General features: G+C 35.7%; 1 protein-coding gene across 1 annotated transcript; it reads left to right on the top strand.

Moving 5' to 3' along the window:
• The first annotated feature begins 11,351 nt into the window (after positions 1-11,351).
• Positions 11,352-53,803, top strand: LOC124646147 (lachesin-like). Its single transcript, XM_047186229.1, has 8 exons — positions 11,352-11,430; positions 21,871-22,004; positions 24,905-25,090; positions 25,481-25,673; positions 32,313-32,441; positions 42,059-42,178; positions 51,716-51,886; positions 52,364-53,803. The coding sequence occupies exons 1-8, from the start codon at positions 11,352-11,354 to the stop codon at positions 52,588-52,590; spliced, it is 1,239 nt and encodes a 412-aa protein (XP_047042185.1). The 3' UTR covers positions 52,591-53,803.
• The last annotated feature ends 18,286 nt before the right edge of the window (positions 53,804-72,089 follow it).

The raw sequence follows: 72,089 nt of genomic DNA on the forward strand, positions 1-72,089 counted from the left end.
TCCTATATTATATTTAGGGAAGCGCCAGGGAACATTTTCCGGAAGCAATACCTAAATAACTTGAAAGGAGATAACATAAACCGTCACCAAACATCTACTTAAAACGAAAATATACTCAAAGAAAACCTATTGAATATTTCCCAACATTCCCATATGGGGCAATAATTTCCTAGTTCTATTGTCTATAGTGTATAATATGTTCCCTGGGCACAGTTTCAAGTCTAGAACTCATTTAGTCGGACGATTATCGGCGCGGCAACAGATGAGACCGACCGTTGTCACCACATTATATTATTATGTTTTCCCATTGAAGCTGCACTGGATTTTATACTAAGTTATTAAGTAAACAAATATTTTCTCTCTTAATAGCAACAGTTTTAGCTCCTTGGTTAGAGAATTTTGCTTACAGAGATATTTTGTGTTAGCTTATAATTTTATCTCATAGTTATTTTCTTAAAATATTATTATTCTTTGGTTACGCATATCCACGGAAGGATTTAAGCTAGCTACATAACTGTGTTGAAACTAGGTTGTCGAAATCATTCCGAATTGTTTACACGATGACCTTCCAAACTTCTCCAACAAGATTGTACACAAACAAACAAAGTTCCATAAAACCAAAATAATATTAGGAACTCGTTCAATAAATAGTTATAGTTTCTATTTCCCAGTTCGTGATTTCCGTTCGAAACGAAGGATATAAGTAAACGACAAATACTGTGTCCACAAAATGTCCTACACACAATAAAAAATAAATATTAAAAAATATCTGTCGTGCGGTGTCGGGTATAAATAGGACAAACTCGAGGGTGTTGACATAGGTGACCAAGGGATAAAAGGTAAGAGGGATGAAGGGGGTACGAAAATAGTTGCCAAACTAACACAATTACATGGAACATTCTGAGGCATTAAAACACATTTAAATTGGATCACTATTCAATTGTGCAGTCAATTGCAATATTCCAATAGAAGAAAACTACCAGCGTAACTTCACAAAACAACAATAAAAATAAAATACTTCATGCAAATTAGTGAGTTCTATGAATTATTACGATTTATAAGCGATGTTTTGATCTGAAAATATTAGCATCCAGCACTATCTGTTTTTTGAATAAACAAAAAAATGCAAGGTTTTTAGTTTCAAATTAAAACTTTTATCTACTTCTGCATAGAAGAAGATTATCTAGGATTGGATGGATTGGATGGAAATATAAAAGGGGTATTTTCCTTACCCAATACGGCTTACTAGCATGCATTAGCATGGCATGCCTACAGTCCCATATTTCCCAAAACTGTAACAGTGACCAAAGAATAATGCACACGTGCCAAATCAAGGCCTGTTTATTGTCAACTCACGGCCCCAGGTCCAAATAATTAGTCAGGCCAAAGCTCTCAATGAACAAACCGAGACCAAGTACACAGACCAAACTCCCCCTGACACGTTACGGATGAGACCAGGGTAATTAAAAACGTGACCGTCATCACTTGTCGCCCAACGCCCATAAGGGTTTTATCTACTGCGAACCACCCCCAAGCTTTGTTTATTTATTGTAACAAAACTTTCTTGTTTGATCGCTTTTATTATGGGGAAAATTTTGAGGTAATTTCGGGAAGATGCGGTGGAAATATTCATTTAGGATCATGTCTGATGACATTTTCATTATTGCTGTGTTTGTGGTTTTGGTGAGGGCGTTGAGTGTGTCAGGTGTAAAAGTTCTGCAACGGCTTGTCAAATGCTAAGGTAATGTTGTACCTACTCACATATACATATTATGTAGCTACATACGTAGTAAATCAGGATAGAAAAATCGACTTATTAATTCAAACAATTCTTTAATTCTAAAACAGTGCAATAAATTATATTTTGTGAAGATGTTATGCAGCTGACATTATTTTTACTCTTGTGAAAATAGTTTGTAGCTCAGGTTAATTTAAAGGCAAAGCTTATTCAAGGTTTTAAATTCGCATAAGTTTATCTAACATCATCAAATTAACTCAAACGATTACTCGGTAAGACGTTGCCAACAGCTACAATTAAATAAATCATTTTTCTACGACGTTGGAACAGTCTTGATGCATGCGAGGACAAATTGAGCTATAAAACCAAATCGTAACCCAACGACGAATAAAATCTCCCATTTTACGTAAAGTAGTGCACATAAATAAAAAGACATGTAAAAATATTAAGAATGTTTTAAAACTCTTGCGTTGAAGTCTAGGTACCATCAATAAAATGATATTTTTTTATAATTTTCTTTTTTTGATTTCGACAAAGATAAACTGATGCAATACCACTCATCGTACAAAAAATCCACGAAACTGCGCAACACAACATGGTTTCATTGCATCAACATTGTAAATTCGCAATGAAAAACTGTATTGACACTTATACAGCGAGCAAAGCTGAGGGTTAATCCTAGTAATATTTTACTACATGTTATTTTTATAATGTAACTAAACTGGGAAATATGAGTAAGGAATTTATGTGTTGTAAAAATGTTATGTGTGAGGCGATTGGGTCACGCACAGGGGAGCCATTTGGTCCGCTACGATTTTTATTAACTGTTTGGATATGTTGCGTCGCCGTAAAACTAAAACGGACCCTTAGATTGGCCTTATTGATAGGAGCATCTTTCCTGCTCCATCAGAATATTTGTTACTGCGAATTTTAATCGCCCTTCAATATTCTTTAAAAAATCTGTAATATAATCTCTATCTATGTCTATAAGTAAAATCAACAGAATTTCCTTAGTTTTAAAATAACATTAATTTTAGTAAAAAGCAGTGTTCGTGCGTCCCATACTGTGCTAAATTAAAGAAAAACATAGGGCACGTCAGCCGCATATCATACCCGTGGGAATTGTGTCAACCACGGAATTCAGTTACCATGATATTTGAAGCTTACAGGATTATTTTCCAATCACTAGCGAATTTTTGTATGGACACTTGGTTTTTTGTTACTAAATTAACCGTGAATAAAAATATACATAAATTATGTACCTGCATAAAAATACATGGTAGCCAGATTGACCTGCGAATTGTGTATGTATTTACACCGATAAGTGCTTTTAAGCCGATCCGAGCTACTTATATTCGAGATCTCGGACCGATGCAATGTTTAAATGAAAATCTTTGCTCTTCATTCTATTGAATTTTAAAATCAAAATGAGCACTTTAGACATTGATATCATGGTCTGCAAAATCTCGCCGCTCCCAATAGAACATGGGACGAAACAAAGCTCATACAAGCGATGAATGACTTTTGGATATTTCTGCAGGATACCATATATTTTTCCGTTGCATTGTGGTGTTCGTGCAAACTGCCAATAGATCTCAATTATTGCCCAGTTTTGAATCTAAACCAAAATGTGAAAGACAGCACAATGCAACTCATCAAAAGGACGTTTTACAAATGAAATCTATTTATTATTCGTAGATGAACCGAGTTTCGAGCTACCGTTAATGTTTAATATCATTGCAGAATTTTAATGCTATAATTGCATGCTCTATTCAATTAAAAGCCAATGAAACGATCCCTATACCAAATTCATTTTGCGGAGTAAGAACACACAATATTACACTATCTGCCTTTTCTCATAGAAAATGAAAAACAACCTAAAACGTTAGTATATATTTTTTGAACAAGTCAAAATCATGATGTTTCAAAGCATTGTCTAAGTTACCGCAGCTATTTTACGCATCAAACTTTCTGTTGACAAAATTTATTCATGACATGATCCCTCGTAAATACATTTGGGACTTTATTGTCGTAATGAATTTGATATGGCTTATGAAAACAGACTTATCTTTTACTCTATTATGTTAGTTTATATTTTTAAATGCTCGTTTTATTACATTTTGTTACGATCTGATTTATTTTTCTGTTGTTGTCGTACCGTTTTGTTCCTTTTCCCTGATTGAATTTTATACTTTTGGGGTATTTTTTTCCGCATTTATAAAGTCAGTTGTTTTTAAATATTGGCTTTTAGCCATAGAGATACCTCCCTGTACGAGAAATCTTATTGAAAAATCTTAAAGAATCAGTTTCGTTTTAAAATCTTTTCTATTGTCTCTTGCAGGGAGGTGAAATGCGCGAGCTAGCACATATTTCTTCGTGCTTATTTCACCTACTGGCTTTATACAAAATTGATACAATAAATCGGGAACTAACCCAGTAGGTGGCAGGCAGCGTGCGTTCTCTGCGGGTACATGCAGATTTCTACGTTTTGTTCTTTACTTGCGGTCGCATTCCTTGATCAAATTGAAAATTCCTACCAGATACCTATGGTACTTTGTGTGATTCTTGTGTATTTACTACGTCCATAATCACAACAGTATCGATATTCAGTATCGATATGTAACAGAACCTGCCGTCTCACCTACATTGTGCATCACAAAAACATAAAGCACTTTTAATATTACCTAGAGAGATGGTCAGTGTGCAACAAAAAGCATTTCTATTACAATGCATATTAATATTTACAATGGAATTTTAATCAAACTCAGTTCTCTTATTGTGTGTGTTTGCTACTGAAGAAATTTTGAAATATTTTCAATTTTCATATGCAGCAGTTACAATATTAATAGTGTCTTTTTAGAAAATGTCTCTATTAAAATGTTATATTACTCTTTCAAAGAAAATCAATTTGTCCTCCAACTATTACATCGGCGACCACAAATTGATAATAAATAAAACCGCTTAAAAACTTTTAATATGAGGAAAGAAATTTATTCACGGAGAACATGTCCTATCAAAATATCTCGGGCCACACGTTATGTCGGCACATTCTTCTCCTAAATTGAAATTCTCGAACGCTCTCCCTTCGCAAGTGGGACGGGTTCAGAGCCAAAAGACAAATACTTTGAATGTTCGATTAATGTGATCAAATATCATCTTTTCTTTAACGGTTTATTTTATTAAGCTTTTTCTGTATATATTTTTGCGGTTGCCCTTTATGAGATTGTGAGTTATCTCATATTTTTATTTTGTTGGGATCATGGTAAATCGGCTTAAATAAATTGTTTGTAATAACCGAACTAATATCATGAGAATCTTTTCTTGGGATTACATATTATTTTGTTGGAATATGTATAACCCAAAATTAACTAGCGTTTAGAGGATAAATTCTTGGAAAAGCTCTCGTTCGTATACTTAGGTTCTTGACTAAGTCAGTGCCGGAATACAAAATGGAAAACCGACTAGAAATGAAAACGAGCTTAAAACATTAAAATCATTCCATTTGAAATTAGTGTTGTAAGTATTCTGCGCATCAAGATAGATAACATTATATTATTTTTCTTCTTGTTTATTAATGAAACAATTGTCATTATTTTTTACCTGTACCTATTAAATAAAATGAAATTTCTCTTAAACATAACGGACAAAAAATCTGTTTACGTAGAAATTTAATTTTGCTTCCCTTCAATTCCGAGCGCATCATTTTTTTTTATTTGTCACGTCAATCAATGTTTGTTTTACACCGTTTTTGTTTAACAGATTTTTTTAACATCGAGTTTACCCGAGATGTTTCCTTTTACAAGGGATATTTAAAAATGATGATCATATTTTCTGCTATTTGTCATGTCGCCATGGGTTTGTTAACGGCAGAAACAAAGGAGAAATATAAAGACGAAGGCCAGAAAAAAGAATCTTTGAGTTCATTGAAAGTATTGCTATGGTAGTACAACACTAAATCTTATTTTAAGACAGACATCTACAAATATTATGTCATAATTTAATACAGATTAATAAAAAAAAAACTTATCATGCAACAGATGACGTCAGCATTTTCACAACGAGAAAAAAACAGTTTTTTCGAGCCTTTACGAAAAACTGTCGATAAACGCCCTCACAGAGGGATAAGAAAGGATGTGTTTTGTGCCAAGTGCTCATGATTCTAGGAAAGAGGAGCTCTATACCCTTGTACATTGATCTGAGTGGGAACGTACGGCTTGTTTCGAGGAACATCCTTTGAGGCGGTCGGGCGGACGAGCCTTTGAACAGTAGCATGGGTGCATTTTGATAGCGATATCGATTTTAAAAGTGAATAGATTTTTACTTTATTTCTCCTTGTTTGCTTAGTGTAAGTGTGGGGCTTTTGTTCGTGGCCATATTTGTAGATGAACGTACAGCGGATGTTTTAATGGTAGGATTTTATCGATAGGTAGGTGTTTGTACCATGTTGTTGTATTAGTTGTCTTCTTGATGAAATTTGGTTAAGCTTCAAATTACTTGAGTAGGTATTTTATTTTATCTACGATTAACAATATGTGAGTGAAAAAGTAATAGGTACCTATTCATTGATTTTCTTAACAACATGCAGACATAAAAAAATCATCGTTGTTATATAATATTAATTTACATAATTTGCCTTGACTAGAGGACGACTTCCTCCTACTTACTAAGCACTACTTCAGTTTGGCAATAATCGTAAAGCAAAAAGCAAGCGTAAAATATCATAACAAAAACCCTTGTAATCCGTCTAAAAGCTTACATGTAATCAAATCGCATAAAGTCACCCTCAATCATAACTTCCTACGCAGCGGGGTGACTATGAACCCCTTGCATATTTCACTTTATCTCTCTCTATTTTGAATAAAAAATTCTGAAAGCAAACTAACGGAAAGCAATAAATAATAGCATAGCTTCCGCATACATTCTAGACTCGAACTTAAAAATGAGATTCGCGGATGTACGGCGAATAAATTTACTTACATTCCTTTTTTGTACGAACTGAACTTAAAAGACGAGTTTTGCATGACGAAGTAAATCCTCGAATAGAAAGATGAAGTAATTATTCAGCTTAGTCATGCATTGTATTTCCGCTCATTAGGTGTATATTTATTTAATTTACAACGGCTGGGGGCCGACGATAAGCTCCGGAGCGTGCGCCGCTGTGACTTCGTCGACTGAATAACAATGCAAACGGACGTCTAAAATGCTGCTACTCTGTTATGCAAAAGAATAGGGAAAATTGTATTATCTGGCGGTGCTGTTACATTTTAGAGGCGCTGATCTAGTTGTCGATGTTGAATTGAAATAGAATTCTCGTAATATAGTTTGTGGTTAGAAATACCTAATTGTGACCTGATGAAGAATAGCGCTCATCATTTAACCTAAATAAAATAAGTCTGTCTCAAATTGTTCTAATATAATAAAATATCGTACCGCTTTAATATCTGCTCAACTCTAAAAAGGCTTTGACAGAAGAAAACGCATTCCTGCAGCAGCCAGACAGAAAAAAACATCTCTAATTGTATCTGGCTTAAAAACAAACCCTCGCTAATCATGCGCCGTCGCAAATACAATTAACTCAAATTAAAAGCGCTTTGTTAATAAACAGAAGTGTAACAACGTTAATCTGAAAAACAAGGAGATTATGAGAATATTTTTTGAACAATCCTGCTTTATAACTTTTTAGGTGGCGTGCCTTCGGAGCATAGTAAAACAGTCGCCGATTGTACCTGCGATGAAAACGCGGGATTTTCATTTGTTTTATAAATAGCCGCGCCATTATAAAAAGTGTCACGGTGACTTACTCCGCATAATGACGTGTATTAAATGAGAGTTAGTTTATTCGTGACCTACAAGTTTATGGACTGAAACATTATGAATGGTATTTTTTATGTATTTTAGAGTAGGGAAGAGAAAATAAAAAGTGGACAAAAATACTAATAAAATTTATAAGCAAACCACTTTCCACAAAACAAATCTTAAAAAATCATAAAGGCACAAAACTTTTCCAAATATCATACCAATACTTACATCCCCTTCCCAAACTAAAACTCAAGAAAGAACAAAAAAACACGGAACAAACTACCACTAAATTCATTTCGAATTGTGTAAACCCGTGTATAGCATGTCGAGTGGACCCACGTCAGAGAAGAGCAAAGTGGTCCGATAACCACGCGAAACCGCGGCCTATCGCTTTTTGATAGCATCACTTTACCCAACTTGCCATCTGACGCCCATTAGCTCGAGGATATTGAAAAAGTGAGCCTCGTCGATGGCTACAGTTCGTTCGTATTTGTGACGTCATATGCCAGCACTTATGTCGTGGAAGACGTTAGTTGTAACCCGAGATCTGTTTTAGATTGGCTGTTTTTAAGTTTCTTTGGTAGTTTTTTCTTGATTTCTATAAAATAATGTAGTGTAGCCAGTGATTTATACATTTGCGAAAATGTTCTAGTAACAAATACTCATTTAAAAGTCATTGCTAGATCATTAGGTTCTTTCAACTTATTTAGGAACTAATGGTGAAAATTAGGTTTGCATTCAAAGCTATATATGGTTTAGAATTTCAGGCTCTACTAACGCTGAATATAATTTTAATCCGATTACAGTATTTCAAGAACAGCTAAATAAAGCAACGAGTGTTCGTCTACTATTCACATTACTTCTCGCACTCAGTAAGCTTTTACGTAAATTATAGTACGTTCTATTTTAACTCATTCAGTCTGAAACTGGCTTGCAGTTGAAAGTACATCGACTGCTACCTTCAAAGCCGATAACTTCCAAATTTATTCACCTCAATTACCGTCCGAACTTGATAGCTGCAATTTTGCACGTATTAATTTGCCTCCAATGTAACCTACCTGTACGATTTAATAATTTAATTCTAGGTTGCATTATTAAAATCAATCAATACCTATACTTTATGCGTGGATATTGAAATAAATAGTAAAATTAAGTTATTTATTTACGGTGTTAATCTGGATAAAGTAGACTGATTACATAATATATCACTAAACATGAACACACATTATGATTTCGTCACTTACGCGAATCTTAGACACTTAAATAAATCTACTTTTACCGAATTTATCGCGGTTATAATTATTTAATCCCGACGTTTCGGATCTTTTACAATATCCATGGCCACGGGCAAACTAAGGTGTTGGCCGTCGTCGTTTTTCATGCATATCTATACATATAATAAATCTGTAAAAAAACTGTGTCTGTACATTGAATATATTTAAAAAATAATAATTGGGTGGGGTTTAGAAACAGTAATGGAGCACAAATCCAAAAAAAAAATTCTGTCTGTTTGTCTGTATGTCTGTATGTCTGTATGTCTGTATGTCTGTTTGTTTGTACACGCTAATCTTCGGAACTACTGAACGGATTTCAATGATTTTTTCTTTGTTGTATCAGTATTAAGCCTGGTCAACATATAGGCTATAATATATCTTCGAAACTTGAAGACCTGATGCAGAACTCCAACAGACCAACAAAACTATAAGAGATATAAAAATGGTGCCATGGCAAAAATTGTTTCATGTGATGAGCATTTTTAGTTGAGATAATAAATTTGAAGATCTGGAACACCTGATGTGGAACCCCAAGAGCCCAGCTTCTCTGTACCATATACAGGTATGGCGTTTTAGCAAAAGTTGTTCAATTTGATAAGCACTTTCTATTGACTTACACAAATTGAAGATCTAAAACACCTGATGTGGAACTCCAGGTGCCCAGCTAGACTATAGCATATAGAGGTATGACGTTTTAGCAAAAGTTGTTCAATCTGATAAGCACTCTCTGTTGACTTATACAAATTGAAGGTGTAAAACACCTGATGTGGAACTCCAGGAGTCCAGCTAGACTATAGCATATGAAGATATGACGTTTTAGCAAAAGTGGTTCAATCTGATAAGCACTCTCTATTGATGTATAAACATCGAAGATCTGGAACACCTGATATGAAACTTCAAGAGCAATACTACACTTGAAATGTATAGAAATGAATGTTATGAAATAGGTATGGTGAATCCTATCCTAAAATAATGGACACGTATTTTTCTTTTCTCTCTCTCTCACAAACAAATAATAACGAAGATACAACAACGCTTCGTTAAGTCACTGCTTAGTACAAATTTTACATACTTAGACGTGGCGTCACGAGCCCTCACTCTCCGACTTTGTTGCGTTATATCTCATTATTATTTTGTATGTCTCTTCCAGACCTCGGGACTACAGAGTTCCGAATTTTTGGGAGGCAAACGTGGGGCCGAAGCCAACACGCTGAAGCCCTTTTGAGACAACTTTAATGAAATGGTGACACAATACCGTCGATTATCCCTTTATACACTATAGAAATGAACCCAAGGACATTCACCGGTGGACGTCGTTAAAAAAAAGACAATCCCCGGTTCTGTGCTAAACTATTGCTAACTATTGAGGGAAACTACTTGGGCTATTTGTGATGGGATGTTAGTGGATGTCAATGGTACATGTAAAAATGGCAGGTGGAGACTCGCCACCTCACTTACTGGGCCCCCGGGAACCTGAAGCGTGAGGATACCTCGGCGGACTTTAAACACAGATTACGCGCTCCCTGTGCTTACCATGAGGCACCTACCCTCCGAGCAGGGCTACTAATCCTGCTCTAGCGACTCCACTCTGGACGGCCAAGCCAAGCCAGAGGCGTGAGACCTACCCCCGTCATGGTTCACTCCGACCGGCCGGAGATGGGGGATACTCTCCCTGGAGAACTCAGCATATAGTATAGCCCCGCGGGGTTGCTACTCCCCGTCATCAGCCTCAGATGTCCTGCGGTGCCTATATCTCATTATTATTGTCGTTATTATCTCAAGAGCCTTTGTCCCAATTATGTTATGGTCGACTTCCAGTCACGATGCAACTGAGTACCAGTGTTTTACAAGGAGCGACTGCCTATCTGACCTCCACAACCTGGTTACCCGCTCAACCCAACATACCTTGGTAAGACTTACTGGCTTCTGACTACCCATAACGACTGCCAAGAATGTTCAATGACAGCCGGAACCTACAGTTTAACATCCCCTCCAAATAACGGTTATTGGTATCCAAAATATACGTAGAAAGTACATACGAACTTAGAAAAGTTGCATTGGCAGGCACTTGCCAGACCTGGAATCAAAGACGCACGCTCATACTTGAGAGATTGGTTCTCTACCCACTAAACCACCACGACTTCCACTAAGTCACCACGACTTTGTCATCTATTTAATGTTTTTTTACGTAATAATACGTGTAACATTTTTGCCACATAACTTAAATGCAGACTTATTAGAATCACTACTTTTATCCCTATGATCACGCCTATTGCGGTTCAGTTCTCAGCGTTTTGTTTAGTCCAATTTAATTAAATATATGGAACGTTTCTAATGTTTATCCGTATTCCGTTGTTTTCAAGTCAACGGGCCCTTAAAATTCAATATCAGACGGTTCAGATCTTTGATTTTGCTGACCCCGTAGTCGCTGGCATAAGGGACAGGATCCGCGTACGAAGTCGCGGGCAGAAGCTAGTTTCATAATAATATTACTTTAACAAAACTTGGAACTTATAATATACCTAGTTACCTACGTAAAAATGAGATACAAATCGCTTCTACACAAAAGATCTCCGAATTTAGGCAACCCTGCCGTAGCTGTTAACACAATAATAGCGGGTAAATTGGTTTGTTATCGATAAATATGTGGCTAACACGAATCACGTACCTATATTCCGGACAACACATCATTTTCTTTGTAGGTCAATTTAGTAATAATCAGAAGGGAGGGATTTATTGGCTGTAGCTATTATATTTATGTAAGTTGTAGGTCTTTTGTACTGAGAGTTTTTCGAACTCATCATCCTCTGAGCCTTTTTCCCAACTATGTTGGGGTCAGCTTCCAGTCTAACCGGATTCAGCTGAGTACCAGTGCTTTACAAGGAGCGACTGCCTATCTGACCTCCTCAACCCGGTTACCCGGGCAACCTAATACCCCTTGGTTAGACTGGTGTCAGACTTACTGGGTTCTGACTACCCGTTACGACTGTCAAGAATATTCAATGACAGCCGGGACCTACAGTTTTAACGTGCCATCCGAAATACAGTCATTGGTGTCTAAGATATAGGTACTTAGAAAGTACATACAAACATAGAAAAGTTGCATTGGTACTTGCCTGACCTGGAATCGAACCCGTGCCATCATACTTGAGAGGTTGGTTTTTTGCCCACTAGGACACCTCAACTGAGAGTTTTTCTATCTACTTGAAAAATATTGCAAAAATATTGTTGAATGCTAATAAGCTTTAAGAAAATTAATAATTTAGTAAAAATTACACCCCCTTTTGCAATTCCAAATATCAAAAATGCTACTTGAGTTCTATTTCGTGTCACAACGACCCCAGAAGGTACAGTCAGCGTAATTGATAACAAAGTCTTGTAATTGGATCAAAGTCGCATTAAAATTCGCTTTGTGGCTTTTGAATTATTATCGCCTTACCCATTTTACAGAAGTTGCTAAATAAGATTTTTTTTTAGAACAGCCACGGGTTGACAAGTTTTTTTTTTAATTGAAATATCTACTTTTATAAATAGTATTATAGAAGAGAATTTTCCTGTGTTCCGGATGGCACGTGAAACTGTAGAGCCCGGCTGTCTTTGAACATCCTTGGCAGTCGTTACGGGTAGTCAGAAGCCAGTAAGCCTGACACCAGTCTAATCAAGGGGTATTGGGTTTCCCGGGTAACTGGGTTGTGGAAGTCAGATAGGCAGTCGCTTCTTGTAAAGCACTGGTACCTAGCTGAATCCGGTTAGACTGCAAGCCGACCCCAACATAGTTGGGAAAAGGCTCGGAGGATGATGATGATGAGAAGAGGATTTTAGGAACTGATCTTTATACCCATATACGTGCATGTACTAGTGAAGTTTACTGAAATTACTAAGGTACTTATTCCAACACAAATATGGTACTTTACATCAAAATCTTCAGTAATTATATGAAAGCAATATCCTACCTAAAATAACACTACTAATATCCAGCAACATAAATACACCTTCGACAACATGTAAGGAAATATATTACTATTCCCTCTGTTAACGTGGGCCCTAAGTAAAGATTTTTCGAAATTCGACCCGCAAGGATAGGGAGGTCTGTAATGCCCGGACAGTACGGCTTGTTTATATTTATATAAGTCGTCCGGGTTCACTTCCCCGCCCCATAATATCACATTTGTTCTAGTTCACCCTCAATTTCTTTTGCCACATACTTTGCTGACTCATTGAATCCTTTTTGGTCGTGCGTAACTTTTTTGATATTTTCTTTACAAATGGGCTTTATTATATTAGATTCTTCAGTTATTTTTGGCGTGTGTACTTTGCCGAATTTATCTCATGAAGTTTTTGTGGAAATATAATAGCGTTTACATGGAATTGTGCAATGTATGTAGGCGTCAATTCGTGCGAGTTTAAAACAAACGTAGTTTAAACAGTTTTCCGAAAATGACAAACAAAGAAAATTGCCAAAATAATCCCTCGCCGCTTATGTACAAAAAAGTAAAAGGAAACAGCAAAGTGGTTGACTCTGTAAATAATAAATGCCAACTAATGTAAACAAAGAAGATCCGAACATTTACATTAGAGTTTTTATTTGTTTTTAGTTTAATTGTTATACGGTTTATTCTGGGCGGGCAGTTTATTTATTTGTATGGCGCAGGTAATTCGATTACCCGTGAGAATAGTTTCAACACGTGCCTGCGTCTAGACGAATTGACTGTAATGGACTTTGTGCCCGCAGCAGTGCGCTGTATCCGTGTGTTTCCACAAACAGAGAAATATTTATTGAGAGATGTTAACATGGGGTTACGATAGTACCTTCACTGTATTAATAATTGCGTTGAAAGATGATCTTTTGTTGTCACTTATCAAAATATATAAATTGCATACGTCATATTATTCAAATAATTAAAATTAGCCAAACTAAAAATGACACTTTAGTATACTATAGCTTAAACAAACTGCCAAACATCATAAATAACAATAATAATTCAGGCTCATAGAAGGCAATGGCGCACGAGCACCAGACAAATTGTTTCGCGGCCACTTCGGAAACCATGAATTAACCCATTTTCTGCCGTCACTTTACAAACTGTCGAAAATAAAGTACTAAAACTACGGTAGCTTAGTGAGGTTTAGTGCGCTAACTTAGTATTCTTTGATCATATCTCTTCATTCACACGAATCTTATATGAACATTTTTAAATGTCAAAGGTAGATAAAAATAATATATCTAATAATATATGAATTTGGTATTCTCCAAGTTAGAATGATGTATCACATTTTACATAGTAGATTTTCGATAACTTTGTACGCGAAAAATTTCAGCTCCAATGAGACGGTGACAAACGTTTCGAGAGAGTTCATCGATTCTAATCCCTAGACAGACATCGGTCGCTGTTATAGATATTTTTATTGCTGAAACGAACAAAAGAACATCGATAGTTCAATTATCGAATTTATAACTTCAATCATTCATGTACAGTTTTATTTTAAACAACGTATAGAAAGTTCGTCGCAAAATGGTTACGTCCTGTCGCCGTTACGGTCAAAGTTACCGACTCACTTATCGATTTATAAGTAGCAACTATCAACCATACAATTAAGACCTTCTTAATCTAAAAACACATTAGCAAAGTTGACACACAAAATGCCATAAAAGTTCAGCATAAAACAGAATACATTTTCAAATGGGCAAAGAATAGTAGAAATCTGTTCACATCAAAACTTGGTAGACGGGCGACCTCAGCAATTAAGTCACTCGAAATATTTAATGAACAGTGCTAGTTCCGCGCCGGAAATGACACTTAATCGGCTTAACTTCGCCTCAAAACTTACCCCGGGCAAACACCCTGCCCCCACTCCGGCGCCTCCCGCACCATACCTACACTGCATCAAAGAAGTTGGAGAATGTGCAATTATGAGATTGTTTTAATTTAGAAACAATGTTGTTAAAGAATTTCCTTACTTCGAATGAGCTCTCTGAAACCCCAAACCAGAATTCTTGGTTTCCTTCTACATTGTTTCTCCGTTATTGCTTACTGTCGATCTTTAATTTATTTTTCTCTAGTTAACAATTTTCTTAGGAGATGTTTGCGTTCACTTTGTTTGTTCCGTTTAGATCCGATGCTTTGTTCACATGGATTATTTATTAAAGAGAAAGATAAATTGATTTATCTTTACAATACGGCTATGGTTGTAATGTTTATGATAATGTATTTTTAATTACTCGGGTAATCCGATTATACTCCACATTTCAGAAACACTAGAATACAGAGAACAACAATCAAAATGTTAATTCCGAGTAATTGTAAAACATTTGCAAGGTAAACGATCCCCAAATGGGAACTATAGCAGTAATATGAATAATAAATACGGTAGACGAATGTTTGTTTCGTACGGTACGTCTGAACCTCTCTAAATATACTTGAACAACAATAACAAGGGTACAACATCTCGGAGACTTCGACGTCCGAAATAAAGTTTGGGCCAACATTTAACTAGTTGGAGCAAACAAATCCGGAGTGCGACTCTAGTGGCGCGAATTGCACTCGGCCCGTGGACCGGCCGTCTAACTTGTTCGTAACGACTTCAAAAACGTCTAGGAAAATATTTGTTTTGCAAACCAACAGTACACAAGATCTGATGCCACGTCTGTTTAGATGTATTGTTTGTACGCCGCTGGCCCGCCGGAACTTTTATTGGATATGATATTGTTACATTTGAATAATACTGGCTGAACAAGCGGGATTATTGGCGTTGAATCTAAACAAACATTTGCGGAGTCTGTATCGATAGAAAGCAATTAATCTTGTATTATTAATCAACCATTATAAATCCTATAAAAAGGACACACACACAACTCATAAAAAGAACACAAGCGAAGTACAAATCAAATCTGCCATCAGTACTTATCAAGTTGTTAGATAACCTCTGATTGAGATCCGTCGACAGCCGTAAGTGGCGGGAATCGGATCCCCTCACGACAATAGGCGATTTAGTCAGTGATCCACTCAGTGATATCATAAGTCGATTCGACTCGATCCAGAACAAATGTATAGTGAGTGATTGTTCCAGTAATTTATTGAGGATGTTAATGTGATCCCTCTTGACATATTGCTTATGTATTGTTTCTTGAGTAGGTGCTTGAACGGTTTTATTTTTCGAATGGAGTAAGGTTTTTGTTTGAGTAATGTTCTGACAGCAGCGGCATTTTAATTATAAAAAAAGCTTTTAGGAGAGTGAGTAGTAAAATGGTCTACATATCTAAAATGAGACAAAACACTAAATTATGAAAATTTTATTTTCAATTATATTCTAAGATAACCTAATTGTCTAAATAATTACTGGAATGGATATTGTGAATACTTTAAGCTAAAACCCAAACAAAAAATACAATAGGAACCTACATCCACTAACACAAATTATTACGTCCACAAAATAATATGAATAGCAATGTTTTAAAAGCAATTTGTATAAAAGGACGACGAATATCTCGAACAAGGCTCCGTAATGCATCCTTTGCCACTGGAACAACAATAGGCATAATTCACGGACAGCGTTCGCTCAGCTTAAACGAAATCACTGAACCAAATTGCAAATGAAGCGCCTGCCTAACTCTAGTAATGCCGTATATCAGATCTTATAGCTGTACTACGTGTTTGGCCGCGTAAGTGATTAATATTCGACTTTATTGCACGTTCTAGGAATGCTAAGGATTTGTTGTGCTTTGTTTTGGGTTTTATTACAACTTATTCTTGTGTCGCGCAAGGGTTGTTGATGTTCTATGGTGGTCTATTCTTTGTGTGTAGATATTAGGATATGTAAGTTAAGTACCTACCTAATATTGCATTATAAAAACGGCCAACGTCTGTTTACACTACGTGACGCATATTCACCTACCTATATACCTACAGGCAAATATTATAACATGTTACGTAGAAATCTATAACTTTCGAACTTGATCCATCTTATAAATATTATACTTGGAAAGTTGACTACCTGTTTGCCTAAACTTTCGAGACGCTGTAAATCAAATCTACATGTAGAAAATCGTCCAATTAAGCCGTAGGACTTTTGGCCAAGAGTTGCTAGGTGTACCAACTCCGAATCTCGACGAAAGTACGAAACCATGTTAGCAAATTGTTCGCAGTCGCGCACGTGCTCGAATACCGTACCAAAATACGTAACGGGATTAATTTAACAAATTAGAACTATACATGCGATTATTATACAATTGCTGACGATACCAATGCGTAGATAATACGCCAAGGATCCCTTATACCTGCTCCCGATGAACACAACAACCAAATAACCGCCTATTGTTTTTAGAATTTATTTCAACCGCTTTGAATGGAAAGTAGGATTAGGCTCAGAGTCGGATTACCATAGAATTTACAAATATCAGTTGGTCGGGCCGGTACTTACGATTTCAGCTGGTTTCGACGCCAGCATTTGCTGGTTATTGGCAGTGCGATCTCCCGACCTATACAAATCCAACTGTATTTACTTTCCGAACGTCTGTACGATTCGGACATTTGATATTCACTACGAGATCGTGAAATCATTTCCGCTGAGATATTCCAAGAACTTTGTCCGCATTATAACAATATATACGAATGCGGCACCACCTCACAAAAGAAATTGTGCTTGCTGAATTTAATTGTAGTTTTCAATCAGACTTACAGATAATTTAATTATCTTCCAACTGACCGTATTTAATCATATTTTATAGCACGATTACCGCCTACAGTCGTAGAATCGTCGGAACGCTTTTCGTAGTTAATTATATTTTAATTGGCAATGAATATTTGAAAATTTAAATGCGGGATGTTAACACGGCTCCGAAGCCAGCCGACATTTTGTGTGTTCCCAATATAGAACGGGAAAGGCTTGTGTATATCGACGACATTTAGTCTGGCGACATTTGCTCTGGTGCTTCAATTGACCCATTCCGTTTGCCACACATGGACGTGAACAAATAAGGGCCGAAATGAATTTAACTCCGTTATGTATTGAAATTTATTGGACCCCGCTTCGTGTTTCCCCGATCTGTTAATGAAAGGAAAACATCAAAAGCTTAACTTTCAGTGGGAATTGTAGTCGAATGCGAAGTCACTTACTATGAAATCGGAGTTTGTAGTTTACCTGTGGATACATAAAGTAATTATGGTTGTATTAATTTCTTCCTTGTAAAGTAGATCTAACTTACTTTGAACTTGTTTAAATATAGAATCAATGTGATGTTGTCAACTAATTCTTACACGCTTTGTGCTTGCAGATAGTATATATGTTATTCTGAGATAGGCTACGATAAAAATAAGCAGGACTTATTCTCTATTTACCTTCCAAAATCCATTCAAAAGAAAATGCCAACGGGTCGTCTCTAACCCGAAAATATAAACGAATCGAATGCACCATGTAATCCGCATCCTGTCGCGTATGTACACGCGAATAATTCAACAGTGCGATCGCCATTCTATGAGCAAACAGATAGTCCTCACTTCCGACACATGTTTCCGTGGCCGACACAAGTAACTGGTCACGTAGAATATTGACGCCTCCAGCTATCCATTCGCCGGGACAATACCTACGGCGCTAAGGGAGACATTTTTATGCGGAACTTACGTATATCATTCTAAACATTTCGTGAAGAATAACGAGCGTTTTCTGCGCTTTAAATTCCGTGAACGATTCGTTTGTGATTCCGATCTGTTGTGTCTAAAGTTGTTATGGACTGACTTTAAAAGGACTTCTAAGCGCTGCGGGACCAGAGTTCTGTGGGCTTCTGTGCACCAGGGATTAAAAAACTTGCTAGCTATGTATAAAACTCTAACAAAGTTAGATTAATGTAGCAAAATAACAATGATTGTTATATTCACGTAACAAATAATTAAAAGGTACAGGCCGTCCCTTTTGTCATTATTAATTATAATAAATTATTATCTATATTTCCCCCGAGTAATTTTATCTTATTTTATTATCGTTAATCAATATTCACAATTTCATAAGCACTTGACAAGTCACTCCGGTTTTAATGTCTTTCAGAACAAATTTTGAGGAAATAAACAACTATCTGGTGTCGGATCTTTATCCATTCACTTTTGGGTTTTTGTAAAAGAATTTGAGTTTTGTAATTTTTTTAAGTAAGCATTTGATATGAAATTTAAGCGTTTTGATTAACGCTCATTTCTCCTCTATATGAGAAGTGGCACTGTGCCTTTCAGTGGTACAATAGAATTGTTGACGATGATGATGAAGTTGTTAAAAGTACAATTATGAGAAGATACCGGAGGAATACTTCGACGCCTGATCGATGCTCTTTTATATTATGTTTTATGTTTATATATATTTTGTATATAGTATTTTATTTTTAGTTTTGTATAAAGATAAGTAGTTTAAGTTTGTATATATGTATAGTGTGTACATTGTATAAAATAAATAAATAGGCTACTACAAGATACTTATTTTATCAGAACATTTGAATTGCGAATAATATATATTCATCACGCTTATCAGCAGTTCACGGAGCCGATAAACCAATTAGTTCTCACACAATTGACCTACAATAGATCATAGGTACCTAAAAACTGACTTCAACATCTGAATAACAATTGGGAAGACGTTCGCATTATTAAACAGATCATGTTCGAACATTTAGTCTCAGGTACAACATTAGGTTAAAATGTGAGACGTTATGCTAATATTACTGAACAATCTTATTCACTGAACACGAGGGGAAGACGCTGATTTATTCTCAAGTTATATCATTTAATTCTAAGGGTTGTAATGTTTTAAACTTTTTCATTTTTGTAGATATTATCGGTTACGCATGGACTTTAATAATAAACTTTGATGACTTTGATCTATAATTACCTAATCAAATACATATTTATACTTCAATAACTTCAATGGTTTTAAAAAATTATTAAACGAGCATTTCGAAAATTTTTAAATCAATCGAATTCAAGGTTAATCCCCTGAAACAAATCCAACAATTTCAAAAGACATTTTAATTTTATTTGCCAAGACGAAACAGTTACAAAGGATACACTAGAGTGACTAAAGCAACCCGTTAGAAAACCAGCGTTGTAAATCCGACCTTAGCCTAATCTCAGGAGAAACGGCTCCAATGCGAGAGCTTATAAATAACTTTCTTTTACTATAAAAACGGCATTTCCTATTTGCTTTGAGACTTTCAAGAATTCAACCATGGCTTCAATCGACTTTAAAATATAATATATATAATATAAATATTGTAAGTTACGTTAATCCCCTTTTCGATTTAGCATTAAGGTTAACCTATACCTAACTTAAATTCATCGAAACTTTCCATCGTTTAGGTTTTTTATTTCTAAAAAAATATTATTGACCTAAAAACTAATAGTGGTGGGAATTTTTGTTTTATTTATCCACAAACGGCTAGCAGGCAAACAACTCTTTTCATATATGATATACGGAATATTTGGGAATAGTTCAAAATGTTTTATAAACGTTTTGCTGTTGCAATAACGAGACTAGATTCGCTATATAAAAAGTTTAATCAACAGACAGATTTTACAGGTATACCTTTTGAGGCGTGCTTTGTATTTATGGAGGCATCGGTACCTATATTCCAATTAGATGATAGACACAGATATAAGAAAAAGCGATGCAAAAATGAGCGCGGTTGTCTGGATGACAGACACCAACTAGCTTTGATACATCTAGTCGTGACTAAAGCTGTGGTGGCACCAGTGCGTGCTCAACCAATCAGATTTTCAATGACGAACTAAAATTCACTCGTTAGTGTTTCATACTTTAAAAAAATTGAAGTAAAATAATAACCGTTTTATATTTACGATATGTAAGACGTGTCTTAGGAAAATAACTTCTTAAATTATTTATATGTTTGACATGATATAAAATGTAAGGTTTTATTTGGGAACAAATATAATGACCACCATAAAATGCTTTGATACCCTTAGTTTTGTAACCAGAAATAATTACTGAACACCAGAAAAATAAAGTCTAAAAATGTAATAGTACCAGCTATTTTAGTCACGACTTCACTTTAAATTGTATTCGACCACCAAATTTAGTAAATGATCACCAACTCTTGACGACCAAATTAATGTATTATTTTTGCCTAAATAAGTCACTGTGATTGCCATAAAATGTAGGCTTATTACCAAATAAAGTATTATGGTGCTATACTAAGTTATGTGTCCGGCTTGCAATGCATGCGTGAGTGTCAGTATGACGAGTGACAGGGGAAAATGGAAGAAAATGACATATTGCGCCGACCCCAAGTAAAATTGGGAACAGGGCAGGAGAAAGAAGAAGAAGAATGTGTTTCTTAATACACTTCCTCGACAACACACTCTTATCGTACTGTTTAGAGGCATGCAATAGACAATTTTTCACCCTAGTGCAGGAAAAGGGTCCCCATAATGTTATTACATTTATTGTATCAGGCCGAACTTATTTTTTTGGAGTCAGTTTACTTAAACAGGATAGCAAGATGTAAAAACTTTGTTTATTATTTTATATTAAAACGCTGGTGTAATTTTGATGATCATTTACTTCTTTTGGTGATCATTTACTACTTTTGGGATAACAATGATTTATTTCGACTCATTTTACTTAAATAGGATAGCAGAATTTAAAAACTTTGGTTATAATCTTACTTTAAAATGGTGGTCTAATTTTGGTGATCATTTACTATTTTTGGCTTACGCATGATTTATTTTGGAGTAATTTCACTTAAATAGGATAGCAAAGTGTTAAAACTTTGGTTATAGTTTTGCATTAAAATGCGAGTTTCATTTTGGTGATCATTTACTATTTATGTCTGCTATTTGTTACTGTATCTGGTGATCAGTTAAACATAAGCCGTTTTATTTATGTAACTGAAAATATTTTATTGATAAATATATTATTATGTAAGTAAAGATTCCGTAGGAAAATCAAACAATATAATACAAAGTTTACGTTCTTAACGGACGTGTAGAAACAACTATCTAATTTCCAAAGAAAAATATACCCTTCTCATTTACCTATATATACTAATGACGATTTTCTTTCCAGCACTAGGTCTAGAGCCGGACTTCCTATACCCCCTGGAGAACGTGACAATCGCTCAAGGCCGGGACGCGATGTTCACGTGCGTGGTCAATAACCTGGGCGGTTACAGGGTGAGTGGCGACTCCGCCACGGCCAGGGTGTGTATCAAACTGACTCATTACAGCTACCTAGAGGAGCACCACAGCACTTTTACTATGAGATCTATAATTTATCTAAAACCTTCAAATTCTTTCTCGAACATTCCTTTTTCCACGAACTGTTAATGCCTGGTCCTAATTCACTATCTTTAATCACTAGAGAATGAATTGAACAATCAATTATTCAGGCATGTTTTCTATCACTAGATTTATTAACTTAAAATTTTTCCTTAAAAAGTTGTCTTGACAACAGTTTGTAGACTGTTTTTTATTAATGTTTTGTTAAACATATCTAGATTGGTATGGTAGCTGAAGATGTTTTCTATAGTTGTTACCATCTTTCAGCTACAGGCGTGTCTGTTCAGTCACAATGATATACTGACTTACAAACACAGATGACTTAATCACTCTCAGTCACTCTAGAATCATAAATATTAAAATAAAATTATAGATCTCAACAAATAGACCTTGCACCACTACTTCCACACTTCTTAGCACACTACCTTCAATGCACTTTCTTCGGCACTCTTCGAAACTCACAGCACCACTTTATAGAACCTCTCTCTATCCTAGAATAGAGTAACACCGGTACTATATTTGCACAAATCTACTGAAAGTTTGTCCACATAGCCGTAGTGTTGGCACACTGTGCACAACTGCATTAGATACTAACACTTGCACATGGAAACTAAGATCCAAGAATGTGATAAAAACAGTGATTTATGCAACAGTGAACGAACGTTACTATTCTTGGGTTTTAAACACCAATGCACAATTACGTTTATTTTGGAACACAAGTTTTGAGCATGCTTTTACCAAGTGCACTTTATTCCTAAGTGAAATAAAATTAATTTAGCAATGCACGTCAGTTTCACGTTAGTCAATCATTGTCGGAACAAAAACCGCACCCCACTATGATAGGATCACTTTAGTCCAAAGAATTTACGTTGCAAAACAGTCACTTTAGGAAATTAAAATAAAGCCAGGACAAACCCCCTCGGTCCCCGTTCAATCATTTCGAGAGGCGGAGCTCTCAAACTGTCCCGGGAGTTAATCTAGTACACTATCATTATGATATACGATACTGTATCGTGTGCGATATGTCTTCCTTTGAGTCACCGCTCTAGAATTATATGTTCCATTTTTCTTATAATTCGCACTTATAATTCGCATTTTGTTCTTATAATTCGCACTTTCATCTTGCATTACTTGTACTTGGATGTATTTAAATTTTAATTTAGCCAGATTTTCTTATGAAGAATTTCTTTAGTAATTATCTCAAAAGCCTATTCCCACTCAAACCAAAACATGATCAACATAACAACAAGAGAGCGTGTAATAAAGTCGGACACAAATACTTATTCGCAAATCTTTCCGCCACGAGAAACAAGATTCGATAATAGTCTCTCAGGGGCCGTTAGCTTAGATCACTCGATTTCTACGCGACTACCGATGCTACGTATCGATACATATTTGCTTTTCTATATTGATCCCGCGTAAGTAATTACACAAGACTAATAACATCTCGGTATGTGTTTCTCAACAATTCCCACGTGGCTTCCGAGATGAATATCGAGATGATATTATCACGATGGCTTTATAAGGAATAAACACCAATCGAGTTATTACTCCGATAAATATAGGTATCTACCTACATATAGCCGGTATATTATTGTTGTATCTAATTTGCGGTTCACGTAAAATTAAACGCTTAGAGGACGTAAATAAACACATATACAGTCTCAATACATAACACACAAATAATCAAAAGATCTTAAACACATCTCCGATATGCACCGCTGGTATGGATGAGTTCAAAATTTGGTAAATATGAATTATTTTATACCCTTTTATTTATTGTGTGAAATTATGCAGCGATGCAATTTCTTAAACGTTTTTAATCTGAAATTACATCGCTCAACAGCTCTGCAATCCTGTCGTCGTTTATTTCAATAATGCAGATAAGCATAGCGAGAGAATTGTAAGGCTGTTTCTACAAAAACAATGTTGTGTTAAAGTACTACTTTAGTTACATTTATTTTGAATGTAGTTCCTAGGCACCTAATTAGTGACTAATTAGAGTTGCACAAGCACTTATACAAATGTAGACCACTTTCTAAGTTGCACCTCTATTAGTGCACTTCTTCTTGCACTCTGTCTATTCACTTGTACGTTACTTATTTAACTATAAAGTCAATATCTTTCTAGAAATCTGTGTAAATGAAAAAAAACTCGAGCATTAAGTATATCCCCACTTTGAGAATACGCTCTCGAATGCAGACTTTAGCAGACACATAAAAGGCTGATACCTATTTTACTCGTTCAATGAAACCATTGAATTGAAGTACTTTCACCGGCATTCAGCAGGAATTACGAAAAAAAATATCGCTCCAAATAATATTTTCAATAATAAACTTATAATACCGAGGAGGACGCGTATCGTAGACAAGTACAAACGCCGTATTTCTGTTCGTATTTTTTGTTACGCGCTATGCAGGAAATTAGCTTCTATTGCGATGTCGACGCTTTTGGTAAAGCGGGTGAAACGAGGGCGTTTTCAGTGCGCCCGCAGCCCGTTTCATGGCGGCGACCAGACGAAAATGTAATTAAAAATTCCGAGAGCATTTTGCGCGGCGCTCGCAACAAGATAGTGTTGCCGGCTCGAGGATCGTTGTCGTGACTGCCTCTCGGGAAGCATTCGCTTGTAATTAGACTTGTTCGTTGAAAGTCTTCATCGTTTACAAACAAAACATCATACGTGAAGCGGACGATCGTGACAGGAATGCGGCGTTTGTGTACACTTTTATTTTTCGATGTACTTACGATGTTCTTTCCTCCATGCACACTTTGGGCGTACAATTTTACTGGCGTCGGCTCGCGGGTGGCTTGTCGCGGGGTAGGTAGCGTGGATCAAAGCAGACACGAAGGCGATCCTGGCGATACACGAGCACGTGATAACGAACAACGCGAGGCTGAGCGTCACGCACAACGACTACAACACGTGGACGCTAAACATTAGGGGCGTCAAGCGGGAAGACAGAGGACAATATATGTGCCAAGTTAACACCGACCCTATGAAAATGCAGGTAAAGTGCCGCTAATTTTAAACCATTATCCGTATTGTGTTGCAGTACTACGATTTATTTTAGGGCATGGATTCTGTTAACTGCATAGTATATTACTCCAACATACGTATGGACCGATATAACGAGGACTGCAGTCGGTTTTTTGTACAACCTTTATAGTTCATGCCTCATCAATTTACCTGTTTAATGGTGTCAATTCTGCGAAAGCGCATTGGCGTTTTAATCTGAATAACCATGCATGTTACTGTGAAAGCATGCAATTCTTAAATCAATACACTATTATATCATGGGGTACATTATTTAATGATTCATGGTGCCGTTGTTAAAATACATTAATTAGAAGATGACAATTATTTTGTACATATGTTTTAAGGCTTTGTTTAATTTCAGACAGCATTTTTGGAAGTAGTAATCCCTCCAGATATAATTTACGAAGAAACTTCTGGGGATATGATGGTACCAGAAGGAGGGTCAGCCAAGCTGGTCTGCAAAGCCAGAGGTTACCCTCCTCCAAAAATTGTGTGGCGCAGAGAAGATGGGGGAGATATCATTTCAAGAGGGGGACCTCAGGGGAAGACGAAAGGTAAGCATATAGATATTATTGTAATTTAAAATGAATATTAAGTTTTACTGACCTTCTTTCTAAATTCACATATAGTACAATAATAAAGGTAAGAAAAAGGTATAAGCAGTTGCTATCTAGATTGAAGGTAGTTTTTTTATAGTTTGTGTGTGTTCAGTTATAGTTTGTGTGGCAACAAAAATACAAAAACCATTATTTGTTCGTCCAATTTTTCGTACATTCGGTATAAATCAGTTGATGTATAAAACGTTCACTATCAACTGCACATAATGTCTTCGACACCATTAAGTCAATATACGTATTAGGAGCACTGTGCTTGGAGACTAAATAGGTTATTAAATTGAGATGTTAATAGACTAGTAACTCAATAATGCTAGCTGCGCTGCAATCTATAAATTCAATATGTTACCATTAAGAACGGGCCCATACTGCTGACTATTTAATCGGCCCTTGGCAGGTTTTTTTTTGAAAATTGTGAATTTTGGAAAATTGGTCTGATACCAAAAAATACCTAATCGTTGTTACGTGTCCCTAGTTCTTCCATTAGTACTTCCATTCATCTTCCTACTGATTTATGAGCAAAATTCAACTATCGGCCGACTAAATGATTGTAGTCTGCACGCGCTCTAAATATGGCTAGGCACATACTGACATACAGACGTATCGAAACTGCGTGGAAACTCAACGATTCAGTTTAATTCATCGCTTAGCGTAAGTCGGTAACTTACACTGGGAGTTACTCTCGTCTATTAGCAGCTAACACCAATTTGTGAACTGTTTGATTGGATTTTCAGCAAGTTTAAATCAGAAGTGTCTGTTTCACAACAGGCTCTTTAAATTATATATCCTAATTTTTCACTACGCAGAAAAGTGGCAATGCTAACACACATATTTCAAAAATGATTTGAACTTCTGCGGTAACACGCGTTTATCCCTATATAATCGCTAGATCCGATTACAAGCTAATAAAACAAATGATGATGAAAATAAATGAAATTAGCTATAACATGTCCAACTATTGTCAACACAATTGCACCAATTAATATTCGTGGCCAAAATCCCTCATTAAAAACAAACCAAACCCTCACCTCGTGTGAGCTTTTGACTGATTATAAAGCTATTTCGTAACTATGAAAAACAAACATTTATTAGTGAAATCATGCAAAATTTACTAAGGTCAGTGGCGTTTGCGTGCTATGAGCGAATCATTTACTTCTTTGAGGGAACTTAAGGCCTCTTAACACGATAACTCCTGACTAATCTATCGTTACACTCGCACTTAGAAGGTATTTGTATAAAATTCAAGTTCCTGATTGCAGTTGCTTTATTAAAAGAAGCCGGATTTAATTCCTACAATGGTTCGTTCATTAAGTCTAATTATGGAGACGTACACAGAAGCCGAGTTATAAATAGACGGCTTTTTATGAATTCCAGGACTACATCATAACAAACCTTTTTCCTTTGTGTAAAGAGTTCTTCGCTTGCTGTAGTAATAAATACAAAGGATTAAATATTGTATGACATTCAACCTAGCCTCTTTCAATAAGGTTAAAAGAAATAAAAATACATTCTTAAAACTTGTTTGATCTGATTGTGTGATATCGAAAAAGCAATGAAAAACCAACAAAGGCAAATTAACGAAAAAATCCACCTGTTTTCCAAAATAGCCTCACGAACAAACTGTTAGTAGAAAAATTCTGTTAAACTAGTTTGGTTTTACAAAGGCAGTTTCGCCGTTTATATTTCGATTAAAACTATAATAATGCATGAAAATGCAGGCCGAGTTCAAAGGTTCATATAAGTTGTGCGAGGCCGACTCTCCTCAAACTGTGGAGCAAAACTAGGCAGGGCTTAACCTAACCCAGTTTCTGTATTATCCACCTCTAAACTATTCCAGCTTAAAATGTCGTTAAGCACATTAGTTTTAGAAGCATTACTTGCAAATATGACGACGACAGTCAGGTCTGTTAGTTTCTAAACGTATTAGAATAATGAATCGTCATTTCAAATCATTTTGTTAATGTTTATCAAAATAAAAAAATAACTAGCGGTGTAAGCCCCAGCTAAGTATTAATGTCTGAATATTAAACAGTGTTGTAGTCCATGTTGAAAGATTTGAACAACTTCAAGAAACGACTAACAAATAAATCAGAGCTTAAAATATTCACTATTGAATCTTAGCAGTAAATCACACCGCAGCACCTCAGGAACTCCTATTACCATTCACACCGCCCTTCCTAATCCCGCCGGATTACAATCTCGAGACGGTCCGGGAATAATTACTTACCTACTCATCTCTGCACTTGGTCAAATAAAACCAGCATAAAGGGTTATTACTAAACCCCAAATTAACTAGCATTCCACAAATAAAACATTTTCAATTTGAAAACAAATACCAACATCACGTATTTAAACACTTATGGCCTTACTACAAAAACTTTAACGCCTGGTTTACAGTTGTCTAAAAATTTTGTGGCTGCAAAATGAACCATATGTCAACGTCATAATTTGACATTTTTTTAGACAAGGCATAAACTGACGTTTAAAAGTTTTTGTGGTAAGACGGTTTATTTTTGATATGGCAATAAAATTAATCGCCCGTTGCCTAAAATTCGAACATCCATTCCATTTATGAAATTGAAAACGTAACGGCTTATTTGTGGAATTCAAACGCTGCAATGAAATAGTATTGGATTGGGCTATGGGGAAAGCAAGTACAAAAATTATGCCAGCACAAGGGGAATTCGTGACGAGTGGCAATTGGAAACTGTACTGACAGGGTGATTAATCAGCAGGTCCCACTTAACCCTACCACTGTTCAGAACTCCTCTTGCCATCAGTCAATTCATTAAGCTAACAAAGTACTACCGGTAATGACTTTCACAACGAACCGAGCACTTCAATACTACAGCTAAGATTAGAGCACACTTAGACCTTTTCAATTCTGCACGTTCGATATTAGTGTCAATGTATACCTGCATTCCGGGGGCGGCAGTGAGCGCCGACTATTAGCAATCGTTTTCTACAGATTAAAATGAAGACATTCGATTTTAACGGTCTAGAAGACTTCCCATCTTCTTTTATTATATCAAATAAACTTTTACCTGTGATAGAGATTGAACGTGCAATTGTTTAAAAGTAAAAATGTATTTCCTCCAAAGTTTTTGTACAAAGTCGTATAAATCGAATAGTCGAGCTCAAAAACCACCAACTTTCCAAATTATACGTAATTGAATGAGTGGCAAGGTGAAACCCGGCCCCACCAATTTTAAATTAACTAACATCAATAACAATCATCAATTTGAGTGAAGAAGTCTAATTAAAGAAGCCGTTACAAGTTACCTCCATAAATCTGAACAGAATACAATACAAGCTATCCATTACTTAGGCCGATGTTTCTTCACGAATATTCCAATGAGGAAACTTTGAGGCCGGCCAAGACAAATATAGTTTTTTAATGACTAGCTCGGGCCACTTTCCAATTTGTTATCTCGCACTGAGGGGCAACTTTGGCCATATATAACAAATTAACTGCAGGAATTTAATATTGCCATGATATATGATAATACTGCATCGGCGAAGGTATATTTAAACTTCTTCATTACGAGAGATTATGTAACCATTTTCATTTTAAATAATGTTATTTATTGTGTATTATTTATTTTACAACAAGAATCTGCAATATTTCTTTCGTTGTTTGGGAATTCTCTTGATGTTATTTCATTATCTTTACCTACCTTGGAATTGTTTTGGACGAAATTTTTTCATAAATCTTATAATCGTTAAACGCATTAACGGCCTGCTTTGTTCTGAATATAAATCTAAAATCTCGAGACAATCATATTTTAGTCAATCCGAGAAGAATAAATTAGGTAGATAGGTACGTACGTAATAATAATGATAGCGACGACAGAAAACAGCGTCGCCAACAATAGGGTATTATTCAAAATTTGCCCTTTATTGTTTCGCATAAAACATGTTCGTGGTGACAACAGCGTGTCGCGTGCCTATTTGTTTCATGTTCAACACCAAATTATGCAGATAAGCGAATGAATGGTGGAAACTTAGTCGTAGACTGATGCAAATTAACTCTACCATCCTTCCATTCGACGCTTTTCATCAGCACCACAAAGTTTGAAACAGATACGACTACGTTCTACGATATCCAGAATTGTTAATCCCAATTATCGAGTAAGTTGTACGCCGGTGATATTAGGTTTCATAACAATTGTTTGCGTGCTTCAGACAAAAGTTCTTGGCGATCACATCAATTAATAGAGTCCATTAAGAGCTTTATTTCTACTTATTAAATAGAAGCACTTCTCTTAGAAGGGTGGTAGCCCACCCTAATACAAAATAAATAATTACCCACTCAGTACAGAACGTTTCGAATTCATAATTAAAATTATAACTTTGGAACAAGGAGTGATGAGAAAATGTTGGTTTTCCATTTTAGTCGACGACACTTTACCAAAGTACTGGACTTTTGTCGCCTTTACGGTAGACTTTAGCGGCGACGCGATTAGTGCCAATATTATTAGAAAACTTTGAAAATCAACTTTGAATCCGAAATTTAATAAATTGAAATTCCTTTTATCAGTTATTGGCTATGCTTAAACTTCAGTTCAATCGTTCAACACTATTAATTAAAGTTTTGCAAGACAAGTCTTAAAGTTCGAATCACTTCTAAGTACTTTAAATACTACTTATTTCGTTTCAAATGCATTACACTTCTTTTGTTTTGATTCAAAAGCACCAAAAACCCGAAAACATTAAAAAAAAACTATTATGAAAACTATTAAGTATTTATAAAGGATCCTTTTAAAGATTTCGTGTGTCTGTGGCAAAACCACTAGGGGTCCGGGGCTCAAGCGTCACTTGACTTATGACACATCGACAGGCCAAGTTTATTCAACGGTCCGCTTCGAAGACAGCACAACAATTCGTGGAGTAGTGTGTCTACTAATATTTTTTGAAATTATTTTTTTCGATTTTTTTTTTATTTCATTTGCTTTGTTGTTTGAAGATGTCATTGTTCCGTGAAATAACCATGATTCATAGCCTTACATTTGACTTTTTTGTAATATTTTTTTAAGTCAATTTTTGGTGCCTATATGTTTTTAAATCCTTATAAAAATATACATAATTAAAGTTTATGTACTTTCTTCAATTTTACTACAACTATACTCAATGACACGATTCTTTCACAATTATTTAATGCTATTTGCATTTTGTGTTTTAATAACACGGCTACTTAACTCAAGGAGCTCTTTCCGAGCCATTCGAAATATTACATCTAAAACAACGCGATGCGACTCAACAGCTTGCCCTGTGTGCGCATTGTTTGCTAACGAAGCGTCGTCCCGCCACCGAGAGCTCTACACTTTAAACCATCAACGGTGTACAGCTCCTTCGGAAAATATTGCCCTAGCTTTTTATCCTCTTGTTTGAATAATGGCTGTAAACGTACTTGGCCGCCATTCGAGCAAGGTGTCAGGAAAACAGCTCGAGTTGGAACCACTAACGGGGCTTGTTTACACAACCCGTCAACTTTTGGCGGTTCTCAAGTGTTTTTGAACAGTTACTGGCGAAATGTAATGTAAGCACTTCGACAGATAGTGCTCAAAATCGTTTTCGTTCGTCTTTGCTTTGGCAGTTCTTGAGTGTGTACATAGGTACTGTTGGTTGGAGCTAATTTTGAGAACAAAATAGGTAGTTTGGAAGTTTACGTCTTGTCTGTAGGTATGCCATAAGTAATGCACATATTCTAACTGAAAGTATAGTAACATTAGTTATTTTTAAGAAATATAACTCGTGTTAGTACCTACATATTTATTTTGAAATAGTAAGCCAGAGTGTTCCTGAACATAGAATTTGGTATATGATATGAATATGTAAAGATTTATTGTACTGTACATTTAAACACATCAGCATTACTGAATTTCCTTCCTAAACGATCGTTTACTTCAATTTTCCTCCAGGTAAAAGTTTAAAATAAGAACCGAAGGTGCTTCATAAGTCTTTCTACTGCTCATTCAACACAAACGTAAATCCCGTTCATTTATTTTCAAGTCAGGCTTCAATGATAGAATGAACTGGAAGCTAAACGCCCTGATTTCTTCACTCTTTTTCTACAATCTGTTTTTTTTTTAACTAACTTGAGCACTTGTTACGCTTTGGTTTTCAAAGTTGCTAACGGAGTGTTTGAGTTGCAGTGTAAATAATGATTCCATATTAAAAAGACGGCTTATAAAGTAAAATATAAGTGTATTAGATAATAAAATAAAGTTAGGAAAGTTCTGAATAGAAGTAAATAGATCGTTGTTATTTGATGTCGCAAGAAAAACGCAGTAGAAAATTCTCCAGTTTAAAAAATGCTTGTTAAAAAGAGCTGCCCTGGTACATAAAAAGCCTAGAAAGGAACACGTTGGGTTTTAGTCAGTAAGAGTCTGACACTCTCTGGGATTATTTGATTATTCCCCACCTAAAAAAAATAATAAATTCCTTAGTTACGAAAACATGCATTGATGTGTCATGCCTATGACTAGAACACTGTGGATAGAGAAAACGTAATCAAAATTTTACTCATAAATCTTATCATTTCAACAATATTTCTTACACGACTTTCATTTGTTCCAGTGACGTCACTAGAAGGAGAAATAGTGAATCTCACGAAAGTGACGCGTTCAGAGATGGGCGCATACCTGTGCATCGCTGCGAACGGGGTGCCGCCCTCAGTGAGCAAGAGAATAATGCTGCATGTACACTGTAAGTAGTAGTTTGTATATACTATATGTTTGTATATACTTAGAAAGCTAAGTATATCTAGGACACCAATGACACGTTAAACTCAAACTCAAACTCAAAAACATTTATTCAAATTAGGCTGATAAATCAGCACTTTTCGAGCGTCAAAAACAAAAGACAGCCCCGAAACGCGCTCGCCACTTTGCCCTTCACCACTTCCTAGATGTTTTTGCTGGGAAGAAGTGGCGGAACAAACTCCCCAGCAACACATGTCTGTCTAGTAGGTCCCGGCTGTCAGTGAACATCTTCGGCAGTCATTACGGGTAGTCAGAAGCCAGTTAGTCTGTCAACCAGTCTAACCAAAGGGGTACTGGGTTGCCCGGGTCCTGGGTTAAGGAGGTCAGATAGGCAGTTGCTCCTTGTAAAACACTGGTACTCATCTGCATCCGGTTAGACTGGAAGCCGACCCCAATATAGTTGGGAAAAGACTCGGAAGATTATGCTGCATGTACACTGTGGGTGCTCGTATTCATTACTGATAAGATTACTGATATGTGTACAAGTTTAGTAATGTAGGGGAGACGGATGAGTTATTATTATTATTCTGTGTTGTGTGTCTGGTGGTTATGTTTTGTAGTGAAAGGAGATAGGACAATGGTTTGTGTTTTGTTTATAAATTAAAGAGGTAAAAGGTGGTAAAATATAAGCCGTCTTACCACAAAAACTTTTAAACGTCAGTTTAAGCCTTGTCTAAAAAAATGTCAAATTATGACGTTGACATATGGTTCATTTTGCAGCCACAAAATTTTTAGACAACTGTAAACCAGGCGTTAAAGTTTTTGTAGTAAGGCCAAAGGTATTTAATTTAACATTTTGTATAATATAATATAATGGATAGATAGATAGAACACTCATTATTGTACACTAATAACAAACATGGAAGGACATAACAAACAAGTAGTAGACGAGTACAATAGGCAGTCTTATCACTAAAAGCGATCTCTTCCAGACAACCTTTGGATGGAGTCGATCTGTAAAGAAATAGATTACGGGTAGCCTAGCGTACAAAAAAATATTATTTTATTATTTATACTAAAAAAACATAATTTTATCATGAATTATGTTTCAATGTAGCTAGTGATTGTCATATTCTATTGGCTTACTAAAAATGTGCAATACACTTTATTTACAGTAAAAAATCATAAAGCTATCGAAATAAAAATTCCTCGAGCTAAAAGTAAATAAAACGCTCAATGCAGCGTTTAATCGAATTATTATACCCGAAAACAAAAACATGGAACGCACAAAAAAATCCATCGAATTAATTTTCTAGCTCATCTCCCTTCCGATTCGATTACATATTCAAAACGTGTATCGATTCAATGATCGATAAAGTCTACTCACCTGCGTTAAGCATGAGCAAAAAGCGTTACGTTGCGAACTCACTTATCAAACGATCGTCCTAATTTATAACTGGGAGTTATTCAATGTTCCGCTGGTCTCAAGTTTCTTAACTTAAGACATGGAGTATGGTGTCACTGGAGTAGGCACTCTGGCCACTAAAAAGGTTTAAATGAAAATAAAGTATTATAACTAAGCATGTCTTAATTGCGATTTTTTATTATGAATTATATTTAATATTTAAGTTACCTATTAATACCTGGTACCTTACGTTTATGTTATACAAATAACTTACAGTCTGTTTTCCAGCTCTGCCACTGACCTCCTTAATCAAAGCAATAAAAAATTGCTTCACCTAATTTATGCGAATTTCGTGGAAAAGGTTTATCTGGTAATCTGGTGATAAATACTATATTAATGTATTTATTTTGTTGAAAGCAACTGACAACACGCCAATAATAATCTGAATCATTCATGAACCGCAAATAAACAAATTGCTTCCATTTATTCATATTATAACCAACAGGATGTTAATAATCAAATAAGTTAATAAACATTGGTTATAATAACCAGTGAGTTTTAATAAATATTCAAAGTTAGATTTTTTAAATAAATATTTAACATTTGATTTCTTAAATAACTACTTAAAATTTGTTTTTTTAAATAAATAAGAAATAAATTATGAGTCCTTAAAGGCAGTATTTCTTTATACCGAGTTATCACTCCATTTGCTTATCACTCTGTGACTTCTGAACACCGGCCCTGCCGGCTCGAACACGTAAGCAATTGGGAGATTTTCGTGTTATCACGTATCATCTTCGGTGCGTGTCTTGCATCCAAATTATTCGCTCCAAAGCGTAGAAAGTTACTGCCCCGTTGACTATTGAAATTTAGTTTTAGTACCGTTTTCAATTATAGATAGAATAGTCTGATAAGTTTGAGTTACAATATTTTGGTGCGCTGTAGATTATTTAAAGAGACTCTCATTTATTTAAATTCATTTTACATAATACAATGTGACTCAGAAATGCTTTGTTATATATAATTCAGTATTAGATTGTTATCATCGTATCTAGAGAGAGATAAATTACATCATGCGCCTCAGAGTGTCGTAGCTGCGTAGCAGACGAGCTACAAATTACGTAGCAACTACGACGATGTTGTAGCGTACTCAGCGTAGCAGCGCTATTTGCTACGAGAATTAGAGGCAAGAATTAGTAACTCATACTATAACAAATTCTGTTGTTTATAATACTAATCAATTCATTTTAATACAACATGTTAAAACAATCGTCAGCTATGTATCCGAATCTAATTTGTTCAATTTCGAAAACTAATCAACGAAATAGTTTCGTTTGTTTTGCTTATCGGTTTGTGGTTATAAACGCTAAATTTTGAGCCCTTCGGCATTTTCATTTTAGGCTAGACAGTGTAATTAGGTGATAATACTTACTAATAGTATAAGGGACACTCGGTTTTATCCGAGTGTCTACACTTGTCCCCTACACTGGTGTGATGTTTTTTATCGGAAGACCAACTTTCACAGATTGATACCAACCTTAATGAATAAAAAACCGTACATACAAACATTCCTTTACAATGCATTACAGGAAAAGAAAAAAATACATGTACCTATGTTTAGCTCTCGCCAGCACTCAGACAAATTAATCTCCTATCTGTCGGGATCAACCGTTCGTATTCGCACGGCGATCGCAAAATCACTGGCGGAATTATAGTGTGACGCACAGGTGCATACGCCCATTTCCATTTGCATGGATAGTGTTATGCTATTGGGAATTGAAGCTGATCAGTTCATGAATCTGAAAACCGATGACAGTGTAACCACTTTGTATTAATGTTTAGTTGGATGGGTAAATAGATGGGGAAGATTTTTTTTTTCTGATTTAAAATTTTATTTTTTAGCTAAGGTACGTCGGTATGTGTAAATATTGTTAGGACTGTAAAACTGCGTTAAATGAACGAGTTAAGTTGTTTTTGAGTCTCTTACACTACTGAATAAACTACAAGAAGCTGACTACAACTAACTAAATTGTAACACTTCACACAAAACATAAGAACTGTTACTAAGTTCAACCTATATATTCACATACGTTTACATTTCATACCTATTCATATTTTGGGATATTTACTAACATCTTATAGCCATTTTGTACCCCGGAAATACAAGCTCAAACAAACCCAGAAAACACACACTCTCAAAGAGCAACTTACCCAAATCAACCTTAATACATGTGATAATTAATTCTAATAACGACAAGCTGAATAATACGAGCGCAAAGTAGTGGGAGTCACCTGTGAACTAATAACACACGGTGATTGCACCGCCGCGAGTTCATTATAGCATTATCCCCGAAGGTACGTTCCAGCAAATGACTTTGAGCACCATGCTCACTGTGCAATGTACGACTTGATTATGACATTGCGGATTTGGGTACTGTGTTCATCAAACGATAGAGTTCTTTTCCTGGTCTATAAATATGGTCACTCATTTCAGTCAATAAATTCTATTTTTCAAAAGTAGTGGGTGGGAATTTTAGCATTATCCCCGAAGGTACGTTCCAGCAAATGACTTTGAGCACCATGTTCAGTCTGCAATGTACGACTTGATTATGACGGGATGACGTCACACTGTTTTTGCGGATTTGAGCATTGTGTTCATCAAACCGAACTCTTTTTCCGAATTTGAATGTATGGTTACTCATTTCGGTCACTGACGTTCTATTTTCAAAAATAGTGGGAGTTACCTGTGAACTAATAACACACGGTGATTGCACCGCCGCGTGTTCATAGGTAATAGCATTATCCCCGAAGGTACGTTCCAGCAAATGACTTTGAGCACCATGTTCACTGTGCAATGTACGACTTGATTATGGCGGGATGATATCACACTGTCTTTACGGATTTGAGTATTGTGTTCATCAAACAGTGGGATTGTTTTATGTCTTGAAATGTTATGTCATTAAACAGAAGCCAGTAAGTCTGACAACCAGTCTTACTCTGGGGTGTTTGTAAAACACCAGAACTCAACTGCATCCGAAAAATAGTTGGGAATAGGCTAGGCAGATGATCATTGACGTCTAATTAGACCTATATTTAAGTGTTTAATTTATCATCATGCTTTCTATTTATAACTTGAGATTTTCGGTTAAAAAACAATGTAAAATATGTTAAAAACCACCGCAGCATAATGTGTGTATTTGCAGCGATCCATCAACGTTCATTGTAAATTTATAAAAGGGTTTTTTATTATTACAATGATCAAACAAAGCCTTCAATCACCAGACCTGTCCAACGAGAGCTCGATACTAAATTGTGTTATCTTTTTTGGTTAAATTATCGGCTATTTTTGGGTAATCATTGTCAAAAAAGTTTGTTTATATTACCTTTTACGACGTTTCAAAATAATTAACTTTTAAATAGCCTAAAAAAATCATTTAAAATTCCTCAATTCAGTTTAGTTACACAAATGCAAAGGCTGGCATACTGATTCAGTTTTCATTCCGAAAAGGGACAGTGCTATAAGACTTGCAAAGTGCTATCTCTGTTTGACACTAAAATCTAAATCACTGTCGTCATAAAACAGTCTATGAGACAGATATGCTCTATCAGATTGTTCCTGTAGTAAGAGTACGTGGGCGTCATTTGGGCTAAAATACGAAGGGACCCGTTTTGTTCTTATTTTTACTTCGGTACTAAATAAAGTACTCAATTTATTTTGTAACTATGAAGAACAATATTTTTATAGTTACTTACTTTGTAAGTACCTACGTCAATCTTCGCAGGCAACCGTAAAAATACCCAAAAGTAATAATAATCCCAGTGTGAGTGTGTGGTTCTCTCGCGCTTGACTTCAAAGTCGCGCCTATAAAAGTTTTTCGTCCAGTTAGCGGGTCAGTGGCGGGACGGACGCGTTATCCAATACGTATTTGCATTTTGTTATTGGCAGTCGATGTAAACATTCTGATTGGATACTATATTTGTACGGACGTACCAACTAAATAATTCAACAAGTTATTTAGATTTAATCACAGAGTTGCTAAGTGCCGATCGTTTACAGGAAATAAAATGTTCGCTTGAAATAATCCCGTATAAATCACGAACCGCTCTATAAGTGTACATTTTAAATGCTTGACATTTCATATCTATAAAACAAATAAAAGTCAACGTCGCTTGACGACAACCGAGAGAAATTCACTTCATAGGAAACGCAATTTCAAGCGAACAAACAAACTACTGCCGTCTGAAACCCTTCCACTCAGTTTAATTACTTCACAAAGAATGCGTCGCGTTCGCTCGATGAGGAGACAAAATTAACGCTCTCAAATATTTAATTTAAATTTCCTCCCCCCGAAAACGAATGATAACAGCGAGCTGGGTGGACTTGTGGCCGCGAAGGTACATAAAAACACTTTTTTAGCAGCAGAAGTGAAGCAATTCATTCGAGCCTGTAAGTGCTACGTAACGCAAGGACTCTCAGTTGATTCACCGGCAGCGGGCGACACGCTAAATTGAGTTTAGAGAAAAAGAAACACGCCAAACGAACGTGAACAAATCGCGATCAATTTGCAAAGAGGATCCAGCAGTTAAGGATAATTAATTTTAGTATATATTTTCTCTTGTAGTGTTAATTCCGCGCTCGCCCTGATTTATGAGTTTGTCTGAGTTCGGATAGCATCGTGAATGCAACGTATTTGTAAGGATTGTTAGGTTAAAACTGCAGCTAAAGAAATTCCGAAGTCAACTAAAACAGGTAATAGCTACAAAACGCCAACAAATCCGAAAACGGCGAAAGCGTGTGCGCCGCTCGGTTAATCAAACTGTCACTTCAAGAATTCCGCGCGGAATCCTTCCCGAGAAAACTCCCCTAACTTTTGATTGCTGCGAGAATTCCTATCTACTTATACAGTTAGGGATTGCTTAATCACGTTCTTTAAGGTACCTATAGATATACTGCGCACTTAACACACATACCCAGTATAAACGTAAAATATTCCAGAGCTTGAACACTTTTAAAATACAACTGAATAAAACGCAATTGCAATTAGATTAACGTCTCGACTGTTCATTATTCCGCTTTATTTAATAAGCAAAAGGCTACCCTCGTAGCCCCTTGGAGTTATTAATTAGAACAAAAATTCTGATCGTTCAGATTTTGTTCGCTAAATTGGCCACTCAAACTCGTAAAAGCCGTCCAAAGGAACTTAACGACGGTCAAAGAGAATAACCGCAAATAAGCTCCGATCTAAGGTCGTGGAAGAAAATTCCGTTTTCCTTAATTCACCCTAAATAGACTTTTGGGGATGCTGGTGCGATTGTTTACATTTTCGAAATAATCCGTTCGCTTTAGAACAACTCGGCGCTTTCGTTTCGACATTTTAACCTTTCGGTATCTTTTCGAATCAGGGCCTTTGTTAATTACGAAACATCTTTTGATTCAAATAAAAGCATTATAAAATTCTTTTCGCGACTTACCATTTTGTCGAGTACAAATGAATGAATACAATTTCAAAAGTTATAATGAAAGGCTGAGTTGGCTGGGGCCTGTGTTGGATTACGTGCCACACTAAAAGTATAGTACATAACGCTGCGAACTAACCGTACCTTGTCTGAAACTGTAGTTTAATTGCGTGCAAACATCTAGTCCGTTAAATAGTTAATGCAAACAGAAGTAATGCAGCCAGGCGGGATGATATTCAATGTAAACACCTGACAGACGCAGCGGAGTTTTACCAAAGTGGCGGAGCGAGGCGAGCAAACAGAGTGCGCCAACGTCGCCGGGAACGCTATAGACTGCGCACTGACAACACTACCCAAACTTGCCAACTAACTAATGATTTGTGGAAACTAAGGTGTACTTCGCATACATGACGTGTCTTTGGATAAACATCTTGAGTAAAGTAAAATGAAGTTTAAAAGATTCTATCAAAATCGTAGCGATGTACTACGCCGTAGCTATGCCGTAGCCATTGCGTTGCTACAGGCCACCGATACGTTAATAAAACACATAATATATCGGTAGGTGTTTAAAACTAGAAAAACTACTTTTACTCGCACCGTTTCTGAATTAGTTTAATGGTCTTTCTAGAACGAACATTTATACATGCGCACAACACTGCGCTTTTTAAACATAACTTAAAATAAATATACGTACACAGTGGTATAGTCAGTCAAAACCATAACTCATTACCAAAATAGATTAGATCGTATCATGTTTAATGCTCGTATGAACGTAAAAGTTTATTCGCAACTAATGCAGCTCACCCCGCAATAAATTACCGTCATTCCATTAATTAACGCGAACGTAACGCTAACCACAGTTAATAATATGACGTCATGATGCAGTTGACTGACAAATATGAATGATTTTGTATGCAATTGCTGTGGATTTTGAGTGGCAATGAGAACCGCCCGTTGACTTGTAAAGGGACTTCGGGCTAATGCGTATTTAACAACGTTTTGCTTTGATAAACTTTGAAAAATTATGATTACTAGGAAGCCGTTCACATATATAAAAATTAAGTAGTGATAAAAGGAAAAAATGCTGAAAAGATTTAAATATAAATTAGAATAACATGGAATTCTATTTCCCTCAAAAGCACGACATAATAAAAACACAAATAGTGCGAACACAAATCTGGTTAAACTAAGCAAATTCTGAATATTAAAAAAGCAAACATTCACACAAACAAATGTTAACTTTGGCGCTATTACAAACATTTTGTTAACACATTCTCCTTTATTAGTGCGCGAAGTTATAAATATAAAATAACATGTTGCCGAAGTATGCAAGCAGCGAATGCCGGCGTATGCAGTTCATGCCAAATGCAGAGGCTTTGAGCGCCTATTTATAAACGCAAGGCGAAAATAGAAAGTAATGTTACAAAAATGTGAATGAAACTGCTCACTAGGCAGCCTCGTGTTTCATTTCGAATATTTCACAGTATATGAAATTATTTCGAAAGAGTCGGATGTAATGATTTTTCTTTGTGGATTTTGTGTTGCATGTTTTTTAGAGTTGACGGTTTTTTTGTTGTGAATTCTTGATAAATTAGAAAAGTATCTAAATAAAAAAATAACCTTCCTATAACACACTAGGATCAATTTATTTTTAACTTTGTTAAAGGAAAGGTTTCCGTACATATTTGATACGACAAAATTATTAAAGTAATTAGTTAAAATTATACAATTACATTATATTGTATCTATTGTAAAGAAAAGTTGTAAAGCTATTGTAAAGATGAACTAATTTTGTCTAATTTAAATTATTATTAGAATATAAATTAGCTTGACTACACTCATCGCTACGATGAAAAACATAATATTTACCATGAATAAATTTCGTAGGCAAGTATAACGATAATTTTAATTTAAAATTTAAAAGTCCTCTCATTTTCACCACAGTAACTGCAAAGGAGAAGTTTTATTTATAAAATAAATTAGAATCCTCAACTTCATCAAGATAATCCCAGAATGAACGATTTCGTCAACATTAAATGAAGTAAACATAAAACTACTAACTAAAATGAAAGCAGAGATAACATATAAAGAATAGCTAGAAAAAAACAAATTTGGAATTCTACGAGTATAAAGATGTAAATTTGAAAGAATATGTGGATAGCGTTATTCTACTAATAACTTTGCTCAGGTGATACACAATCAACAAATTTTCTTAAAATATTCATATCATGAAAATCAAAATGGTTTTATGAGATGAAAAAAAAAATTTTTGATCAGCAACCAGATACCCAAAGCACCCACATCTGCTGGAATCCGCTACCCACAAACCAGCAGCGAATTGCTTAACACCTACTTACCACTACCACTATACCAATGAAGATTCTGACTGCAATTTTTAACCTAATCAGATTAGATTTGTATAAAAAACTACATACTTACAAGTAGTTTACTTAATCATCATCTGCTTAACCTTTTCTTGTATATGTTGAGAACATTTTGGAGTTAAACAAATGTAGCTGAGTACCAAAGTTTTACCTCGCTGCAGCGACTACCTATCTAAGCTTCTTAACTGTCTGACTTTCTGACTAATAACGACTCACTGAAAAATGTGTACAAATGTTCCGGTGCCCTTCTCGATATGATCACCCATCCAGGGACCTACCAAGCATTACTTAATCTTGTATCTATTGAACCATGATTATGTTACTTAGCCAAGAAGTCCCTAATGGTAGATTTTCGTATTTCTCTTTTGTTCCCAGTTCACCCATTGGTGCAAGTGCCTAACCAGTTGGTGGGCGCTCCGACGGGGACCGATGTCACTCTTCAGTGCCACGTCGAAGCCTCGCCGAAAGCCATCAACTATTGGACCAGAGAGAATGGTAAGATTTTTTTTTATAAAATATAAAAAACTTAAAGGTGATAGATATTTAAAAATTGGCCGAATAGGTAATATAATAAATGACATCAGCCACTATTTTTGTATGTTTTGTATGTAGGTATTCATGAACCCAATTTTTATGTAATTTACTAAATAGAACTTAATCCTACATTATTTACGAGCTGTAGTTGACCAGTCAAAGTACAGATTCCGGCCAGGCTCTTTGCCAAAACCATTTACTTAATATATTCCTATTCGGACGATGAACCTCTTTTGAATAGACACAAAAATACCGGCAATCAAACAGCTAGGAATACGATAGTTTTTGTAACTCATATGAGTAAATCCAGGTATATCTCCAAAACTAATAGCAAAAGTTAAAGTGTGTTACTAATTAGTTGAGCAACACCACATTTTAGTCTGTTAACCTTTGAGCATAATTAATGACGACAGCCTAGACTCAGGCCAAACTTTAGCTTATGAAAGGTTACTTCGCTAATAGCTACTTAAATTTGTAAAGCCATTATTGAGCAAATCTGAGGTTTTGAAGATGAGGATAATCTTCATTTAGTTAATTAAAAGAACAAAAACAAAACATCATTGGATATTAATGAGACATCATCACGCTTATTGTTGCCGTAGACAGACTATAATCAGTTAGAAATATATTTTTAAACCAGAGACACTAATATTGATGAGATGAGAGATGAGATGAAAACCATAGTAAATTTAATAATATATTTAATATACATAAATACTGTAATACACACTATTAAAGTCTCATTATATAAAAACGCAAGCACCTTCCTCTGTAGAAACTAACCAAGTGTATGCAAAGTTTTTATCCTTCAAGTAATTTTCGCACGCATTTTCTCTAGATGTGACCACAGCTTTAAGCAAAATGTGATAACATTTAAGACGCCCACAACTGAGGTATTCGTAAGCAATTTTCACAGAATGAACCCGCCCACCACGTAATTTTCAATCCTTAATAACTGGTAGGTAGAAAAATATTATTTTACTCGAAGTTTTAGCGGGAAATAAAAATACTCGTAAGTTGAAGTCTAAGAAGCTTGTTTAAATCTGTTCTGGCTAGTTTTATGGTGGCCAAACTTGGACAGCCACCAAGGCGACTTAGTACAAAGTACTGACGACAAAGAAACACTACAATGTTCAACATTAGTCTACAAACTTGATCTTACACACATACACAGATTAAGTAAAGATAGAAGGTGGCTTATTTAAAATAAAAATAAATAAGTTTCTAAAAGTACGTTGATGAAAATTAAGAAAATAAAATTAGATGTGGAAATTCCGCCCTATTGAAATAAAACGCATTTGTAACTGAAGTTTTTCTTCTAATATATGAAAATCGATGTAAGCTAAAGAAGTAGACTGTAACTCTGTCAGTATAACATATCATAGATAGGTACTTATGTATTAAAAGGAAACCAATCCTTCATATAAATATGAATCGTTAATTACAAAGCTTTAATTGAAACTAAAGTTTTTCTCTAGTTCCGCTTGGTTTATCGCCACTCATAATCAGCGAAGGCAAGCTATAATTAGTATAATCTCTGATTGTGTTCTGAAGATGTTTACGAGCCGCGCTACTCATAAACTCTATTAAGTACTAAGCACGAACCTCGAGAACGGAATAAGCAACTAATTTCATTATTCATAAAGCATATTGAAAGCGTTAAAGCAGTCATTAAAAGAGCCGTTATTCATGTTCCTACTATCCTCTTTGACAGGCCACGGGGGCTAGTGCTTGCTTACAAGTTATTGCCTTTTTATGGACGTATTTAAAGGGAAAAAATATGCGCTTATTTCATGTCCGTTTTTCATTTCGCAAAGATTTATTTTTACTTTGATTATATGGCGCCTATGTTACGGCTTATTAACGACCTCATAATTATAGCGACGATGACAACGTAAAATATTGCTGGGCTACGAATTAATTAATGAGCCTTGTTGTTGTCGGAGATTAGAATACCTCAGTTATATTGGAATAAATATGTATTTGAAATATTTAGTCTAGTATTGATCAATTAAGCCTTAATAAACTGAACGTCTTTTCAACTCATCATTTTTAGGTATCAGAATCTACCTCTAACTATCATCACTATTTGTAGAAACAACGCGCGAGGAGCAATTTCAGTAACATTAAGTCAGCCGGTTAACATAAATAGCCGCCCGTCAAAAGGTGAACTAAATTGGCCACAGTGAAATATAACCTGTGAAATACCTATTCAGAAACACGTGCTAACTAATACAAATAAGGCTCTTAACCTAACAAAACATCAGAGAGGTCGGCAACTTCATTATTTCTCATTAAAATGACAGCCTCAGGATAAAAGTTGCTTATTTAGTGTTTGGGTGACAGATGGACAAAAGCACTCGGGGAGTAACGAAGGGAGATGTGCCAGAGATAAGCTCAATATTTACTTTACGTTTGTTTTACGTATGTAGATGAAGGAAATAAAGATCAAATGCTAGAGATTATGTCGTGACTCTAACAAAACTGACCCAACGCCACGCGCCCTCGTAAATCCTAATATTCATAAAACTGACAATGCAGTGCTGGCATTCTGTATAATTTCGCAATGTTTATGAAATAGAGATGCAGCAAATTGCGTTAGTTGAGACAGACACCAAAAATAAGCATATAAGCAAAAATGTAATCGGTGTTCCTTTACAGGGTTTAATTCATTCAGTTTTATTGCGTCGAAGACAGGCCAATGCAATCGGAATCCGACATACCAAAATACGTTTTAGTCGAAGCGCTAGTTTTCAAGTGGATAATGCGTTGCAACAAACAGCCGGCACGGTCGGCAGACAACGGCCGGCCACTAAAGTCGAGTTAGGAATGGATTTACGGGTTTCGGGCCGTCCGGCGCCGTCCACTGCCGTCCTCTGCCGTTCGCAGTCATCTGCCGCTCGCCACCGCACCACATGCCGCGACATGTGTGAACGGTCCTCCACCAAAGCCCGATAAAACGAACAAAACTTTTTCGCAATGCGGTCTTTAAACTTATATTTTTTGTCGGTCTAATCGAACAGTTTATGCGGTTCAATGCGAGTGCAGTCACACTTTGCTGAAAGTTGGACGCATTCAAATTGAGATTTTGAAATTAATTTTGCTGATTTGATTGGTAATACCTGAGTAATATTTTTAGACACGCAAGATATAAGTATGGAATACACATTGTTATGTCTTGATAATATTTTACGTGCAGTTCAAAAATTCACTATTATTAGTTAGGAACTTCCAAACAAGTTCACAACGCGATGAAATACTAAGCCACACCAATACACTGAGCAATCAAAGTTCAGACTCAAACAAGAAGGTGAGAAACTTGTACTTACGTTATCTTAATCAGAAATAAACACCGCTGAGACAAATCCTGGCTTTTAGGAGTATCAGTACGAAATAATTGGTTATAGCCTAACAAGGCCAACGCATACTGCAGGCAGATTTAGATGCAGTTACAAAGGCAACCGAGCTCGCTATTACGCGGTCGAAGCGACCACCCGCGCAAAAAGCGGACCAAATTCTATTACCGCCCGATATGCAACAAAGACCGCTGGCCCGCCCGCTTCAAATTGCTTTAGGCTACAGTCACAATATTTACTCTCACGTACGTACCACAATATTCGTACAAATCTAAATTCAATTCCAAATATTATTCGCCAAAACTAAACCGCCTGGATTTATGCACTTTAGTTTTCCATTTGAACCAAACGAAAACACGTAGTCAGTTAAAATTCAAAGTTCAAAAACATGGCCACTACCTAATTATTAACTATGCAAAAACATTTTCCAAAAGATCGGGATCATTTAGGGGTTCAGGCTTTTGATCTCTTGCGCTCCCTCACGCATTTGCACATTTAAATATTCATTATGGAAAATTAAAATTCATTATTTTGATAATATTCAATATTTTTTGCATGCTTCATGATAAAACGTACCTACTTTTAATGCATTTTACAGCAGAACCATAAAACAGCTCTAGCATTACTAATCTAGTTTCTCGAATGAAAGAGAGGTAGTTACTTTGGATTTGTCTCCTCGTTTTGCAAACTTTTAAGCAATTAACAATCAAATGACGTACGGCACATATGTCTGGACTGTTAGTAACAAACAGTGGGGGTAGACGGCTCTTCTGCGGCCCATAAATTGCGGGGACTACAAATTAAATTAGGTAATACACGGGCGTGACGAGATGGGACAAGCGGCGTGCCGGCCGCACCGGACATGGAATGGGAGTGTCCGCCATTCGCAGCCAGGCCTTGTGACAACTTTTTGTTGTAATTTCAATCGGGTTTTATTTAAATAAAATTGCTTACTTTATTGTCATGATGTACAGGTTATTTTCCGATGGCGCTTTTTACGAAACATTTTCGTTTCAATTTATATATGAAGGCTTGTTTAAATTGCGTCGTGACTGTAGATGTACATTGTTCTGTCGCAGATAAAAACTCGTTTTCGCTGTTGTAATGTAAAACAATAAAGTCGACATCGAAACTAATGAAAAAAAAACTTATTATTTGCAATTCCCACGCAAAACATCGTAAACTATTCGACAAATTTACAATTAATCTTCACTCTAAGTTCTTGACATGGCATCGTCCGATCCATTCATTACCATTCGATACGCCTTCAATTGAATTCTGTAAACTGACAATTAATTAACGAAGTTGTCAACAATAAACAAAAGAGGGCGTGTCAGTGGCGGCCGGCCACCGTAGAGGTGTCAGCTGCATCAGGCCGGCCGCAGATTTGTGGTCAGCCGGGTCGAGCACCAAAGCCACGTCTCTTGACAGATCTCGATGTCTTCGGTTTTGACCGCAGTTATTAATGAAGCTATTGTAATCGTGTTGCTATTAGGTAATTGTTAAAGTTATTGATTAACACGAAAATCATTAATTGTCTTAACAAATTACTCGAATTGAATTTGTTATGGAACAAAATGTCCATTTATTTTGGTAACTCGTGGTGTAACGTATAATTTATCGATACATAAATTCCTGAAACATCGAAGAGGTATACCAAGAACCATTTGCTTTTAACAATATTTATTTTGCGTGTATATTTTAAAATTTAATTCTATGAACTAGCCTGCTCTCTCGTATATATCCACGTTAGTTTACAATTCCCAAATGCTGTTCTAGTACTTGCATATTACAAAAGATTTATCCTCAATCTTAGCAGTTAAACAGTGTGGGAGCAGTAATAACATGTGATGTTTTGCTACCATTTGCCTGGCATGAAGCAACATTACTACAGTAATGTGCTCACTTCTAACATATGATAGCGCCTTAGGAGTAATAGCTCGCTAGTGCTCAAGCCCCAATTTCACTTCGCCATTACGCAACAATTTTGGACAATTAAGGATATTAATTTATGCCTGTGATTAAGTTTCGTGGACTTACATAGTTTAAATGACATGAAACGTATTTCATAATGTCCTATTGCTGTTATTATTGTTATCTTATTTACGGTCAGACAGAAAGACAGTTACTTTCGCATTTATAATCACTAGAATCGTGTATGTTTACAGCTTGAAACAATGAGATTCTTTAACAAAATTAGTAAGTTGGTAACTTAGAAACTTTTTTTTCCTCATATAGTGCCTACACGTTTTACAACTACAGGTATACACTGCCAACAGCCACAATTGCGTATCAAGTTTATTTGTAATGAAACTAAAGCGATGAACTCCCCCTAATAAATTAATGCCATTTCGTGATTAGAGCGACACCTTTACCCTTCGCGAGGGAATAATATGCAATCAAGGAGATACTTTCTGAACATTTCTTTGGTATTGTTTTTCCCAACTTATTGTTATTGTTAAGGTACGATTTCCCTGAAGAATTTGACGTACACAGACAATGTGCAGCTCCGTTGCATATGCTAGGTTTAACTGTTTTCATTATGTTTAAGAATTTCTTTACAATAACAAACTTAATTCTGAATTATAATTATTCAATTCTTATCCCTAAACTTTTATTGGCCAATTATATTGAGCTATACTTAATGCATAGTGTAAATTCCCAATCTCTTTATACCAAAAACTGCCCAAAGAATTTTCAAATGGCTTCCGCCAAAAAAATGTATATTCTTAAGAAAGTTGAGGGACATATTCTATCAATTCTATGCACACGTGGGGGGAGGGGAGAATAGTACCTACCTGTTTCCAATATATTTAAAAAATAAAAAATAATATTAATAATTAGTCATTAATATTAATATTAATAATTATTATTAATTAGTCGATTTCGCCGTTCCGCATGACGAGAACCTTGTGAAAGCTGAGAAAGAGAAACAAATAAAGTATCTCGACTTAGCGCACGAGGTTATCGCCATGTGGAGTGTCGACACGGCTGTTGTTGTGCCGATTGTCGTTACGGCCAATGGTTTAATAGCCAAGAGCCTCGACGAACACCTCAGGAGGCTCTCGTTGGGCGGCTGGATCAAGGGACTGATTCAGAAGGCAGTACTCCTTGATACGGCACGTATTGTGAGGAGGTTTCTGTCTCTGGGACCCTAACCACCGGTACCTTGGACCCTGTGCCCGATATCGGTGGCAACCTATTTTTTATATTTTTAAATGATTTTTATATTTAATATTTAAAAATGTAAATTATATGCTTGAAAATAAATAAATACCAAAAATATTAATAAGATCTCACAACTGCCATAAACGCAACCCTCAAATGAAGCTTCCTATCAATTGAAGTAAGATCAAGCGTGGATTGGGTTCGTGTGTATTAGAGACCGTCTTAGGACGTGATTAACGATGGCATCAAGTCGCGACGCCAAACCGTATTGTATTACTGTGAACTTGCCGTCTATTTAACATTTATTAAGATTTACTGGCGGTTCGGTTTATAAACAGATCATTATTATTAAACGGGGAATTTGAATTTAGTTTGGGTGATATTTTGTGTCTGACCAAGAATTTAATTTGATTTTAGTTTTATAGTAATATTTTGGACGTGGCCAAATTTAACTGCACTCAAATGTATTTTTTTAAGTATATTGTTAGTGCTGGGATGTCGAATTAATCTTATTGACAAACTATGATGTTTTAACACTTTATCTAAAAAAAAATCGTGCATTTTGTCTATTCCTATAGGAACAATAAAACCACCATTAAAATTATGTTATATTCTGCATTTAAAAATATGTGAATGCCTTTCTACATTATCATTCTGTAGAGAGCGTACAACTAATTGTAGTTAGTGTCGTTGGCTAAATTCATATTGCTTAACACCGCCCGTCGACGGGACAGACACGACTTCAACTGAGTTTATACCTAATTACAATGACTTCCTACTGTTGCTATTGTATTGAGATCATAGTCCTATTATTAAACTTCGAGATTACTGAATAGTTTCGAAACATATTATCTGGGCAGTAAGTAATTACAAACAGGTAGAAACCACCATATCACATTTCAATTAGGTACAGTATTAGAATTAAATTCTGTCCTATATAGAATACAACATTCGGAAAATATAATCTAGGTAGGAGGTCATTTTAGGTAGGTAGATACCACCATATCATATTCCAAATTACTGTGCTAAAGTTGTTACATTGATTAGTGGATCTCTTTTAAAATGTTGGTACCGAGTTCATAACAATTTAGCCTAACATTCTATATTTAAACTGCAGAAAATAAGCATCTATGTTCCAAATTCAAATTACACAGTCAGAATAAACAGCCAAGTGAATCCTATTAATTAAAAATACCTATAACCAAAATTTCAATTTCATACCAGAAAGCCATGGTCACTGGCTGGCAATAAAAAATAAAAACCCGCCCACAAAATAAAGCGAAGCAAGAAGAATGCAAGCAATTTTTAATGTTGAACGAACGAGGCATCGCGGGCCCCGCCACGGTAATAATGTAGCTCACGACAAATATTCAACGAAATCGCTGTACCCAGAATCTACTCACACATTTTGAACGTTTTCTTTCAATAACGAGACGTTTTTACTTCTCTGGTGGTGGTAATTTGGACGATTTTAATATTTTCTAAATTAATGTAATTAATGTCCTATAATACTTACCGTTAAATCAATAATAAATTGTTCAATTACCTCTTAAATCACGATGTAAGTATATTATTATTAGCATGTCTCCATATTTTCCTTCAGAAAAGCTAAGAGCTAAACTCACACAAAGTCGTTAAACTTTAAAAAGTTTGAACGTTCAAGCTAGTTCGGACTCCATGCAGGTTCAATCATATTTTCAGTATGCAGCGTTAAATCCATTACAAATACATAGATAGAAGAAACACAAACATATATGCAGTACGTATAGCACAGATCAAAAACACCAGCGCACATAGTATCTATTATTCAAAACGTTGGCTGTGTTTAGATTCGCACACCGATTGTTTTCACTGGATTCACGGATTTTCTAGGCACAAATCCTGTAGTACCTATGACTTTATATTTTATTCAACAATTTACCGACATTATTGAACTGGGTTTGGTTTCAACGAAGTGTTTCAAATGATTTCTTGATATAAATCAGAACATGAAAAATAGAAAGAAACTATTTCTACAAAACAATATGGTTTCCTTTAACCTGTTATTCTTATTACTTTACTTGGTTCACATTATAACAGAAGAGGTACAGACTGTGCCAGTTATAAACACGAACAGTAATAATAACATAGTGAACCCGATTGGTATCACACTGAATAGAGAGAGAATTAAACTTGTTATGAATATTGCCAAATAAATAGGCAATATTCATAACAAGGCCCACATTTTGATTGGCAAACAGCGAGCCCTCCAACCGTGGCTTGGTCGCGACATACACCGCTATTAATGGATTAACAATCGCAAAGCGGCAGTTTATCCTTGTAATTACTATTGTTTTGTGAAGCACATTAAGCTTTCCGACTGACAAATTGAACACGAACGAATAATGTTAACACTTGCCCCCAAAATCAACATTTGCTTGTTGACATTGCAACATGGGATGAAATGAAATTGAATATTATTTTAACCAAATGCCGTTCTGCTAGCACATACTGCAAAGTAGATACATTATGTGAGCATATAGTGTATTGTTCCGCACACGACATGCCGAAACAATATTTCAATTCGATATCGGCGGACAATGGTCGGAAGTGGCCGAATATAAATGGACGGAAAGGCTTGTGCCTATCGAATAAAGGGCGATGAAACAAATGACTGTATCAACTGAAACCAAAGACTTTGGCGTTATGTAAACAACATTTTATTAATATTTGATAATTGTGCAACAGGACGTTTTAATTTACTGATGATGAACGTTTTTAATTAAATTTTAATAGGTTCATTAAAAATGGTTACTTTAATGACAGACAATTTGATGGTAGTCATGTTTTATGAGATAATTAAAAACCAACAAAATAACCACATAATTTAAACAATCGCCTTGTCAAATTAAAAATACAAACAAAGCAGTCCAATCATTGCCCTATGTCTTATCAGAATATCTTTCCACATAACTTACCTAATCTAAAATTCCAGGTGAAATGATAATATCGAACGACAAGTACCAGATGACTGAGATCAACAGCTCGGCATATAGCGTGCAGATGCGGCTCGTTATCCGAAACATACAGAGAAGTGACCTCGGAGGCTACAAGTGCATATCTAAGAACTCTATAGGCGACGCCGAAGGCAACATTAGGTTATACGGTAAGTAAGATCTTGGACAAAGGAGGCGCCATGCTGTCTTTGTCAATGGAACTTTGTATAGCAAGAACCGATTGTAAACCATCTATGCGGCTTGTTCTGTCTGATCGTGTTTCTGAGATAGTTGCGCTATTGTGTGCTAGTTCATAATATAATTTCACTTAACGTTGAATGAAATAGAGAGATATTTTGTGAAAAATATTATTGTACCATGTCTTGTAACATCATCGTAATTATACTGCAAAGAAACGCTTTAAAAATCGTTTTATCCATATAAGTAGCTACATTATGCCGGCCATACACGCTACGGTCTACCGGAGAGGTCCACCTGTGCAGGTATGCCTGCGCAGGTAAGACCGGAGTGTGTGTGGGAATAGATCTGTGCAGTTTTTTGATCCTGAGCAGACGACCTATGATGATGATGACCATGATTTGTATGACAGAATGTGCGTAAAAATTTGTTTCTCATCCTCAATACAGAAATGGAGTTGCCAAATCGCAAATCACGCGACGATGACGATCGCGACTACTCCATCGAAGAAACAAATGACGTCCGCTCCAGTCTTCAGGGTCCGCTCCGGGAAGGTGGGCCAAGAGACGAGGACGCGAGTTTCTTAGGCGGAGGCGGGCCCGCCGCCGCCGCCGCGCCCGCGCTCTCCGTGAGCGCAACCTTTTTAATAACGACCTTAGTCCTCGCTACATGCTAAACTTTTACTTCTAGCCATGTGCAAAGTTAAGACGAAAAAATCCTGGAAAGTTACTCGTTTTCAGTTTATAATAGGAGTTTTTATGGCGTGTAAAGCGAAAGTAGGTACTGACCGGATTAGTCTTGCAATTGCAGAAACTCAACTTTATTATGACCGATATAACAAAATTTTACTTTTTCTGATTTAAATTGTCTCCTGACTACTTATCATCGATGATGTCCATTAAAATCTAAATAAATATTTAGTTTTCATTTTCAATTTTCTCTTTCAAAAGGATTTGTTTCTATATAATTCCCAGCGTAATTCGTCACGTATTCGCGTGTAACGTAATTAAACTAATTCTTTTGTGTTGGTTTGTCTTAAAATTGTGCATGGCTCAGCATTGTTCGGCAATTAGAAGTGTCTGTGTCTTACTAATTGGACGTAAGACAGTGTTTATCGTTTAGATTAAAGACTATGGTACTGCGTATGGTACGTTTTATAGAACGGTGAACGAACAGTAAATAAGTGTAACTACGTATGTAATAGTCATTAGCATTTCATCAGATGTCAGCTTGTATTAACATTGTAAATGCTTAATAATGTATGGAAATAATATCATTGAGTTAATAAATACTGTTGGAACTTTAAAGTATTGAGTGTATTACATCCATATTCATGAACATTTTTTAATAATTATGTTACTCTAAAATACTTATATTGCTGTTGTATAATATTTTCTACTAAAGTACGAAACTCGATTGTGTTGCGTTGCGTGCGCGTGAAACTACTCAGTGTCATAATAATTGTATATCTAAATAATAAACTGTTAATGTATATGTACATAATGTAACGTAGCTAAGCGGTTATAAACGTTAGAACTTTATTTGCTCATTCATATAATTTGTTATCTATAAAATTTTATAGCTGTATTATGAGAAAATGTATGTAAATCTTAAATGCTATAAAATATAGAGAAAATTTTGTAAATTGTTAACGTTTTTAATATTGTTGAATTTATGAAAAAAATAATTTGTAAACTGTATCTATAATACTAAGTGGAAGTTTCGTAGTCATATTTTATGCGGATGTGTTGTGTTTCAATTTTCTTTTCACTAACTGGCGAAAGATTCAGATTGTGTGTATAATCGTGGAGCCAGTGTTTCTTTATTTATTGGCCTTATGTAAATGTATGATATTGCCTGCGAAACAAATATAAACGAAGTAAAACTTGTGTGACTTTTCTCTTTACCCAGCTTCCACAAACCTTTAGGTAAGTACGTAGCCGAGAGTTCCAGGAACCATTACCGTGACAGTGAGGTAAGGTGATTACTATAACACAATACTCGCACCGTTCCCAATTTCTTAGACCATTCGTACACTCAAACTATCGTACGCCACCTTAATATTAACACTTAGTCAAAATATACCGGAGAAGGTCTGACAATATCCCGTGTGTCGACCCTCTTAATAGGTACCTTTGAGCGAAGCCGCTGTAAGTGCGATGTAGATAGGGTGTAACCACTTGCATTAGCGAAATTACCTAAGGCTTTGTTATTTTCATTGCGACAACCTTAGGTACCGTATATGTGTGGAAAATAGAAACTTGCCTACTAGGAACAGTGGTCCTGTAGTCACGTAATTCGCAAACAATGAAATGTGCTGAGTTTTCATTGAATAAATATGGTAAACTAGAAGTGGGTTGAAATGTTCTGTGGATGTAAACTTTATATTTCTATAGTAATGTAATGTTTGAACACTGTTTTCATGAGAGTTTAATTAATAGAAAAAGCAACAGTTCTTTTAAACAGCATTAGACTGCAACAATAATGATTAATTTGGTCAACTTCAAAAACTTTCAGATGTTTAAAACATCACTACAACATTAAATACATTTCTAATCTCTAACATATACCATTTCCTCTCAAAAAACAAGTCAAAGAAACAACGTATTTGTACCCAAACCTATCTAATACACATCAATACTAAGAGACTGGAAGAGGCACAACGCCACATAAAAGTCACCAAAGCATTTTATTAATGGCACACCCTCACAGAGGCTCCCTTTGAAGTCTTTGTCCAGTCTGTCAAAGTCAAAGTTTAGGCCGCCGGCTGATATTCCGAGATCTTTGTTCGGTATAGCGAGGCAACACAATATCGGCTCAGTACATTTCTGTCTGTCCCTTGTGTATCAAGATTTGTACGTCACTGTTTGCATCTTAAGTGCTAGGGCACCTACATAAGTATACCCATAATAGATGGGAATCTATGGGAGTACACTTTTTGTGACGTTCTTCTGTTTTCTCGTGGGATGTGGTAGTTTAAGGTGCGCGAATAATCCGTGAGGTACAAAGGTTGTATTGTTAGGTCGGGTTGTATTCCCTCGGTAGATTATTCCCGTGATCCAATATGCGGAATAGAATTTGAATGTAACTTAGTGTTTCGTTTTCTTTCGTATGAAAAGTATTCTAAGAGCTGCATCGATGGGTAAAACTTAAGCGAAATTAGAAAACCACATTACTATATTATTCTGTCTGTTGTGCTGCTATCATCTGCAAAGTTAAAATTAAAGCAAACTGCACGTTTTTGAGGCGGAACTTTTCTAGCTCTTTGTTCCAACTCCGTAGCTTTTCACTATTGCGAAAAGTTACCTAGTTTCGCATTCAATGGAATATATAGGTTACAGAGGGGACTTTCACTGCATACGAAATGTTAATGTGGTCGTTTTGACATTAAATCGTGGTGTAAACTCACTGAACTATCTACATAAAGGTGTACGTAGTGTTTATTCGAACTGCGGCGAGTTTGTTCCCGAATGCTGACTTCTGCCGGAGTTTGGACTTCATTTTAAAACAGCTTTCTCGGTTTTTGAGCAAAGTTGTCTCTGTGGTTGGAGGTAAAGTTGAATATTAGACGGTTTTTTAAATGAAAAAAGTAACCTTTAAAAGTATCTCGACTAGCTTGTCAAGATTACCTGCGTTTAGTTCTCAGTGAGGGTAATGTTTCATCCATGTGTATTTTACACTTATCTACTACAGGTTTTTTTATACGTTTTAACTCTTTTTACATTCATTATATTTTACCATTTCATCATCAAATTCCCCACCCTTATATCAACCTTACTATATTGTATAAAGCCTTGTATCATTGACCTTAAGCAGTGCTAATGTTTCAAACATTGTCCTCGCTTTACAATAAGAGAAGAACTTTAAGTCACAACGACTACAACAATTTGCATTTCCAAGAACAATTAGCAACAAGCGGTTATTATCGATGTATATTTGTTTACAAACATCTCATATTGGAGGGTCTCGGTGCCGTCCGGTAACAATCTGCATAACAATGCTGGTCATAGTTACGTACTCTCTAGACGGATGCTAATGCCCCCCATTCATAATTCATGTCTTAATGAAGTGGACGAACGAGCCTGAGCTATAAGATGTCACGACCCTTTGTCTGAGACCAGTTAATATAATATGCTGTAATCCGATTTATGCGCAGAGACCATGGACTGATATAGAATTTACGTTAAATAATACCGCGATCCAAAGGACTGGCGAGAACTTACTAATGCCATTGTAGTGTTAATGTGAGCTGTTTGGAACCAAGAATACAACTATCCTAAACTATAGCAAATCAGAACTTTAGAACGTAGATTCAACAATTTATGCATTCTGTACATATGAATAAAACCATCAATTTAAATAAAAATACGTGCGAAACGAATAGGTCTTCCATTCAAAAATAACTCACGTACACATTACGATTACATTAGTGCGTTCGTGCCCTATGTTATTAGTCATTCATATGTTCTTGTAGAAGTACCTAGATACAGCATTTTATACAGAGTGTGTCGTTCATATTCACATTAAATCCTATCGCATATACTTAATGATATTCTATGGCGAATTGTAAAAAAAATAACCTAATCCATTCAGTGGTTTAACCACAGGAGTCATTTTTCGTTTCTATAATTTACAACATCATGTGTAAACCAGAGATAAAGTTAGGAGTATCGAATGATTTGATAAGTTGACAGCTGTCAGTTTTCAAGGGAGAATTTCAGTCATTTGTATATAATGACTGACTTTTATATGGTGTTCTATTTTTCGCACATTTTTATTATATTTACTCGTACTTTGTTTGAAAAATTCTTTTTTTATTATTACGTATTTTTCTTTTTCCTTTGTGTTAATCGACATATATTAACCAGTATAGTAACGCATTTTATTTAATGTGATTATGAACGACACACCCGATATATTAGTAACATTGAAGATATGTACATGTAAATTTGTCCGTATGTGCTCTAGCAAGAATAGTCCATCCCGCAGACCCGGCACAAATTCGATGACAGAGTGAAAATTCTTGTCCATACATTTGATTTTCCCACTATTACGAAAAGCCACGCTTTGACCTTTGCATACAAGAAAATACATATCGTTTCCTGAAAGCAATGAAACGATACTGTGACTGTAAGTTCCATATATACTTCAGCGACTTTGCGGTCCAGAACTAACCTCAATACTGAACGCTGGAACCGATCTGCGAATTCTAGTTTCAATTTCATTCAAAGGAATTTTAACCTCTAACAGCTTCTTGTGTAACCTCAATTCCTCGCCAATGCTCGAAATTCTATTTTGTGAATTAATGTTTACTTAAGTATTTTTAGAACATGAAATGCTAGCTGTTTCTCACGGGTGCTCGATAATTGAGTCATCTCACATTGAAAGAAAAGTCATACCAGTAGTATCCAGTAAAAGTACCTACACTGTTTAGTAGAAAATGTTATAAGGTGACATTGGTATTTAAAACAAAAATCTCAGCGTATTGAACTCATTTGGTAAAAATGACAACAAACAATTTTCGCTAAGAACCAAACTTCTGCCATATGACCTTCGACTGATGTATTTTCAAAAGGTGGTGAAGTACTCGATTGCCTTTTGTTTTCCTCTTCAACCCTCTAACGTCGAAGTGGTGCCGATTCTTTCCAACTACTTGAGAACTGTAGAACTCAAAAATAAAAGGCTGGACTGCATTATATATTAAGCTTAAACATTCAAAGAAACTGAGAAGAAATAGATACCTATATATTTAATTTATCTAAAGAAAATTTTCTTTATTCGTGTATTCAATGAAGTTTACTTTCAAGATGTAGATAATCGGATGCTCAAACGCACCGTACTGTGGAATTAAACAGACAAATATAGGGCACACTTAACAAATATTCAGTGTACAGAACACAGCTAATCTTGTTGCTTAGAACTTCTTCAAAAATACACGAAAAAAATTGCGTAAGGTTTTTTTGTTTTCTTTTCTTCACCTATCCGACCCACGATAGCATTACACAATTCAGACCTTTTCTAGTAAAAAGTGGTTTATTGTGTTCTTAAATAAAGTTATTCAGTTTACTTCGCGGGGTATTGTATGGGCCCATTGTTGGCGGCCCAGGTGCGCCCCTACACGCTCGCCTACAATAACGTTATGAATGTCAAAAACACGTTATTTTTATTTACCTTAAACGACGAAATTGTATTGTTATGGCCGATAAAGTGGTACAATGTTAGACGATACAATTTTAAATGATGTTTTCTTATTGGAAAGGAAATGGCATACCTATATTTAAGTGAAACAAGTACGTAAATCAACGGTATTGAGTAATGGTCATGTAATTTATTAACATTAATTCAAGAAACAAATAGACTACAGCAAATGTGGTAGGTATTAATATAGTCTCATTAGTCCAACGAATTCAAATAAGATTATAGAAATCTATGAAATAAAGTTTTTAAAAATTCTGAACCAACTTAACTTTATACGCATGAGATAAAATTACTGTTGCAAACAAGTACACCAACTATGGTTTTATACACTCGAGTGATATTTAATACAATGTTTTCTATCCACAACCTTTTTCACATTTTATTTACCTTTAAAAAAAATACTCTTAGAAATGAAATTTCCCAGTAACATGTTCTATTTAGTCACGTTCTTACTTTAAAATCAATATGTGCTAACGTAATATGAGATAAGTACATAAATACTAGGAATATAAAAAGCTGTTCATTTTCTTTCAGCAGATTATAATTACATTAAACTATAATATTATAGTAATGATAAAGACTTATAACTTATGGGATAAGTTGGTTCTACCAAATAACAAATGTTGTATGCAATAGATATTGTCTCACTTTAATGACTAAGCTAATTCACAGTCTAAAATACTAGAGGTATGATTATTCAAAGATAACCGCCAAGAATCACACGTTCATTGGAATTTAAAATAGACTGTTACAGTCTCACTATAGATTGCTCTTCAATTAATCAGGTGCAGTACAACCGCATGACCTAAATATTTCTTCCCGTCTTTACCTTTATCAGACAGCTTAGGAAATGAGCAACTTAATGGGACAGTGGCTAGCTAGATCAATGTGTCAAAACAGGCTTTACGGCACGGTAAATTATTAAAAAGATCTACATACCATAACTTTATTCTGAATCTAGAATTTAGGTAAGGAGCTTGTAACCACAACTGACCTACTCTAACACAACTTGTTATTTTTGGATGGAATAAGTTTTGATTTTGATGTCAGAGAACTATAATCCCGTAGGTATTTTGTTTGGTAGAAGAAAATGCTCGAAGTTAAATGAAAAGTGCATAATCTATGGAGATTGCTTTTTTATTGATTGGATGGCCTGATAATGCAAAAATTAATTTTAACTCACAATGTAACTTATTCGATTTCTTAAAATTAGAACATGTCAAAAGCTTTTCTAATTTTTTATTTTATTTAACTGTACTTAATTGATTCATATTTTACGCAATCACCAAAATAAAGTACCATTTAATTGTGCTACCCTCGGTCTACCTTCTTCTGAATAAATGATACGAACCTTATTTTTTGTTAGACAACATCCGAGGTGGGCTTAAAAAACATTGATAATGACTTTTTTGGCAATGTCACGAATTCCTTAAAACAAATTAAACTTGGCTGGTCCCCTCATCTAATTAACTTCTTGAAGCGCACTTTAAATAAACAACCTGTTGGTTTGCGCTTCTAATTTAGAAAATAGGCTGAAAAGTGAACGGTTATCTCGCTAGTGGAGGATAAGGTAATTTTAATTCTGTTGTTTGCTTGAATTCAACAAAGTAACTTCACGTTTGTAACTTTATGTCTTGCAATTTCCGTCCACCCAATGCAACCATATGTTGGTTGTATGCCTTTGTACCTACACATACCTTAATTTGATTTATTTTTCTGCAATAAATCCACTATTTAATGCAAATAATCCAGCTATCTTTCAAATTAGTTATTAAGAACACTATAGAATCAATGTCTTCAACATATACATATTTATATGTGAGACATCCCATCAAACGCTGTACGCACATCATAATTGAGTTACACGACTAATGATCCCGTCCGACGCAGCCATTGATGCATTATACTGATACCACACACCTGTTTGTATCGCCATGCTTATTATAGAGTGTGAACAGAGGTCTAAATAATATGTAGTATGGAGGTTTTTAGTAATTGTAAAAGCACTTTAATAAGCCGTCAATTAGGCGCTCAATACAAAGTTTAAAAGCATTATTATCCGATGTCACTAGTTATAGACCGCGACACATTAGTGTAATTAACCAGATAGGTATTGCTTAATTGTAATAAGCGATAAAACATGATTTTCGGTAGATCGGTTATTTATACGAAACGGTAATGGATTTTGGTAGCTTCGTACATTATGATAGTGTGCAATTATGCAGCAGTAAATGCAAGAAATAATATTGATGCAAACCTATTTTTCATAAATTATTCTCAGTGAAATATATGCTAGACATATCGCAAATTCACAGGATATTAGAGAATGATACCGACTTATCATGATTGGAACAAATGAAATGCCAGGCAGACACTAGTAACAATAGCTACTAACTTATTCGTAATTGAAAGTAGCGTGGCATAGAAATATACGGCGGTATAAACAGCTCTTTTGTCGGCGGCAGCTGCGTACTGCAGCCCATTGGTATGACGGCGCGTCGTCGCTCGTATAGCTACCTAGCGTGCTCATGGCTTCACTTGAAAAAATCCATGCACTTAGCGCTGAAAATAAGCGCGGCTTTCGACCGCATTCACTTTTAGCGATGTAGTTTTTCTCCTTTTACGCCCTCCACACCCATTCTCCCATCTGGCATCCCCCATCTCACTCCAACTTCGCATCTCTTCAACTATACTCGGTTCGCTTTAGCGTTCGTGACACAAAGCAATATGTGAGTTAACTTCAGTGTAACGGTTCTTGTTTGAGTTGCGATTTAATGCCTCCTTAAACTGAGATGGTTTACGGGTTAACCGGCTTGAAAAGGATAAAAGTATCCACAGTTGTTTACTTTTTGGATCTGCTTCGTTTCAATAAAAACTTTGAATCCGTTAAAGGCAATCGAGCGCTTTAGACATGTACGCTTTATTATAGCGAGATTTAGTAGAAACTTTTCACTTAAATGAAAATTGAATATTGATCCGCTGTATGGGTTTTTTCATTACCTACCTAGAGTTTGATAAAAATAAACATGAAAGGCGTATATTAAGGAGCTCATATTGTTGAACTTTCTAGGGTAAATTATTTACTTGGGAAAGTAATTATACTTCATATTTTGAAGAGCAAACTCGTTCTCTCATCTAGGTACGGAAGCAGATACGTAATTAATTTAATAGGCAATTGGGTGACCTTCGACGTGACCGACAGTTGTTCTACCTGCGGAAGTATTACAAAAGCTACTTGACCCGAACGACCCTGTCCCGCCACGAGCCGGACCCCGTTCATCTGGAAACAATTTCGTGCGAGAATCGGTCAGATTAAGAGCTAATCTATATTTACCAATGAAACAAGCATCAGTGTCGACCACAACTTGTCCAATTTACATGACGAAGGTGGCGATATCGCAAAAGAAAGTTTCCGACAACTTTTATCAGATCCCAGCCCACTGCGGCTGATGAGTTGGCACCGAACTTTATTTACTGATACGACGATTCTATTTAATGGAGACGGATACGGGAATCATTTAACAACCCTATTTTTTAATAATATTCTATTACGCTAATTTGCTCTAAGAGATTTTGACTTAATTAAGTATGCATGAAAGTTTTCTACACCCAATAAAAAGGCAGTTCCACTAATTATGAAAAGCTGCACGCCTAAGCTCCAAGCGCACGTACGTTTGAATAAGATTTAAAATTCTAATTAGTCAGCTTTAAAAATGTGGACTGACTATTAAACCACTTTGAAAGTTGAATACAAACGAAAATAAAGAGTCGTACTCCATATTAGACGCGCTCGCTCGAGACTCGGGAACTGGCTCCGAGGGACTGGGATTAGGCACTGCCTACAGCCGAGTACGTATTAGACGAAGAGATTTAAACTGAATTAACCGTTCGATCGTAAAATTGGAATGCCACACAGATAATTACCTGACACTCACAGAAAAGGAAGTCGCTTAGAAAGGGATTCAAATAAGCGTGTAGGAAGGACTAGTCGAATGGACCGCCAACGGGCGAGATCCGAACACGAAAAATAACTGATACCAGGCTATCAGAAAGCGATCGAATGGAACCCGATACTCGCTATTCAATTGGCCAAAAGTGTTTAGAAATGCCAACTGAACGTTTTTTCGTAAAAGACACTTTGGGACTCAGTTTTTCAACACAGATAGGTAAAACAACTTTCTTTGAAACAATTATATCAGCGTTGTTTAGGTTTTTTGACTAACAGCAGCAATGTAGCAGTTTTTAGAGACGTTCAATGATAATGAAAATTCATAGTTCATTTAAAAGCTATTTAATAATTTACTTCTCAAATTCAGAAGTACTATAACGCATTTGATGAAGCTAGAATCACGACCGGCAAACGACCGCCGACAGGTGAACACGGCAACATGGACATCCTTAGGGACCGACACGACTAGGAAACAAGTCATAGATGAGTCCACACTGTAGTCAACACACACGGACTGATTGCGACCATGACTTTGCTAGGTATTTTTGGAGGGATTATACGAGAATTCTACTGAAAGTTCTGGTTTCTATGTCTAGTTTTTATTATGGCTGGCTATAGTCGAGTAAACGCTAAACTGTTGATATCATGTTGATATTGTTTAAATTAATGTAATTTTTGTTGAATTATATTTTGGTCCCGAGTTTGAAAATATTACTATATAAGAACATAAACGTCATGATTATTAAAATAGTTGTAATGGACAAAAACAATTCCTAATACATGCCAAAACTTGAGAGAACTGCAAAAAAGTTGATGAAACTCGATTCTCGTGCACATTGACATAGGATTACTCAAGCTGGCAGGAATCAACCTACGGATTTGTGAATTACGATGGTTTCATGGCCTTTGACCGCCGTGCGGAGTACCATGAGATAGATGGATGACTGACGAGGATTAATCTCAAATAATGATCCCTCCTCCGAACGAGGTAGGATCCTATTTCGGTACATGCTTGAAAACTTATGCCTCAAATATTTCATCAGAAATAGTGCTTAGAAACAATTAAATTATTCAACGAAAGGGAAACAGATAGCCTAAACTAAACATTGTTTGGTCGGGTTCAGTTCACAAATAATACCTACTTAAAAAATTGTACCTAACTCCTTTTTAATAGCACTTAATGTAGAACTTACAAAAAATTACTGAGTCTGCCCTAAATATTAATTCTTATATTTTACATAATATTGAAAACAAAAAATCTTTGTTGCTTCTGTTACGACCACTTGGACAACATAGCAATCATTTCTAGAAGAGAGACTTTCGCTATACTACTATTGAAGCTTCATACATGGGCAGTTGATGGACTCCACAATACCTACCTACCATCACTCACACATGCACAGGTGTACTTGAGATAGCACAACAGCCCGTATTAGCGACGTCATCGAGTCGATCTCTCACGGCCTGTCCGCGACAGCCAGCTGACATATGACGATAATTCCGAACAACCAATACATTTTAAACCAGTGATGCGCACTGCTCGATGGATTGCGACTTTGTCGATTACAGACACGAATTGAATGAACTTATAGTTCGGCCATTCAGAGAATGCGTTCCTGACACGTCGCGATTGAACTGACGACGTAACTACATTCATTGATTATTGATATAATAATGTTGTTTTAATGCTCCTCAATTGTTAAAACGGTAAACAACCAGCAAAAATATTTTTATCGTAACTGCAACGCCATTGCAAAGTTACGTCGTCAGTTCAATCGCGACGTGTCAGGAACGCATTCTCTGAATGGCCGAACTATAATAGGCGTGAATCATTCGCATTGTGTTTTGATTTCGCTTTGTACTTTATTGAATAATATAGAGGTTGTTTCTGGAAAATGTGTAACTTGACTTCATTTTCACAAAAATTTTAAAGTCTATGCTATGTTCAAAAAAAATTGAAAGGCTTCCCTCTTCGATCACATACGGTAAATAAATAACTCAGGTGTGCTTACCGATACGAACAACATACTTTTTTCCGTTGTTGTATAGAGACACGGCCGAAATATGAGGCAATCAATTTGTGTACGCACCATTTTCTACATGATATTGTAAAAACATTACCTTCCTTCAAGATAGGTGGGCAAACGCGATGTATAGGGGCTTGAAAACAATTTCCTTTAAAATGGAAGATACAACATACATGCATAAAATATACACATACACATATTTGTATTAACCGGTCGACATTCCTTTTTAATTATATGATGGCATCCTCAACATCTTTTCTTACATACCGTTGCGGTCTATCGCCAAACATGGATCACAACCCTAAAGTATGACATACTACACGGACCTTAGTAGGGTAATATATTAACTATGCCATCCTTTGCAGTTTCTCATTGAAACCTATGGCAGTTGCCAACTTAAGGTTCCTCGAAATTTTCAATCAGGTTGCAAAATACGCCCCAATTTGTTATACGTACTTTAAGTTAAATTCAAACTTATTATAACCGAACCTCAAACTTCTGTTCAAAAACAAAGCCAGGTAACTTAAAGTTTAAAGTAACATGTGAAAGTGAATATGTTAACTATGGGGTATTAAGTTAAAGGGACCGGTACCTTTGCGAACAATTACGGTAGTTAGATCCAAGGTACTTGATTAGAAGGATGTCCGTTGTCCTCGCTCGCGGCCTTTCCGTATATTGTTTCAAACAAATGAACCATACACAGAGGTTTTAATAACCTAAGCTTGCCATTAGCACAAAGGAATGCTTGTAAGAACACATTATTTTAGATGTAGAATGTTTGATCTGTTTCTGCTGCATAAATGAATATAATTTTACCGCAAATTTGTCTTTTCGAATAAGGTCAATAATGTCGTACCCCATAGTCGATTACTTGAATTAACAACAGGTACATTAAAGAAGACTGATTCGGCTGAACATAAAGGCATATCTAACATTGATTTCCTTACGTAAATAATATATAAATAATAATAATATAATTATTTTTGACACAAGCAGAGCCTTAAAAGATGTCTACAAAACTAGCTACAAGAGATTTTCATTCGAATAAGAGCATAACAACAAAACGAAACACTACATGGACGACAGCTTATATACGAGAGCTTACGGCTTTTGAGTTAAATTTTATTTGATTGCAAGCTCGTCACGCAGACAAGGCTGATTGATGTATTGCCGTCGGGCCGGCCTCCCTGGTCAAAGATTACTTAATTGATGCATCGTGTTTGCACATATTCATATTAGCTACTATATCACTTTTGTAAATGATTACGCTTTCATACATTTTAAATAGTGTTGATTTATTCAGAGGTTTGTGGAACACGGTTCGTATATTAACGGTTGGAAATATCTCGAGGTTGTAAAGGGTTGATATTTTTGATACCTGTGTAAATATGGTTTTAATATAAATATCTGTATGTTTCATAATCAATTTGATGCTGCTACTGATGAGAAACAGTAAGAAGCTTCGATGCCCAAGGCAAGAAAATATACGGGGAGATTTCACTGTGCTGATCAGTGTGTCAGCCCATATTTTGTGCCATCTGAACTATTGATTTATCAAAAAACAAAATACAATCACATAAAACATTCAACCAAAACACACATATCCATTCCATACAAACAAACATCACCTCTCACCAAAATCATAAGCCGCGTTAATAGATCAAAAGTCACGCGTCCCGCCACTAATCATTCTGCGCCCTAAAGGCCACGACACACGAATCCGCGATTGAGATAAAGCAATAGCGCCCCTTTCATACGACATTAGGTGCGTTAGTAACGCCACATTGCCTAACAATCTGCAGCTTCGCCCATTCGCGTGTGAATCCTTAGATACAGACGCTCATTTCCTCTTACGTTCGCGGGTTAATATTGTACATGAAACATGATCGAATTTGGGATTTATTCGCTGTGTGACGTCGTATTAATAATGAGTTTGTATTTGTTTGTTTGTGATTTAATTATGTGATGACATTCGGTCTTATAAAGTTTAGAAGATTCTGTTCTTGGTACCTTAAAAAATAGACAAATGAGTTAAGACAGGCAGACATATAAATAAAGACTGACGTTTCAACAAAGTTACAGGAATCAAAACCGAAATATAACAGATTAATATACGATTTCTTACTCAATGTGCTTACTCAAAACATGCGATATGCCGATAATTATGATAATCTTAGTGTTTTAGACACCACTTTCGTGGATCCGTGAGCGCAAAAGAAAACTTCCTTCCCTAGCATAAAATTAAATGACTTCAACTCCAGTAAACTCCAATCGTCAACGAGAACGTGTAAAATATGGTTTTACGTACCTACATCCCTAGTCGCATGCGAGAACATCATAAATTCCACAAATTTTGTTTCATGTACACTGTCATATTTGGTGTCAAAGAAGTCATTTTGTAAAACATCTCCTCCGCCCGATACGATAGTTATTGCTGGTACGTTTGCACGGTTGTAACGTGTGTGAATTCCGTGAAAATTTTAAAGAAAGCAATAAAATTTCATAGCTTTACTCGGCGGGAGTGACAATAAAACTGCATCTCGATTCTGATCACACTCGTTTCAATATGTAGATGCGGGAACACCTGAGACGACGGCCCGCTTGAAAAATGCTTATTATATTGCCCCAGCAAATAAGTGTACATATACCGTGTTTATTCGGAAAAAGAAACGACCCAATTGTCATTAATTTTGCCGTTCCGCACTTCAGGCACGTTGAGACTGTTTTCAGTTGAATAGTTTTGCTACCTCGAGCTTGGTAAAATAGGTACCCCAAGTATTCTATTCGTCAGGCAATATTGTAATTTTATAATTATAGTCAAAATTACTCTACTTCCGAGAATTAGAATAAAATCTTCAAACAAGATAATATATATATAAGTAAATGACAGGTTATAAAAATTATAATCCTCAAAACCAAATGTAATGAAACAATAAGGTAAGTATATTAGTAGCGAAGTGTGAAGTCGAGCACTTGAAGCGTCATATCATAATATCGACTAAGAGGGATGGTCCGATACAGGAACCATGCACTTACGTTAATGGTTTCGAAGCGGACTTCTATTTCTGGACGTTTTTTGCCGACCAGCAGATTATAAATTCATAAGATCAAAATATCCGAGACTTTCTTTCTTTCTTTCTTTATCGCAGAAAAATATGAACGAGCTTGAAGCTCACTTCGATATTTAGCATTTAAGATAAATTAAATTGGGATTAAGGACTAAAAAATTCTCGAGACAGTCTGACAGCAAAAATAACTGATAGTTCTAAAATCGTGGCGTGATAGGCGTGAATATCCGATCGAATTAGTATTCATACGAACACTAAACGATAAATATGAAACGTGGAATGAAATGTTATTTTTGAATATATATATACATAGCATCAATGAATAGGGATAACATATCAATTTCTCTCACTTGTCGAAGATCAATATTTATAGACTTGTGTAACAACGAAGTGATGAAGAAATAACTCCGCATTTTAAGTGCGATAGAAAGGTAATACCTACCGCAATACCAAGAGAATGTCCTATAATATTTCTTCAATTCGTAGTGTTCCATAAGTAATACTATACAAAGCTAGGGATGTGGGGTGTTCTCAATGAGCCGCAACAGTGTGAGAAGGCTGTTATTGACAAGGTTTTGTAGTTTTTAATCTCCTGCTTGATTATGCATTCCGCACACGCCTATTCCTTGTTGGGTCGGGTGCGTTCACTTGACTCGCTCCAAGCCGAAGCAAAGCTCAACTTTTGCAGCTAAACGAAGTTTTTGGATTTTTATTGCTTTTAAACAACGTGAGATGAAATAATATTATTTTTAAATTTTAGTACTCCAACCAAGAGGAAATGTAGCTGTATTATTTTACCAAAATTGAATATTAAAGATCTTTTGAATGTATGTGTTTTCCTCGTTTATCCAGTTCTCTTTTCCAATTGTTACAACTAATATCATGAAATCTATCTATATCTAAATACAAACTATATTTAGGTCACAAAATGAGGCTTCGAAAATCACTAATATCAAACTTAGTCGATTAATCAATTCAATTTTAAACTTTAAGTCACAAACTTTTACCCACCCATTCACACCACCACAAAATTAAACAGCCTCCCAACCCAGCCGTCAAACGATATTTAAAAAAATCTCGTAAACACCGTTGTCGATCCACGTCTCAAGATCATTCGTCTCCCGCACAATCCGTCTGCACGGGACGTGCGTCGTACTTTCGCTAAAAATGCAAATTGTACGTCGAACTGACACCACGCCCAAGTACAGGGGGCCGCATCGCTGACTTAGGGACCCGGGGTATGAGGCCTCACAATTTTTCACGAAACGAAAATGAGCAAGACACACCCCAAGGACTCGTTCTGTATGGCATTCTTTGGCAGTGTTTTGTTATGTGATGTGATTTCTTCAAAAATTGTGCCATAGCAGGTAAAACGTAACCACTCTTAGGTGAAAAAAGATCTCCGTCAACTGATGCCGTTAAGAAAACGGATTTGTCTGTCGGCAGTTTTTTTCATATTTTCTGGCACAGAACTTCAAAAATCTTTAAAAACCAAAAATCCAATAGGTACTAAGAAACCATAAGACATGACAATAAAAACTCTTTAATCTTTGCTCAAGTAACGTGTACAATTCGCAGCAAGTATAGAAAGTTCCTGAACTTACACATGTCAGTTCACAAAACATACCGACACTCATAAGCAACCCAGACACTACTCCAGCGATATCACAGGAACATAATGTACTAAGTAACTCACTTATAAAACCAGGTCTGCACGTACATTTGTTCACTTATAACTTAACCACGACTTCAATTTTCTTGCGGTTTTCTTTATTATACGAAGCGGGCACGGAACTTTAGTGACGTCATCCAACAAACCCTTTATATACTGCGTTAAGTATCAAAGTTGTTTGTACTAAGATCATAACAATTTCTCCTATAATTCCCAGATATGTTATGTATAGTTTCATTGTATCTCAAAGATTAATTGTGTATGTTAATTGTATTTTATTGTGAAATATTTAATTAGACAGTAATGTAGAATGTCTGCATGTGTATTTTTATTGCAGTTGTCCACATAAAGTAACAAAGTCAGTATTAAAAGAGGCACCAACTTATATTTTTATTTCATTAAATTCTACATGAAATACTTGGAATCACATGATTGTATTTACGTGACTTTGTTAGCTTTCCTATTTTTCCATTCCATTTGATTCTCTTCATCTTCGATAATTTGATCGATATTTTCTATCAGATCAATCAATAATAATAATCACAGCATTTTATAAACACATAAATATCAAAAACACAGAGCCTTCACCCTTTTGATATTTTCCTGTTTAATATACACATTTAAAATAAATGTATTCAGCTTGAATCAACGAAAGTTAGCATTCCAGCGCAGCGTATTTAAGTTTGAATTCTCACTAACCTTACTTTGTGTTAAGCGTATGGGGAATCTACATAGTAAATTTTAATCATACCATGTACTGCGGATAAAATGTTTGCAAATATAAATATTTTCTGTACAAATGGTAATTATCAAAATAACATTCATTTGTTTTTATGTTTTCATAGTGTAGACTCATTGCAGCGTCTCCAGAAATAAAGTGTAAAATAATGTAAGTTGGTATTATGTTCCAAAACAACGTTGAATGCTATATCTAATCTGAAATTTTGTATGGAATGACCATTTCAAAACATCAACATAAATCAATAAAGATACAGCAATCAGTATCAGATTTCCGCATATAAATTTAAATGTTAATTTTCTAAGCTATTAACACATTAGGAGTGCACAACGGACGGTATCGTAAATCAGAAGTACAAACAGTGTATTAATTACAAATGCAAACAGCGAGTGTGGTCCGCCGCAGCCGTCTCTATCCTGCTAATGATTTGCAGTGTAGCTCCAGACTAACGCACACCAACAATCAAATACTTAGATACCATATAGTGTTTACGAAAAGATGGTATTTTGTGTGTTTTTTGATGTACGTAGAAGAAAGTACGATATATAAAAGAGTGACAGGAGTATTAATGGGAAAGATTAGAGAAGTAATACGTCAATGAATGATATAAATAGAAAATATGGTGGGCACTTAACTTACTTCTGGAAGCGTCCTTCAGAAAAATAAAAACTATTTCAAACTGCGTACTATTTCAAATAAAGGTTTAAGTTGCGCCTGGTTCGACTAGGGGAGATGTTCCTAAAACGGGTACCCCTCCTAAAACGGGTAGGCCTTGCCATTCGAATATAGATCTTAGCGTGAACCTGTGAGTGTAGAGTGGCGCACTACCCCCCTGCCGATCACGGTCAGTCGGCTCGCGCACCTGGAGCGAGCGTGTTCTAGGTTAGACATAAAACCGCCGAACTTATTAAAAAAAAATCGAATTATGCTAGTGCTAACTACTCAAATATGGTGTAAGATATGGTTTTCGTAGTTTTGTATTATCATTTTGCATGTTATATGCTTATTAATTGTGAATAATTAGTGGTCTCCTTGTTTTCTATTTTATTTTATGGTTAAGGTAGTTGAAATTTAAAACGTGCTTTTGGGCAAAACGGGTAGGGGCATAACGGGTGACTATCCGATTTGCCCTGGAATAATTTATGATATGTATTAAGCTGACCAGTACCATTATTTATCTGACTCAAATGTAAAAAATACCTAATTTGTTTTTTTAATTGGGTGAATAAATATAAAAGAAAAACTTTAAATGCTTCGTGGGATGTGGAAGTTATGAAACTGGACCGCAACTTCTTGACGAAGCTATAAGTCCACCTCATACTCCAACATCAGTAGGCCAGTATATTGAAGAACTTTCAACACCACGCAAGACTATAACGGCAGAAACACAAATTCTTTAAGATTTTATAACACCATGCAAGACTCCATCACAAACTACAATCCTTCTTCAACCTGAGGATCATCATGTAACACCAATAAAATAAGGGGCACTTCCTCAATTGATCCCACAGAAAGCTAATCGAAGACAAAGAAAGCCACAGAGAGCTGAAAAAGAACAGGAACAGCGTGAAAAAGAAATTTAAACATCTTTTCTTTGATTTTTAACAAAATTATCTGTTGGCAGCATTATAATTTCAAATGTAACATTTAATGACGTAAAAGAGTAATCTAGACTGATCAAAATAAGACAACTGTTTAACATAAATAAGGAGACTAATTAACAATAAAGATTTCCTGGATAATAGGAGGCTAAGATATTTTTTAAAATGTTTTTTAATTCATTTATCACATATATTCATTCATTACCTGCTTTGCCCAAAGGCGTTACCCGTTTTAGGACCCCCCCGAGGGCAAAGCGGGTATTTCGAAAGGGTTTATTTTTTATTTATTTTTTTCAGAATATTGAAGAAGATTACTAAGACTATCTTATGTTTTCCAAAGTTTATTAAATAAACAACCCTATGAGTACAAATACAAGTCGCATGTAATGTTCTTGGTTATTTTATTTAACATCTTTCGTTAGCTTACCCGTTTTAGGAACATTTCCCCTAATATAAGTACAACGTAAGTAATTAGATTCATAAAATGACGTTTATCACAAAATGTTATTGATATTAATTGTATAGACAGTGTAGTTTCAAACTTTTATTAGATCAAGCGACGAAGAGCAAGTCGATCTGACATTGTTAATTACAAACACAAACAAGCATCACGCGGTGGACCGCAGTCGTCTGCGACACACGTACTACGAATAATACACACGGACAAATTGTTCTGTATTGATAATAATCTGTTTTTATGTTTAGCGTTTTGTGAAGTTCTAAGATGTTGGTTTTATAGTATATTAATTATAAAGCAATGATTAATAAACACAGTTTAAAAGCGCACCAATTAGAAAAATAATCAGTGACTGAAGAACCGTTCAAACTTTTCATCGTAAATAAATGCCATTTTATCAAGTCAAACTAGTACCAGATTATTTGGCGACACTACAAACGAAATAGCCTTTTCGACTAACCATT

Source organism: Helicoverpa zea, chromosome 1 (genome assembly GCF_022581195.2).
Source record: "Helicoverpa zea isolate HzStark_Cry1AcR chromosome 1, ilHelZeax1.1, whole genome shotgun sequence".
Lineage (NCBI taxonomy): Eukaryota > Metazoa > Arthropoda > Insecta > Lepidoptera > Noctuidae > Helicoverpa > Helicoverpa zea.

Excerpts from the sequence above, each read along its gene's own strand:
- LOC124646147 (XM_047186229.1), top strand. The coding sequence starts at position 11,352 with ATGAGATACAAATCGCTTCTACACAAAAGATCTCCGAATTTAGGCAAC. Across the intron at positions 25,091-25,480 it reads CCGACCCTATGAAAATGCAG|ACAGCATTTTTGGAAGTAGT; the intron begins GTAAAGTGCCGC and ends GTTTAATTTCAG. Across the intron at positions 42,179-51,715 it reads CTATTGGACCAGAGAGAATG|GTGAAATGATAATATCGAAC; the intron begins GTAAGATTTTTT and ends CTAAAATTCCAG.